We start from the raw sequence: 72089 nt of genomic DNA, 5'->3' as shown, positions 1-72089 counted from the left end.
TGCGTAAAAACGCGAAATCAGAAGGAATTGTTTTCATTTTTCGAAACACAAATCTTGCAATTTCTCTCTCAAATCTTCACCATTTCCGTCAAGGTTTGATCCAAAAGCTTGCTTGAAATATGACTAATCGAGGTATGTGTCTTAATCTTGCATTAATCATCTACATTTGTTGAATTTTGAGCCGAAAATTCTAGGGTTTTCGACCCTTTTGATCGAAAATTTGGGGCTTTTCCCCCAAATGGATTTGCCATGCCAAATTTATGTTAGAAATGGATAGTAGGCAATGTTAGGAACATAACCATGTATTTACTTTGAATTTTCGTCGAGTTTTGAGCTCTTGAGCGAAATTTGAGACGGTTTTACAGCTAAACCCCAAATTGCTTCGAAAATAGCCTTAGGATTGCCCATTGGCGATGAAATTTGATATTTGGAACCCTTGAGTGATGGGTAATCTTCCTACCATCTCGGAAATTTGGTTTGTAACAACTTTTTCAGGACACCTTTTAGGGCATAATCGCCGTTATAGCGAAATGCTGCCGAATTTTCGACTTGAACTCGGAACTAGGCTTTGACTTGAACTTGACTTGACCCAATTTATCACATGAGTGATCGGGTTGGCGGGAATATGGCCAAGGATGGCCGGAAAGGGGCGTTTTTAGGGTTTTGAGGGCTCAAAAACTCCTTAATCAAAGGCTTGTCGTCACGTGACGCGGCCTGAATTCACTTTAATGTTGCAGGTGATGATGCTTCTACTTCTGGGAGGACTCCCATGGAGATAGACGCTACTGTCGTTGAGGAGGCTTTAGAGCAGGCCTTCACCGCTGCGATGATGGCTGCTGAGTTTCACGAGGAGGAGGCTGCCGAGGAGGAGGAGACTCCGAGACGAGCCAACGTAGGGCGAGGAGGTCGTCCGAGGGGAGCTCTGCGTGGGCCGAGACACAGGAGAGTAGGCACCTGGTGTGGGCCGAGGGTCACCCGTCCTACGGACGGTGAAGAGTCTGGTAAATAGGAATTCACTACTCATTATCCATCCTCTTTCATTCTTTTTGTCTAAATTTCTTTCATATTTCATTCAAAACTAAAGATAGCTTTGTTTCAAATCATAATAGGAGGCCGGGAACATCAGGTCGTTCTCGGGTTACACGACAGCGATGGAGCACTACGAGCGGCTGTCGGCGGAGGAGAGGGCCATGATCGAGCGCGGAGCGTTCGGTCCCTCCGTTCAGTGTCCGGAGGGATATCGTGAAGAGGAAGTTGCGGGCTAACCTTAGCCTGGTCCGTGCTTTCTTGGACCGATTCTGGGACACGACTTCCACGTTTCACCTGCCTTTCGGTGAGGTGGGAGTCACTTTGGAGGACTACGGCATGATTTCTGGTCTGCCGTGTGGGGCCGAGGAGATGGTGTGGCCGGAGACGCCATGAGGGCGGATTCGGGCCGAGGCGAGGAGGTTGATCGGCTGGAACTTGTCGCCGAAGGCTGTTGCGATCTTGGGTTTGGTACCCAGTACCTACGTTCGAGACTACTTTGCGGGGAAGACCCCGGCGCTGGTGACGATCGATGGGAGGGAGACGGCTCCTCCTCCTTGTACAGCTGAGCAGAGGGCTCGACTGTGGCTGTGGTGGTTTATGTCTTCGATTTACCTCGGAGACAAGGGCGAGAGACTGTCGACGAAGCTTCTTCCCTTTCTTTCTGACCTGAGTTCCCTAGGGCGCTGGGACCCGGGTCATCATTGGTTTTGCGGTCCTCATCCGCTTTATGAGGGCCATGGTTTGTCCGGAGTGATGGAGAAGGGGACTTCTCCAGTCTTTCGGACTGGATTTCTTGTTGGAGGTATGAACCTTCCTTTTAATAGCAAATTCCTTTCTTTATCGAGTTACGGAGGATCGTCATTGATTATTCTGTTTTACAGGCTTGGGTGTACTCCTACTTCCCGAGTCTTGCGCCGAAGAGGACGGAGCCACTGGAGAAGGCCTATCCCGTGGTGAGGGATTGGGTGATGTGCCGGACGAAGAGCAAGCGTTCTTCGCACAATGTCTACCGGCGGGACGTGAACGCCCTTCAGCTGAGCAGCGTGAGCATCCCACTCGTATTCATTTATATTCCTTTTCTTTTGTCTTTGCTTGATCATAGGAATGATCTTTGCTTTATCTTGTCGCAGTGGGTGCCCAGACCTTGGGCAGAGTACGCTGGAGCGCCTCCTTTTGTCGCTGAGGTCCTTCGACCTAGGAGCCCGAGCCTGGCCGCTTTTGTGGGACGTCGATGGGTCCCGTGTGGTACTTAGGCGAGCGTTTGGCTCGTCGGTGCTCTCGGACGCGTTGACGGTTTCGTTGATCCTCCTGGGACGATGTTCGGGAGCCTGCGAGGCCGAGAGGGAGGCGGACTGGGCCGGTGCCGATGGCGACGACCTTCTTCTCGTTGGCGAGGACTACTCGGCGTTCCTTTACGGGAGGTTGGCGTACTGGCCAGTAGTGGTGAGTATCTTTTTACTTTTCCTTGATTTGAGAGTTGTGACGGAAGATCATCAATTAATGGGGGCTATTTGTTTTTGCAGGAGGTCGAGGCGGCGGGCATCGAGCCCCCAGTGTACCCCGAGACTCTTGAGTACACCGACGCGACCGGGAGGACGACGATCTCCGAGCTGCGTGACTTTGACGTAGCGGTGACGGATGCTGGCCTAGATGACTGGCAGCATCTGATTCGGAGGGTGAGCCTCCAGCTTATTTACCTTTCGTGTAAGAACACATTTGATTAAACTTGTTCAATTTGCTGAGAATTTCTTTGAAATGCAGGTCGCGCCATCTCGGTTCGTGGCACTATGGAGGGTGGCCAACCGGCTGCGAGCTACTGCCATCGAGGCACTCGTCGGTGGTCGCGGTCGTCAGGTATGAACCTCATTTGATTTCTTTTGATTTTTGATTTCCAATTTTGTTTGACTTGATTGACATGAGCCAACTTGTTGCTGTTTACAGGCTGGCCGCGAGCTGGAGCGAGAGTTGGCCCAGGCTCGGGAGGAGACGGCTCGCTTGTTGAGGGAGCTCGAGTTTCGGGATGCCGAGAATGTCGTTCTTGCGGCGAGGGTTGCTGAGTTGGAGGGTGCCCAGCAGTAGTTTTGTGTAGCTTCGTAGACTTGTACATTTTGATTTCTGATTTGGATATTTTGGACTTCGTTTGGGGCGCAAGCCCCCAGTTTACTTGGATTTTTGGACTTTGCTCGGGGCGCGAGCCCCTAGTTTGCTTGTACATTTGCTTCATTTGGTGTATATATGGTGGCCTGAGTGCCTTTGCTGCTGGGTTGTGTTGCTTGTATCTGCAGGTTAGTTTTGAACAGGTTTGGTGGACAACGGTTTACGCCGTCATGCTGCCGAAATTCACATAGCAGTCACGCAAAACATACATTTTATATACATGGTCTTAATTAGCGCAAAAAAGACTCAAAGAGAACACAAAAATGCAAAAATTTTGCCGGAAATGACCGGACGGTAGGGAGGGTTACCCCCTAAAAAAAGAAAAAAGAGAAATCTATAAGTGTAGAAATGCAGAAATGAAATGTGGAAAGTTGTTATAAATGAAAACAAAAGAAAATTATTTCCTAAAAATGAAATTTATTTCCTAAAAATAAAAAAAAATAAAATTATATTTATTTAACTAAAAAAGAATAAATGAAATAAAAGGAATTAAGTGCGATGAAATGGCGAAGGTGTCGATGATGTCTCGAAATGCGTGCCCGCGATTTTAGAAAACTTGAAATATGGTAATCTTCCCGTATTTACCAAAATACAACCTCGCAGGAATAGGAAATCATGCGGTTATAGAATTAGGAAAGATCCAACGCGGAAATCACAGAAGTGAGACTGGGGAAGAGGCGCAGCATGAGCTGCGTCCCTTTGAAGAGGCGCAGCAGGTGCTGCGCCTGTTCCCAGGCTTGTCCGTTCTGACGGATTTTTGGAAACAGCAATTAGTATAAATAGAAGCGTCGATGGAGTTTTAATTCATATACTTCTTCCGTCCTTTCTTCGTCTATTCACATAAAATTCCCAATAAATTTTCAAGAGAAAATTATCACTATGAATACTTTGGAGATCCGCTTGAAGGAATGGACCAACGAATTCTCGAATATGGAAAAGCACGACATGGGTGCTTATAACTTTGGGTCTTTGTTGAGTTTGAAACTCATCAAAATTGTAAAACCATTCTTGGATGCTTGCCTTGACTATTGGGACCCGAATTATCATGTTTTCGCGTTCCCAGGAGGTGATATTTGCCCATTTCCTGAAGAAATAGCTGCCATTGGTGGATGGGACCCCGAACATCTTCCTGCCATACCTTCCACTTCCCAAGGGTATAAGAGCAAATTCAGAGACTTGCTTGGACTGACCAGACTTGAGGTGGATCGTCTAGTTACCCCGAAAGGCGTGAAAATGTTGGACTTTATTGATCGATTCATCAACAGGGCCGACCCTACTGTCTCTTATGTTGCTAGGAGGAGAGCATTTGGCTTCTGCTTGTTGCACGTGTATGTCTTCCAGGGACATGTTGATGAAGACTTGAGAGGTGATCCTCGCCTGTTATGCCTTATCGAGCAAATGGAGCTGCGCAGGAGCCCAGCTTGCTTATGCTTAGGAGAGATTATCTTGGGTTTGGATAATAGGAAATCCAACCGCGATCTGCCGTATTTGGGAAGTCCCGTCATCCTACAGGTAAAGACACCTTTTTTTTTTTTCGTTTCGTTTTTTTTGTTTCGTTTTTTTTTCGTTTTTTCTTTTTTTTTTTCGTTTTTTTTTTCTTTTCGTTTTTTGTTCTCTTTTTTTTGTTGGTATCTAATACCTGCTTTTGGTAGGTTTGGCTTATGGAACGGCTCCGACTGATCGAGCCCCCAGTTCATGCACTTTCTTATCATTCCCGCATGATTGCGATGAGGACGCGGTTGTACATGGTGGACTTCACTCGGGTCTGCGATTATTGGAAGAACAAGCTGAAGAGTGATGATGGCCCGTTGATTAGGTGGATCGTACCGTGGTGGCACTTCAAGTCTGTCACTGGAGTGTCTTCTTTGGATCCCACTAGGTCTGTGCGCATTCCGGGATTGGAGTTCATGGTATGCATCTTTCCGGAGAGATTGATGAGGCAAGTTGGGTTGAAGCAGACGATCCCGAGGCTAGACACCGTCCCCAGATCGGGGCCGGCGCTTACTACCGAGAGCCGAAGAGAGTGGGCTATCAAATGGGCCCAAAGAAACATGTGGTTCTTGAACTTCTCTGCCAATGCCTTATGGGTGTCAGATTCCTATCTGAGGTGGAGAAAGGCTGCGACTCCGGAAGAGCGCGAGAAACTGAGGAAACGCGAACCTGTAGACTACAAGGTGCGTGAGGGAGAGAAAGAGAAGGAGAAGCATCTGACTGAGGGAGAAGAAGAAGCCGGGCTTCAGGTCAGTCGTCCTTCAAAGAAATCAAAGACTACTCCTGTTGCAGAGATGGTGGTTGGAAAGAATGGAAGAGTCAGGCCTCGAGAAAGACCGTTGGTGATTAGGTCGGAAGTGGTGCATGAGCGCCCAGCTCGAGATCGTGACAAGAAGTATGAGAAGAGTGACAAGGGCAAAGGGAAGATGGATGAATAGCCCTAGTCTTTATTTATTATTTTGTTATTATTATTATTGTTGTAATAAAAAGGAGGGATTTTTAGAATCCTAGCCTATTCTATTTTTATTATGTAACGTACTACTACTATTAGAAAATGAATGGAATAAAAAAGGTTGGATGGTTAAGAAACCGTTGTGATTTTCTTTTATTATTCTTGTCGAATTTCAAATGCAATGCAAATGTCCTTCTATTCACATTTTAGATATGATGGGTTGAATCCTGTGAAGGATTGCCTACGTATTCACTTTAAAAAAGCGAAATCAAACCCTTGCGCGTAGTTCGAGTAAATGTAAAAGAATAATTGTTCGAAGCAAGAGCTTGTAATGAACATAGAAAATAAGCATGAGCTTTTGCTTGTTCTCAAGGTGCGAATTTAGTTTATTTGATGATATGAGGACGACAAGTTTGTCAAAATGCAAGAGCATAGTAATACTTAGCTTATTTCAGCTTGGCCAGGGGCCGTGTATTTAGTGCCACAAGAGCGACACATGGGTTTACGCGAGGCGCGTGTTTGGTCCTATTCTAGGCATAGTATCGTTTCAGTTGGTCAAGGTTGGTGGGGTTTGAAAACTCGTTCCCATCTAGGTCTGTGATTCTAACCGCACCCCCTGGGAGTATGGATTTGACTAGATATGGTCCGGCCCAATTAGGTTTGAATTTTCCCCTTGGGTCGACAGGTAGAAGAGCTCTAACCGATTTGAGTACTAAGTCTCCTTCTTTGATGTTTCTTGGCCTAACCCTTTTGTTGAAAGCTCGTTTGATACGTGCTTGATATGTTTGGACATTATGTAAGGCGCGTAGCCGACGTTCATCCAGGAGGATGAGTTCTTCATATCTATCCCTCTTCCAATCGGCTTCAGGGATTTGGCTTTCGAGTAGAATACGCAAGGATGGTATTTCTAGTTCGACGGGTTGTACGGCTTCCATGCCGTAGGTTAAATAGAAAGGAGTAGCCCCAGTGGGCGTCCTAACTGATGTACGATACCCCCATAAAGCAAAGGGTATCTTACTTGGCCAATCTCTGTAGTTGTCAGTCATTTTCTTGAGAATTGTGACAACATTTTTATTTGCCGCCTCTACCGCGCCGTTAGTCTGTGGTCTATAAGGCGAAGAGTGGTGATGCTTAATCTTGTATTTGGCTAGCAATTGCTCGGTTTCAGCTTGGAAGTGTGACCCATTATCACTAATGATCTCATGTGGGCAACTATATCGACAGATGATGTTGTTTTGTATGAACTTTGCCACATTCTTAGCCGTAAGACCAGTGTAGGAAGCCGCTTCTACCCATTTGGTGAAGTAGTCAATTGCTACTAGAATGAAACAGTGACCTCCTGTTCCGGCTGGGGTTATCTTTCCGATTATGTCAATTCCCCATGCAGAAAATGGCCAAGGAGATGTCATTGTATAGAGCAACGAAGGAGGGACATGTTGTACATTCCCGAAGATTTGACAATTGTGGCAATGTCTCACGTATTTGATGCAATCAAATTCCATTGTGGTCCAATAATATCCCAAACGTGTGATTTTCTTTGCCATCATGGGCCCACTCATGTGAGGACCGCATTCTCCGTCATGGACTTCTTCCATCACCTTTCGTGCCTGTGAATGATCAAGGCAACGTAGGACAACACCAAGTGGTGTTCTTTTGTATAATTCTCCTTGCATCAGAATGTATTGGGAAGCTAATAGGCGTATAGCACGTTGCCCCCTCTTGTCCATATCCGGTGGATAGGTACCATTGAGCTTGAAGTTTAAGATCGCTTGGAACCAGGGTTCCTGCGCGATTTCTTCATCATTGGTGATTTGGTGGACATAAGCCGGTTCTGACCGTCGTTCGATGCACAAAGGCATGTCCATCATGTGATCCGGCATATTTATCAAGGATGCAAGCTTCGCAAGAGCGTCTGCAAATTGATTTTCCTCTCGAGGTAGGTGTAAGTAGGTTACGTGATCAAAGAATTGAGCCACTTGGTCTATCCTAGCCTGATAAGGTGCAAGGCTTTCACTTCGGATTTTCCAAGATCCTGTGACTTGGTTGATGATCAGTGATGAATCCCCATGTACTCGGAGGTTTTTGATTCCTAAGCTTACTGCCGCCTGTAGTCCGATGAGACAAGCTTCATACTCTGCAGCGTTGTTTGTCACCTCGAAGTCGAGTTTGACAGCAATCGGTGTATGCTCGCCTTCAGGAGAAATGAGCAACACTCCTATTCCGAATCCTCTTAAGTTTGATGCTCCATCAAAGTATAGATCCCAGGAGTCTACATCTGTTTGAAGTATATCCTCGTCGGGAAATGACCAAGTATCTATGGTTTGTGCGTCGTTGATAGGATTTTCTGCGAAGAATTCGGCGACGGCGCGAACTTTTATGACTTTCGGTGGCACATATTTGAGGTCGAATTCGAGAGCATCGAGTCCACCTTGCCGGACGTCCGTTGAGGACGGGTTTCTCGAAGAGGTATTTGACTGGATCCATTTTGGAGTATATCTTGACGGAATAGCTAAGCATGTAATGACGTAGCTTCTTCGTTGCCCACACAAGAGCGAGGCATGTCTTTTCGAGCTGTGAGTATTTGCACTCATATTCTAAGAACTTCTTACTTAGGTAGTAAATAACTCTTTCTTCACTTCCTACAGTTTGAGCTAGCATGGCACCCATGGCAGTTTCAGTTACTGTGAGATATAAACCAAGAGGTTGATCTCGTTGTGGCGGCATGAGCACTGGTGGTTTAGCCAATATCTCCTTGATTCGGTCAAACACTTTTTGGCAATCATCATCCCACATGGTGTGGTCTGTTTTCTTGAGTTTCTTGAAGATAGGCTCGCAAATCATCGTAAGTTTCGATATGAATCGACTTATGTATTGTACTTTTCCCAGGAATCCTCGACTTCTTTTTTCATGCGTCTGGGGTTGTGGCATTTCGATCAGAGCTTTGATTTTAGAAGGATCTATTTCTATTCCTCTTTGACTAACCATGTATCCCAGGAGTTTGCCAGACGTTACCCCGAACGTGCATTTCTGAAGATTGAGCCTCATGTTGTACTTCCGTAGCCTTGCGAAGAACTTGCGAAGGTTCGCAATATGTCCCTCTCTTTCTTTGGATTTGACGATCATGTCATCTACATATACCTCAACTTCTTTGTGCATCATGTCATGTAAGAGCGTAGTTGCGGTGCGTTGGTATGTAGCTCCGGCGTTGATTAATCCAAACGGCATTACTGTATAGCAATAGGTTCCCCATTGGGTGACGAATGCGGTCTTATGCATATCTTCCATGGCCATCTTGATTTGGTTATAACCCGCATATCCATCCATGAAGGATAGTAATGCGTGGTCTGCAGTATTGTCCACTAATATGTCGATGTGAGGTAGAGGAAAGTCATCTTTTGGACTTGCTTTGTTTAAGTCCCTAAAGTCAACACAAACACGGATTCTCCCATCCTTTTTGGGTACGGGTACTATGTTAGCTACCCAGTCAGAATACTCGGAAACTTTGATGAACCCAGCTTTGAATTGCTTGTCAACTTCTTCTTTAATCTTTAGAGCCCATTCTGTCCTCATTCGTCGAAGCTTCTGTTTCACAGGTTTGAAACCTGGCTTAATCGGAATCCTATGTTCGGCGATATCCCCGTCGATCCCGGCATGTCTTTGTAGGACCAAGCGAAAACGTCTTTGAATTCATTTAGGAGGTCTATGAAATCGGCCCTTTCGGTAGAGCTCAAGGTAGTCCCTATCCTAAGTTCTTGGGGTTCTAGTTCGGTTCCTACGTTGATGGGTTCGGTATCCTCTATTACTGGCCCCCCTTCCCCTTCCTGTAGTATTTCTTTGGCTACGTAGGGAGGTATTTCGGTCATGTCTGGGTCTTGGTCATCCTCAGTATCATCATAAACAGAATTGCACTCGAAAGAACACAGAGAGTAAGCAGAACCTGATTTATTCATATTAAAATTTGAGTAAAGTTGAAAGAAAGAAGCCAACTGATCCATGGTCAGTGGCGGCAAAGGGACGGTCGTTGGGGCATTTCCCGAACTACTGTGACTACTCGAGGCTAAGCTAGGAGAAACGAAGGGAGTGGGGATGACAACAGGAGTAGACTCTCTAATGACTTCTCTAGACTCCGACTCTGACTCCGACTCTGACTCGAACTCATCGTCTTCTGGTTCTCCCTTGAACATCTCTCCTTCTCCAGTGGTGAGCTTGAAGAGCCTTCCTTGGTTGTTGGTCCATTTGATTGACTTTCTCCATCCTTTCTGCTGCTTTGTGTCGGTTTCTGTGATCAATGCGGTAGGGTTGAAGCGATCGTCCTGAATTATCATAGTGATGATCTCATCCTGCGCGGCCCTAATGAATCTGTCCTCTCCAAACAAAAGGCTAACAGCTTGTTCGTCTAAGCAAGGTGCTTGACGGGTTTTGACGGTAGGAACCGTTTCTGGAGGAATGAAGTAGCAATCGTGAAAGATCTCGATTCCGGCTAGCTTCCTCTCAAGGTAATGCCAAGGTTCGGGAAATCCATGAAAGAGTTCCGAATTTCCTTCTTGCACAAAGTATCCGTTTAAGGTAGGGAGATAGGGCCTCATTTGGACTCCCACATGCTTACGGTTTTGGACTTGGGCCAGCATTTCGAGGACTTCCTCTTTTGTGGGCTTGTACCCTAGTCCAAGCGGTATCCTTGTTGAGTTGCCTTTCTTGTGTGGTGCGAAGGTATTCTTCCGAATTGGGTTCAAAGGCATTCCAGGGAAGTATCCCTGGGACTTGAGTATGTGGTTGACCACTAAGTTGGAGTAGGGATTGTAGTATAAAGGTGCCAACTCACTTTCTATGACATTTATGCTTTGGAAGCCCCCAAGTTCGTATACGGGATCTGCAAGGACTTGATTGTTTGATTGTTTCTCGATTATTGCCTTGATGGGTGACGAAGTGATCGTCACTACTTTGCCATTTAGTGGAATCTTGATCTTTTGGTGCAGGGTGGATGTCACTGCTTTGGAAGCGTGAATCCAAGGCCTTCCCAGAAGTATATTGAATGAAGCTTCGATGTCCACTATTTGGAAGTTAACTTTTCGTTCGATTGGTCCTGTAGCTATGGTTAGGCTAGCAAGTCCAACCACTTTTCGTCGTGTACCGTCATATGCACGTACACCTTTATTGGTGGGAGTCCAATCCGACTCTTTCATGCCTAGCTTATATGCTGTTTTGAGGGGTATAACGTTGACCGCGGAGCCATCATCTCCCAAGGTCATTGGCACATTCTTCTTTAGGCAAATGACAGTGATGTATAGAGCAAGGTTGTGACTAGCGCCAAAAGGTGGCAAATCTTCGTCTGAGAAAGTAATAGGATTACTTAGCTTTGGTGATTCTTGGAAGACCAAGTTGACTACATCTTCAGGAGTGGAGTTATGTGCTACACTTAGCTTGGCCAAAGCTTGCAGTAAAGCTTGGCGATGTGGGAATGAGCTTGCTATTAATTGCCAGACTGAAAGATCAGCCTTGGTCTTTTGTAATTGCTTGAGCAATTGATCAGTGGGGTCATCTTCGTTGTCATTTGGTGTGATGACGTTGGTTGGACCGTTTTGAGTAGCATTTTGATATGGGAGACCCGAACGAGTTAGGTGATCCACATCTTGGTCTTTGCCATTTTGGACTATTTCCTTGACTACGGAGTTTTCAATGAGATACTCGTCTTCATCATTATCGGCCCAAACCCCATTGATTGCAGCTAGTTCCCTCATTCTCATGATGTCACTTTCTAGTCGTATGATTTGATCAACTAGTTTATCAACCACGGTAATTACCTCTTGCATAGTGGCATCTTGGGAGAAGGTTAGTGGCGCATGTCCTTCGGGTGTTGCGTTGGGATTGTGTAAGATTGTCACCATGCTCTCTAGCTCCCAAACTTGTCTATCTACACTCCTCGCCCATGTGACGAAGTCGGAAATGGTAGGGGAGATAGTAGAGTAGAACCCCTCTTTCTCAATTGCATGAATTTCATTTTCGGTGGGAGAAATGAGGTGTGAGCAATCTAAGGTAGATTCATCACTTGTAATCACTAGAACTCCAAGAGGATTCTGAGTGTTGTTGGGTTTACCTCCTGGTGGTATTGGGAGTCGACCATCTTCAATCATGTCCTGAAGCACGTGTTTCAACTTGTAGCATTTTTCTGTGTCGTGCCCCTTGCCCCTATGGTACTCACAAGACAATTTTCATCCCGAACTTGGATTTCTTTTCGGGTTCGGGAGTAGGTCCAATGGGTTGGAGTTTACCTTGTTTCATTAGCCTTTTTAGAGCGTTGGAGTAAGTATCCCCAAGGTTTGTGAACTTCCTTGGTGGGCTAGTTTTCTTGGATGGCTCGAGAAGGTTAACCTCATCGGTCTTGCTAGTAGAGCCGTATGAACGACTTGTGGACCCTTGATATCCTCTACCTACTGTTTTGGACAAGAGTCCTTTACGGATGTCATCTTCGATTCGTGTCCCTAGTACAGTTAAGTCTTTGAAGCTTTTGATGTTTTGATATCTCAAATGATTGGCATATATGGGTTTGAGATTATCCACAAACTTTTCTACAAGAGTGGCCTCATCCGGGCGTTCGACTAGTTGAGTACTAGTCTTCCTCCACCTACTTAGGAAGTCGGTGAATCCTTCTTTGTCATTTTGGGTAAGAACCTCTAGAGTACGCATGTTGACTTGGATCTCGGCATTATCCGCATATTGTTTAGAGAACTCGATTGCGGCGTCCTCCCAAGTAGCGACCTTCTTATGATCTAAAGTGTAGAACCATTGCTTCGGGATGGTGTCAAGAGATGAAGGAAAGATCCTTAAGAACATCTCGGGTTTGATGCCTTTGATAGACATGTAATCCTTGAAGGCACGGACGTGGTTCAAAGGGTTCTCGTGCCCCTTGAATTTAGGGATATCCGTCATGCTAAAGTTAGTTGGTAATTTGGAATTGACGGCTTCATACTTGCGATTGTTCTCCATGTAAATGTCATTCCCCTTAAGGTACATCAATTGTTCCTCCAGATGTTGGAGTCTTTTCTCAGCTATAGTCATCCCCGCGAGAGGATTTTCATCTTTAGACTCGTCATCAGGAAAACGTACTTCACTTTTAGGGGGAGGCAACCTTCCCTCTACCTCAAAGATACGGCCTTCGATAAGTTCAAGGCGGTCATAGGTTTGTTCTTGAGTGATTTGCATTTGGGCTAGCGCGGCTAGGATTCGATCACTATTCTCTTGAAGTTGCTGGAGATTTGTTTCATCACTTGATCCGGGCATCTTGGAAACTGGATAAGAGATCAGCGACGAATCAAAACACGATCGACCATTCTATCACACTTGCTAAGAGAGGAAAAGTTTTGACTCGTGAAGTGGGTGTGTGCCACTTGTGTTGAGTGAGTTTTGAAGAAAGACAAGGTCTTTGAAAATGTGTGTCCTAATCAACTGTAGTGTAGTTGTAGGAGTGGACTCGAAGTGAGGTTTTGAAATGGGCTTGCGGTCCGAATTTTGACGCGACAAACGGACGGAGTTTTGACCGGATTTGCGCTAATTAAAGGCCCTATTTCGAAATTTTTGTTTTGAAAAAAGGATTTTGATTTTTTGAAAATTCGTCATGGTTTTGTTTAGAAATGGTGATCACGTAGGGTTTACACATTTATACAAGCATTATAACGGGATGCTGAGTGCATTTAGAAAGGTTTTGGTTTAAAGGGTAGGTTGCCATACCGAACCATCAAACCCGAAGTCTGTGGAGAGGCTCGTGCCAAACAAGAGTAAGGCCGATTCCTAGTCCATTTCCTCAAGTAGTGAAGGCCCTTGATACAAACAAGAGTAAGCATCATGGTATGGATGACGTCAATCGCTATCCATCCTTAGGCCCAAATAAGAATTAGGACCGTTTAGACGGGACGATTGGTCGAATGGGTTGGGTTGGGCCTAGGAAGGCCGAATAAAACGGTCTAGGAAGACCGAGTTATGAAAACCGACAATTGTCTTGTACAAATTATTCCCTAACCTTGTTCAAGTTTCACCCTAGCTACACGTAAGTGTATTATCCCCAGCGGAGTCGCCAAACTGTGGACAGCGGGCCGCCCACGGGGGCGCTTGGTGAGGAGCGAGAAACAAGCGTTTGCATTTTGTATGGAGTCGCCACCAATTTTTATGGGAAATTGGAACCGTTCGAATACCTCATGTCATGTCAAGACATAAAGTAGTGACATAAACACTAAGCAATCGTTACCCTTAGCATTCTATGTCTAGAATGACTCTCGTGGATGCCAATGAACACGGGTGCTCACGGAGATCTGGAGTAAGGGGTGAGGGTACGTATTAGGAAGCTCTTTTGATCGAACACCTAATCCCGCCCGCCTCGATAGCGGCCTCTACTAATGATTAGGGAGTTTATTCGTACTTGATATATCGTCGGTTATATGCATGCAATGCAACATCCAAGTTTTGATCCTAACATGTGAAAATTAGACTAAGTCGGTGAACAATTAATTAGGCATACAATTATGTCGAAGTAGGAGTTAATGTTGAATTACATATGAAAACATACAAACAATAAGAGAAATACAATAACGATAAATTACAATAATGGGAATTACATTAATTACATCGGAATAGGCGATTTATGTCGAAAATACCTTTAAAACGGATAATTTGATAAAAAGAAATAAAAGAATAAAAGAATAAAATTAATGAAATAGGAATTAGCGATATTACGGATATTAGTAGATTAATATATAAACTAATTAAACTAGGTCAAGGCGAAAAAGGAGTTCGGGGACGAACTCATCCTCACAGAACAAAGCGCAACAAGATCTGCGCCCTCGGAAGAGGCGCGGCCATCTGTCTTTGTCTGTTCCAAGGGTGAGTTCTGGCTGTGAAGCCGGAACTGCAAATCGTTAATGCCAATTGTTAATTTTAAGGATTGATTACGATATGTACTCGGATGAAAGTGATTAATGGATTATTTACATGTGATTAAAGTCATAAAAACAGTAAAACATGAATTAGACGGATGCAAACGGATTAATTTACATGAATGAACGATATGAATAAATGAGTCCTCTGTTGAAACAATTAACTAGACCAAACATGATGATATATACAACGAATTAACAATGAACATGTGAATAAACAGATTAGAATGTATCAATGACGAATTCCAGAGACTCAATATGAACAAATTGAATCTCTAAAATCCGGGTTTGAATTTAATGACGAAAACCTGCAAATATTGGGTTACTTGGGATTTAAGTCGGATTTACGATGAATTAAATATGTGAATGATGATGATTTAATAAGATACAATATACATGTGAGATATAATATTATGATATCGAAGAATTAACAAGAACAAACGAAACAAGTAAAATCACAAACGAATTACAGAGAACGAAGGAAGAAGAAAGGAAGCAGGAACTGCGGCAGCCTCACGAAGAGGCGCAGCAGGGACTGCGCTCCTTCGAAGAGGCGCAGCAGGGACTGCGCTCCTTCGAAGAGGCACAGCAGTTGCTGCGTCCTTTCTCTTCGTCTGTCTACTGGAAATCCGTAAAACAGAGTTTTAAAGCACGGGTTTTAGAAATCGATTTTAAACGGTATTTTCGACGTAAACCTTACAATTGATGATTATACAATAAATAAATACAGTAAATAAAGAGGGTTATACACCCTCAGACTTACATGTTGACGAAACGAGAAGAACTAAGAAAATCGACTAGTGATGCTCGACGCGAATGTAAAGAGAGTGCCCTCGTAAGAGGAAAACGATTGATTAATTTAGATTGATTGAGTGTAGTTGGTCAAATTGGTCGGTCATGCAACGGAGAGGCTGGTACCCGGAAGGATCCGAGCTTACGTGGTCGAATGTTCAAGCACGTAGGCGCCAATTAGTAAGAACAAAGTCTAGAATGCAAAGGGAGAAGAGAAGGGCGGACACTCGCGTGAGAAATATGAGGAACGAAGGCTCCTATTTATACTAATCACGTGAAGGTTTAGGGTTTCGGAGACTCTTTGGAAGTGAATCTCGGAAAGATATGAAAAAGATACGTAAATCATGCGAGAGAGAAGGGCACGGGAAGAGGCGCAGCGCCCACTGCGTCTCTTGGAAGAGGCGCAAACTGCTTTGCGTCTATTCCCGGAGGTTTCCTCCTGCTGAAAAAAGATTTCCGTGTTTGAGTTATGGTAGGACGGAAATAATCCGATCTTCCTTAATTTTTATTATGAATATTACGGGATATTATCTGCCAAAAGATAAAACTTGTAAAATATGGAATAGAAATATCCTAACATTCCAAACATTCGACTCGGGATTTAACATTATCGAAAAATGGAGACGGTTTTTGACCGGACTCAAATGTACTCTAATTACTGCCAAAACGACCGTATCAGGACGTAGATGACAACTAAGAGGTCGACATTAATATTTGAGCAATCACTTGACGATAATCTTACAAACTGTCACAAATCGTTCCGCGAACCAAACATGCGGCCCAATCATCACCGGGTGGTTTGCGAGGGGTGCAGAAACGAGGTGTCTACAATTAGCGGCTTGGTCGATCGACCACTGGGACCGGTCGATCGACCGGTCTGCAATGCACAAGAGTTCCTGTAAGTCGTGCTCTGGTCGATCGACCAAAGGCATCGGTCGATCGACTGGAGTAGCTGGTAGTCCGCTTCTAAATTCTCCATAAAGTTGTCTTTCAGGCCTCGAAATGCGCACCAAGCTCGTTTCCCGAGTAAATACTTCATATCAAATGCAATGCCTGGTACTCGGGGACGGATTTAGCTCAATATCTACTCATTTCCGCTTAAATCTGCAATATTACATAAAAATACGAAAGTAGACGAAATGGGGCAAATAGTAGCATAAACTACATAAATGAGCTCTGAAATGCGTGTAAAATAGGGCGTAAAACAACATATTTAGGACACGCATCAATGATTTACTTGCTAATGATCCTATTCCAGCCTGTGCGTGCAACCCATGCTCTTGCAATTTAGTTACTCTCATGGATCGTCGCCACGAAACGAAACGGGTACGCTCTTTCCTTATGGGTCTTAATGCCCGCTTCGTTGTTCTTCGCTCTCATATCCTTAGAATCGATCCCCTTCCAAATATGAATCACATTTATAGTCGTCTTTTACAAGAGGAAGGTATGCGCAATACACTTAATAATTCGCAAACTGAACCCCGTCTCGAGCCCATGATATTTACTGCTAATGTTACTTATGGGGGTAGAAATACAGGGGGATGTCTCGTGAAAATAGGGGAAATCCATCCACGCGCATTAAGACACCCGATAATAATACCATCACTAAACCCTTTTGTATTGCTTGTAAACAATCCGGTCACACGTTTAGAACTTGTTTTCGTGTCACCGGAAAGTTTCCCAATTGGTGGTGGGGGGGGGGGGGGGGGTATAGACCCCGTGACCGTATCTACCTCAGTCCCGATGCTACTAACATGAGTCAGGCCGCTATTGTTTCGGACGAACGTTGTCGAAACAGACGTCATTCTACCCACGCGCCTCGTGCTCACATGGTAAGTTAGACCACCACTCATGGAGCCTCATCCTCGACGCCTACTGCTAGTCCCACCGATATTGACTTGAACAACCTAACTCCTACCGAGCCTGCTGAACTCTCTCAATTATGGCAGACTCACAAGTCATCGTCTTCGGATCGCCTAAACGGCAACGTACCTCTGTCGTCTTGGATAATTGACACGGGGGCATCTTACCATATGTCGGAATGTCTATCTCATTTTTCTAATATTCGTAAAAAAAATCTACTTTCAATCGGCCTTCCTAACGGTGATCTCACTAGTGCCATTCAATGCGGAGATATTATATTATCTCCTCGTCTCATTTTAAAAGATTTTTTATATGCCTCTAATCTTCACTTTAACTTGATTTCTGACACGGCTGTCGCAACCCTATCAAAAATAAAACCAACTGGCTCTACGAATGCAGCAGAGGTAAGTCGGGTATCGTATCCACAGGGAGGCGGTCACTATCTACTTGTTATTCGGTCTGTCTAAGGTCACAAGATGGGGGGTTTGAGTATTTGAACTAAACTAATAAAAGCAAGAGTAGAGAGAAAATAGAGAGAGAGAGAGAGAGAGAGATGCCAGGATGTCAGGTCCTCATGATAGCTGTACAAGTCAGTTAAAGATAGGTCAGTCGATCTGATGTGAGAAGGGTAAAGAAAAGGTCCTTCTGGTCCGCTATCCGCCCTAAAATACAACTAGTTTAGCTTCCACCCTCACTAGTGTAGTCTATTGCTCATAACAAGTCTATTCATTCCAATCTTCCGATCTAGATCTAAACTTAACCGAATTAACTAGTTCAGTTGCATGCATTCAACCAAACGATTATAATTAAATTGCTAATGAAATAATTCTCACAACAAAACCTTCTAAGCCAACTATCGCATCATTGTTATACTACCATGACTCCCCTAATCCCAGCATTAGAGAATTAGCTAAGCATAACGATAATAAGTAAAACGATAACAAAGAGGAAAACAATAATAAACATGATATAAAGATGAGATGCAAAAAGAATTGAAATTAAATAAAGGGAGTAAAGAAAGATTACAAAGAATTAGATCCGGCAAAAATGAACAACGTCGAACCAAGAAATGTCTACCGAGTATTAAGAGTGAAAAGTACAGAACGAAAGATGTCTAAAACCTAATTAACTCTCTCCTATTTATAGGAAAGATAATTATTAACCTAATACGATATTAAAACCCTGCGGTAGATAGAAAAGTACCCGATCTAGTACTTTAAAACTCCTCTATCGAGGACTTTAGGTACTCGATCTAACACTAACAAAAAGTGGCCATTCGATCGAAGACAATAGGTGCTCGATCGAGCAAGATAGTACTCGATCGAGTGACTTCCAGCGCACAATTCCTACTTCGCGCACTGAACTTCAAACGGCCTCCATTTATTCGTTACTTGGGCAAACAGAGCGTTTCTGGTGGCGTTGGAAAGCTAAGAGGACAAGCTTTCATCTACAATTAGAATCACTTGAAAATCAGTTGTAGAACTCTATATATGTCTCTTCAAAGAAGGCACTAGCAATATGAATCTCTTCCTTTGCTAACTTATTCTATGCGCATCTCAAAATAGTAGTCTTCAAGCTCCGACTCAACTCATCTCCTAAATGCATGCGTAGGGGCATGTTTTAGGCTTGATTATGCTCCTCTATGGTCCATACCTTCAAATAATACAAGAGAAACCAAAGTAGACAATACGGGGGATATTAGTAGCTAAACACTACACAAAATGCATAGAGATGCGTGCAAATATGGTACAATAAGTCTATATAAAATGCACGCATCAAACTTCCCCAAACCAAACATTTGCTGGTCCCCAAGCAAACTATATGCAAAACTAATGGAACGGATTAAAGCTCAGAGCTAGCTACAAATCGTCCACCTAAACCAATTTAATGCAGCAAACTAACGCTTATAGCAAAAACTGTCAAATGCAAACGCGTTGTAAGATGTTTGTATTAAAGCTGAACCGTCGACCTTGCAAGACCTTTGATAATGGACTCTCACGGGTCACTCTTCTCTCATGAAGCAAAGGGTAAGCACATGAGTGTAAGAGAAGAAGAGAAATAGTCGCTCACCTAAACTACGACCCACATATGCATGCATGCAGCTAATATGATAGACAATTCTAACTACCGCACACATACATTCCAACCAATCAATGTCTGTCACAACCGAGGGCTTACAAAATTTATGGAAAAGTGAGGCAATGGGTAAGAAAAAGGCAAAACATTTATGGAATTGTGAGGTAATAGTCAAGCTAGCTACCTAACGAAACCATACTAAACAAATCCGATTCTTACTCCAATAAAATTAAGCACAAGTGCCTTTCATTTGGCACACAAACTCACCCAACCAAACAACAACTCCTCATAAAATAGTGATAAAGCATAAGAGTGAAATCGTCAACAACCAAACATTTTTTTTTTCTTTCCTTTTCACGGTTTTTTGTTTCTCTCTCTCTCTTTTTTTGTTTTTTTTTTCTGATTCACTTTTTTTTTCCTTTTTTTTTTCAGTTTCAATTCTCTTTTTTCTTTTCATCCTCCTTCTTTCTTTCATAAATTACCAACTCCAAGTTATCAAATACAAGCCAAATTTGGCACAGTAAATTATATACCGCAAAACATACACTAACTAACTTGACGAGGCAGGCTAAATCTGGATGTAGTTAAGGGTCAACAAGCAAATTTGGCTAATGTGGAGTTTAAATGGGTAGAAATGATAGAAAAGGGGAATGTAAGCGCCTTCCTGCATGTGACACCAACCACTAACCCGAATGTATGTAGGCAAAAAGCAATTGAATTTCATATACGTGCAAATTAATGAACATGTTATGCAAGGAGTATACTACTAACAATCCTACATGAAACCGGTCACAAATGACACCAGTTTATAAGGCTCTAAATCTTAGAAATTATAAGTAGTTTGCCAAAATTATCAGGTCAAGTCTATTTGTTCGCTGTATTTTAACATAAACTCGTAGATTATGCAATAAGACGATGCTAAAGGATATTAGTTTATGCAAGGCTTAAGCAAAATGACAAATAGCAGTGCAATTTCATCACATAAATATACCGTTCCGACTCGACCTATATGCAAAAGTAAACGTGAAATATTTTTTCTATTTTTTCGAAATTTTTTTAATTTTTATGAGATTTTTCATTTTTTTAGAAATAAAAGACAATGCAAGCGGAAAATTAAACATGATAACAGAAATGCAATAAAAACAGTATGCAGACACAGATATGGATGCATATACCCTCCTCAAACCAAACTGTACAATGCCCTCATTGTACTCAAAAATAGGGAAAGGAAATGCAAACTGAAAAGGAGATAGTGAAGCTGCGGAAAACTCACAAGAATACGCGAAGTAGGGACCTCCCCAAACCAGCCAGCAACAAGGGAGGTCGCAAACAGTCGATCGAATAGTCATCAGCTGTGATTGCTCGATTGAGAAGAATAGTGCTCGATCCAGAGGTCAAGCACTCGATCGAGTAAAAAGAGTGCTTGATCGAGAGGTACCTGCAGACAAATGTCGACCAAAAACCAAGCCTAAATCGTTCGCAATCTATGGTTTGAAAACCATTTATTAAACACAGAACAAAAACTGAAATGTTCGAAAAACAACTAAAAAGCTTAAACTCCAGGTTGCCTCCCGGACAGCGCTAGTTTCAGACAGGTCCCAGCTCGACCTTCTTTTCTTCATCCAGTTGCTCCAGTTGGTCACAATCAAAGCAACTCAAAGCTCTCAGCATGAGATCATAAATCTGCGCATGTGCTACAGAAGAGCATAAGTAGCATCAAAATAGAAAAGGAGCATATAAGAGAAATCTGAAGTACCGTCTGAGCCTAACAAATTTCGATGACAAATGTGGTGAAACATTATTAGCTTATTTGTCCAACTGGGAGGGGGTGGAGTATCGAAATATAAAGCATAAGTCATATGAGATAATTTACTATTAGTCATAGCAATAATCATAAAGTTATCTTTAATTACCTCTAGCCGGTCGCTCCTAACGTCGGAATTATTGACAAAAGAATGTATTACCTCTACCGTGCTAGGAACATTCCCGGACTCAGCTACCTTCTCATTTCCCTCCTTTGTGGGTTGTATCCCGTATATTGCAGCCTCTAGTGCGTCCAGCTTGGCTTTCCAAATGGGGGATTCACCATAACCATTATCTTTGTCCAAATCGTCATCTAAAACGGACCAAAATGACATATCATTGCTCTCCGTGGCCAAAGTGTTCGATCGAGCAAAGATAGAACTCGATCGAGAGCTTTCCTCCTGAATTTTACTCGATCGAACAAAAAGAACTGCTCGATCGAGGTCTTCCTCATAATAATTGTTCGATCGAGTGGATAACTCTGTTCGATCAAACACTTCCTCAGATATTTCACTCGATCGATCACTATAACCAGTTCGATCGAGTGTTTGTTGCTGTATAGTGCAGAAATCTTCAAGTGCTTCGTTTTCAGATAGATCTTCGTATTTCGAGTCATACACATCATTGTCGTCAATAGGCAATCCAGGTCCTTCATAGGAAAGACTGCTTTCGGTATAGATAGCGTGTACCTTCTCTGAGCGCCTAAATTTCAACTCGGCAGCTAACTGAGCTATTTGAGACTCAAGTTCATTGATTTGGGCGTCCATAAATCTATCATCTTCTTGCAGTTTAAGTGCAGTGGCCAGACGAATGGATGCAATCTCTTCTTTCTGTTTATCAAGAGGAGGAACTTGTTGTTGCGGTGGCCAGACGAATGGAGGCTTTTGATAGCCTCGTTGTTGAAACGGATGTGGTGGCACATATGCAAAGAGTTGACTAGCTTGTCTACGCTGCCTAAATGCATAGACTTCTTCGTTCTCCGCCAAGCAAATAACAGCATTATGCCTAGCAGCACCACATCTCTCACAGTTCACCACCTGTTGCGCCATAGGATAGAACATAGGTGGAAGATCAAAGGTACTCAAGCCTTTCGGTCCGCTATACGCCCTAAAATACAAGTAGCTTAGCTTCCACCCTCACTAGTGTAGTCTATTGCTCATAGCAGGTCTATTCATTCCAAACTTCCGATCTAGGTCTAAACTTAACCGGATTAACTAGTTCAATTGCATGCATTCAACCAAACGATTATAATTAAATTATTAATGAAAAAATTCTCACAATAAAACCTTTTAAGCCAACTATCGCATCATTGTTATACTACCATGACTCCCCTAATCCCAACATTAGAGAATTAGCTAAGCATAATGATAATAAATAAAACGATAACAAAGAGGAAAACAATAATAAACATGATATAAAGATGAGATGCAAAAAGAATTGAAATTAAATAAAGGGAGTAAAGAAAGATTACAAAGAATTAGATCAGGCAAAAATGAACGTCGTCGAACCAAGAAATGTCTACCGAGGATTAAGAGTGAAAAGGACATAATGAAAGATGTCTAAAACCTAATTAACTCTCTCCTATTTATAGGAAAGATAATTATTAACCTAATACGATATTAAAACCCTGCGGCAGATAGAAAAGTACTCGATCGAGTACTTTAAAACTCCTCTATCGAATAACTGGTCGGCCCCTCTTGGGAGGGTTTAGTTTTCGGTACTTGTCGTTATGAGCACCTAGACCAAAACAATATTTATAACTTCACACACAACTCTACAATTAGTAAAGAGGCAAGTAAAGGTCGGATCCCAAGGGACGGGTATTGAAGTGAGATTTTCAATTGCAAGTAGCGGCGTCTAGGGGTGTCACAATTTGGGGTTGGAATAGAAGATCACTAAACTAAATAGCAATGAAAGTAAATAAGCAAGATGATTAAAAAGGGGTGTAAACAATTGATAAAAAGCACTAGGGTGTCATGGGGTCATAGGGGATTCATGGGAATTGATCATACAAACATATTCTCAAATTATAAGCAAGCAATTATTGTTGTGATGGATCGAGTTGGTTGATATCTTACAATCCTAGGAAAGTTTGGGTCCCGGAGCCGAATCGATTAGAATGTACAACACCTACAAGTCGACTTAATCTTCCCTACTCAACTACATGCATGGTCTAATGAGACTCGAGTTGGTTTATGTCTTACAAGTCTCATTGAAAAGGTAAGTGATGGTTAAAAAATGCAAGGATTCATAGGCTCGCATTTCATCAAACATAACATGTGCATGAGTTGAGATCACAACAAGCAAGCAAATAAACTATGAAAGCATATTAATTTAAGCATGAATCATCCCCCATGTTGGTTTCCCCTAATTACCCATTAACCCTAGTTAAGGAAACTACTCACTCATTATCATGTTGAACATGCTAGCAAGGTTGTCAATCATACCAACAAAGTAAAACATGATGAATAAATGAAGATGATTAACAATAATTAAAAAGGGATTAAGAGAATTATACCTACTAATGATTCCAATAATAAAGCAAAGAATAATAGAAGTACTTGATGAATGATTGGAAGGTTGTCAATCTCCCAACAGTAACCCAAATAATCTTCAATTACCCAAAATAAAGGATGAACAAAAGAGAAATTAAGGAAACGAGATTTGTATTAAGACTTGATTAAAAGTTGATTACAAGATTAGAGAGAGATTTGATTGATATAAACTACACTAAAGATTGATAAGAAGAACATGATTATCTAATTAGACTAATGGGGTTTTTATAGTGGGGATTAGGTACATAAATTAGGGTTTACTAAGGGCTTAAATGACGATTAAGTCCTTGAGGAATCGCTCCTCTCTTAGAGAGATGCCGGTCTCTCTTTTCCTAGTCTTTCCGAGGTATGCACATCCTTCATAGAACAAGTAGAAGACGGAATAGTTGTAACACAATCCGAGCGTCCAGGGCACGGGACGAGCGGATTGTCTTCCTGTTGGACGAGCGGATTCGTGGGGTGGACGGGCGGATTGTGGTGGTTTTGGACGAGCGGCCCTCTGAAGAAGACGCTCGGATTGCTGGTCTTGGACGGGCGGATTGTGGGGAATCCGCTCGGATTCTCTGTCAGCTTCTTCCTTTCTTCTTTTCTTCCTTTTTCTTCATACAATCCTTGAGGATTTTGTCGGAGATGCAAGGATCTTTTCTCATCATTTCCCAACTACTATAATATGTACAAAGGCCTTCTAGTCTTGTCTTCTCTTTGATGCTTGGTCATTGGATTCAATCAATTTAGCTCTATTTTGCCATGAAAATGCAAGGTTTGCACTCCTTTCCTACCAAGGGAACAAAACCTCAAAGAATATGCAAAACAAAGGACTAAAGACAATAAATGACCCAAATATGCACTAAAAAGCATGGGAACGAGGTTAATTCGGGGACTAAATACGCTCAAATAATGGTCACATCAAATATCCCCAAACCGAACCTTTGCTCGTCCCGAGTAAAGAGGTGACAAAGACTAGGACCGTTATTTAAACTAACCTAATAACATAGCCGATATGAGACAATTAGCGGGTCTCACTCCGCCCCTTCAACTCACAACAAGACAACCATGAGGTAGGATGCCTTCTTGCAAGGCAAGGCGGGTCTTGCCAAAATGGCGACACATCCAATCATTAAAGCACACAAAAACAAGTAATGGATGCATCTACAAAAGAATAGCCACTTTCCTCATCTAAGTGGCGGAAATTATCTACAAGGGAAGCAATTCAAGGGTACACACCCCTTCATAGATGTAATTTCTTCAAACTACTAAGCCTAGAAGGATACCAATAAATCACCTCCAAATTGTGTCAAGCTAGGGTACCTTTGTCCTCAATCGTTAAATGCTTTTGTCAAGAGTAGACTCCCTATGGCGTTAGAAACACTGGAGGATCGCGGAATTCCCCCTCTTGCCTAGACAAGAAGAAGGGTCGTCCCCTCTCTACCATGCACAAAAATGGATACGATGGATAAAGGGATCGATAGTATTTGAGTTTCATTTGGGAGTTTGCTTTTGTTGTTTGTTTTTCCCCCCAATTTCTTGTGGCATATAACATTTGAGAACACTTCTTTTTGCCATTTCTTTTGATTTTTGGCATTTCAATACTTGACAACTTTCAACTTTTTGCATTTTCTTTTGAACATTTTCAAAGTCACCCCATATGTAGTGAGGGTGACTTATATTTGAAGCATAGGAGTTCTATTTTTGCTCCTCTTTTCTTTTGATGCATTTTGCAAACTTTCTTTCACTTTTCATTTCACTTCTTGAACTCAAATTTGAACAATTTCTTTTTGTGCCCATTCCCTTTGATGACAAAAATGTATGGTAGAACATGGATAAATGATGGTTGCATGGTTTCAAGGGTCACCTTGGAATAAACGGTAGCCAAGGAGTTATCACACCACAAGGTACTCTTGACTAGGCCTTAATCCATGGGTCAAAGGATACTAGTATGACACATCCTAGGGTGTTTTACAAGCATTCTAACAAGCAAAGTCTTAAGAAGAAAAAGCATCTACTAGGGCCTATATACACTTGTCAAGCTTCCCAAATAGACGGTTTCGCAAAATTTTTCTAACATGCAAACTACATGACATGATGCAACTAACATATTTACATTCTAATGCATATGCTTCTACCAACTAGTATGCCAAATAATCTAAATGCAATACTAAATTCACATTGTTTATACCGCATCAATCAAAATAAAGCCACATAGTCATTAACATAAAGAGGAAAAAGGAGATTGGAAAGATCATACCATGCGGTCTTCAATATCCTCATGTCTCGGATGTAGCGTAGTCGATCAATGTGAATAAGGATGAACAAACACGATATATACAACAATATATACAGGACTACACTACAAAGGAAATGAACTTGTTTTTGGATTTTTCAATTTTTTTTTTTATTTTTTTTTTTTTTTTTTTTTTTTTTTTTTTTTGGATTTTTGAATAAAAGTCAAGTTTGAATTTCCCATCCCCACACTAATATGGGCATTGTCCTCAATGGCCAATATGATAGGAAATTATGCAAGTATGATGCATGATTTCTAAACTAAATGCAAGCTATACTAAGCTACACTACATGATGCATGGGTTTTTTGTTTATGACGGAGAGCGTAATTTAGATTAGCTCCCGTTGCGTATGCATGTACTTCCCCAAACCAAAATAGACATTATGTCTAATGTCTTAAATTTTGGGGTAGTTCATGCACACAAGATGCAATGCATGAAACAATGAATTGTCATTTTGGATTTTTCATGTGGGAACAATAAAAAGAACACCTCAATGGAGCCGAGGTGTTAGTCCTCTATGTTGCTAGGACTCTCCAAACTATCCAGAGACAAATATTGTACAAGTTATCAAAACATTAAATTCTTTCATGAAAATTGAAAATAAAGAGAGAGGATGAGGAAACTTCACTTAAGCTTGAGATGGGTGCCTCATGCCCGCTCCATCTTAGCTATCCCCTCTAGATCACTATCCCATATTTCCTTGGATTCATCACTTGTATTAGGGTCCATAAACTCATCTTCTTCGCTATTAAGTTCCACCGTATCCCCACCGCAAGATTTGTCGCTCCCTTCATCTTGTTGCCCATTTGCCCCTTCATTTGCTCTTTCCGAATTTGGGAAGAGTATATCCATTTGTGCTCAAGAGGGAAATGCTCCCTCATCACTAATCTTCCCTCGTTGAATCATATCGTGGAATTGAGGGTAAAGTGCATAATATTTATCCATGGTAGCTTCATATTGTCGGAAGTGCAAATCTTGAAGAATTCCCGTTACAAAGTCATCACGGGGGAGGATAAAGGGGTTAGGGTGGTTGTACGGTTGATATGGAAAATGGTATGGAGGTATCTTGATTTTCTCATCTTGTGGTTGTTGCTCTTGTTGTTGTTGGGGATTTGGTGGTGGTGGTGCTTGCCTTGCTTGGGTTGGGTTTGCGGGGATGAGGTAGGATGGGATCGGTGATAGAGGTCCTCTTCTTGGTGAGATTCTTGGTAGACCGGTCATTGGTAAGTAGATTGGATCACTTCCTTTTGTTATCCACTTGATCCTTTTATCAACCCCCTCAAGGGTTGTCCAATGATGATGTACAAGAAGGAGGTCTTCATTTATCCTTGTATTCCCGGAAAGAGGAGTGTACTCATTGTTCTCATTAAATTTTGGATTGAAATGCTTTGCAATCTTTGTAATGAGCCCTCCATTAACGATGTGTTTCATTCTATCATCATCTCCGTTTCTAAACTTAGCCCACTTCTCAAGTAGTACAAGAGGCGCATTAAAATGGTACCCACCCCTTCCTTGGATATCGAGATAAGACTCCATGAACACAAGATCGAGTTCGTTCACAATAGTCGGGTCCCGGCGTGCAAGGAGAGTGCCGGAGAGGAACCGGTAAGTGAGTCTCAAAATAGGATTTTGAATGTGAAAAGCTAGACACTCCTTGATGTACATGAAATCTCGGCCGGTCATGGCTCTCCATAAGGGTGTAACACTATATTTCTTCGGTTTTGATGTCCGGGTAGGCGAGACATCGAGACCAAGCACATTAGCAAATTCCACTAGAGTCATCATTCTTGAAACACTTTCTAACCTAAATTCTATGCAAATCGTCCTATTCAAGGTTGTGATTTTCTAGAAGCTTAAAAATTCAAGAACAAGGGATCGGTATGTTTGCTCGTGCATGCGAAATAGGGTGGAGAGACCAAACAACTCAAAAAGTGCTTCCATTTGATGGTAAATCCCAAGCTTCCTTAAAGTTCTATGGCATAAAAACTTTGTAGGGAGAATGTTCTTACCAAGAAGTCGGTGAAAAATGAGCCTTTGCACATCATTTATGAATTCAACATTAGAGAAGTCATCAAGCTTGTTAAGGTCCACAATTTCTTCATGCTCCCTCCTTAGAGTGTTGATGTGAGAAGTAGAAGAGCTTCCTCTTACTCTTGGTCTTCTTCTATCCCTAAATGAAGATCCCTTTGGTCCCATTCTTTGATTGTGAAGTTGGAATTTTTGATTTGTTGAAGTATGAAGATGCTCTTTGTGGATTGAATCTTGCCTTTGAAACCCTAGAAATTGGGGGTTTTTGTTTTTGTGGAATGAAAGAGTGTTTGGGATATGCTTTGGAGTCATAAGAAGGTGGGTTTTTATAATACAAGTGGAAGGAAGGGTGATGTGTCACAAATTGTGTGGTGGGGAGAATCAAAATTGCAAAAATCGGGAGTGAAGGCCGCAGGGAGACGAGCGGATTCGGGCTCGGGACGCTCGGATTCTCTCGTTTTGGGACGAGCGTATTCCTGGGAAGACGCTCGGATTCTCTTACAGCGGATTTTTCCAAAATTTGAAGCTGCCAAGACGAGCGGATCGAGCTTGAGACGAGCGTCTTTTCTGAAACAAGACGAGCGTCTTTTCTCAGAGACGAGCGGATTTTGTTACGGGAACTTTTCTCAAAATGTTGCAGCAAAAACACGAGCGGATTCTTCTTCAGACGCTCGGATTCCTGTCAGACGAGCGTATTCTCAATAAGACGGCCGTCTTTGTACAAACCGAGCGGATTCCTTCTTTAGGCGCTCAGATTCCTTGCTGCGGATTCTCCTTGATTTTCTTGACTCCGATAAAAAGCTTCCCCACACTTGAAAACTAATTCCTTCCTTCATCAAAAATCATTAGTGACCCTCCCTCACTTACTCTCATGGAAAGAATTTATGTTTATGATAAAGGGAATGCAATAAAATTATAAATACAAGTTAGAGGGGTTAGTATATTTACAAGTGGTGGTTTAGGGAGGACTCCACCAAACTCTCCCTTTGATGATTCCTTCAAGGATGAGGAGGCCCGAGGTAGGTGACCTCGACCTCTCCAATAAATGCTCCTTCATAATATGGTTTCAATCTTTGACCATTGACCTCGAATTTGCTTCCATCCTCCGCCTTGATTTCAAAATCCCCATACTTTCCAACCTCGGTGATCACATAGGGACCCATCCATCTAGATTTCAACTTCCCGGGAAAGAGTCAATATCGGGAATTAAATAGAAGGACTTTATCCCCTTTGTGCAAGGCTTTTTGCTCGATCCTCTTGTCATGGAGCAATCTTTTTCTTTCCTTATAGATCTTGGCATTCTCATAAGATTGTAGTCGGAATTCTTCCAACTCTTGAATTTGTATCATCCTCTTTTGACCACTTAATTTGAGATCAAGGTTAAGGGCTCGGATTGCCCAAAAAGCTTTGTACTCTAATTCGATTGGCAAGTGGCATGATTTTCCATAAACAAGCTTGTAAGGAGAGGCTCCTATGGGAGTCTTATAGGCCGTCCTATAGGCCCAAAGAGCGTCATCATGCTTTGTGCTCCAATCCTTTCGGGTCTTGTTTACAACTTTCTCAAGAATTTGCTTGATCTCTCTATTCGAAACTTCAACTTGACCGCTTGTTTGAGGATGATATCCTAAGCCGGTTCTATGTTGAACACCATACTTGGTCAAAAGGGATGCGAGCTTCTTTTCATGAAAATGCGTTCCTCCATCACTTATGATTGCTCTAGGGACTCTGAATCTTGGGAAGATTATTTTATTGAAGAGCTTGGTGACCGTTTTTGCATCATCGTTTGGGGTGGCAATTGCCTCTACCCACTTTGAGACGTAGTCTACGGCCACAAGGATATACCTATTCCCATTGGATGTCACAAACGGTCCTTGGTAGTCGATCCCCCAAACGTCGAAGATCTCCACCTCTAGTATGCCCCTTTGTGGCATTTCATTCCTCCAAGAGATATTCCCCGTCCTTTGACAAGCATCACAATGAATGATAAATTCCCTTGTGTCTTGAAACATCGTAGGCCAATAGAAGCCCGATTGAAGAATTTTTGCAATGGTTCTCCTTGCTCCATGGTACCCACCGTAAGGTGACGAGTGGCATCCTTCTAAGATTCCTTGGACTTCCCATTGAGGGATGCACCTCCGGTAGAGCCCATCAGTACACTCTTTGTAGAGATTTGGGTCATCCCAAAAGTACCTTTTTACTTCGAATAAGAACCTCTTCCTTTGGTTGTAGCTCAAATTTGGAGGGAGTACCCTTCCAACTATATAGTTGGCATAATCGGCAAACCATGGGGTGATGTGCCTTTCAAGTTGTGTTTGAATGGCCATCAAGATATCGCCGGGAAATGAGTCATTGATTGGCGTTTCTCCTTGTTCATCATGAAACCGGATCCTTGACAAGTGATCCGCCACTACATTTTCGGCTCCTTTCTTGTCTCTTATTTCCAAGTCGAATTCTTGAAGAAGCAAAATCCATCTCAACAATCTTGGCTTTGCTTCCTTCTTTATCAAGAGATGTCGGAGAGCACGGTGATCCGAAAAGACAATCACTTTGGATCCAAGTAAGTAGGAACGGAATTTGTCCAAAGCATAGACAATGGCAAGAAGCTCTTTCTCGGTGGTATCATAGTTAACTTGGGAGGGATCAAGAGTCTTGATTATATAGTAGATGGCATGAAGAGCTCTTCCTACCCGTTGGCCAAGAACCGCTCCAACGGCGTAGTTACTAGCATCACACATAATCTCGAACGGTAGTTCCCAATTTGGGGGTTGAATGATCGGTACCGAGATTAGTGCTTCCTTGATTCTATTAAAGGCTTCAACACACTCATCAGTGAAGTGGAATTGGGCATCTTTAAGTAAGAGTTGAGTGAGGGGTTTCGCTATTTTTGAAAAATCTTTTATGAAATGGCGATAGAAACCCGCGTGACCGAGAAAACTTCTCACCCCTCTAATATTCACGGGAGGTGGGAGTTTCTCTATCACCTCAAACTTAGCTTTATCGACCTCGATGCCCTTTTCCGAGATTAAATGACCCAAAACAATTCCTTCATTGACCATGAAGTGACACTTTTCCCAATTTAAAACAAGACTAACATCTTCACATTTTTGCAATACAAGAGAAAGATTATGCAAACATGAGTCAAAGTATTTTCCATAAACGCTAAAATCATCCATAAAAACTTCCATTATGGTCTCTAGGTAATCGGAGAAGACACTCATCATGAATCTTTGGAAAGTAGCGGGGGCATTACACAAGCCAAAAGGCATCCTCCTATAAGCAAAAGTACCATAAGGGCATGTGAAGGTGGTCTTATGTTGGTCATCCGGGTGTATGGGGATTTGAAAGAATCCCGAATACCCGTCAAGGTAACAAAACAATTTGTTAGAGGCTAACCTCTCAAGCATTTGGTCAATGAATGGTAGGGGGAAATGATCCTTTCTTGTTGCGGAATTCAATTTTCGATAGTCAATGCACATACACCAACCGGTGATCTTCCTTGTGGGTATTAGCTCATTCTTTTCGTTTGTCACCACCGTGGTACCTCCTTTCTTAGGTACCACTTGAACGGGGCTAACCCACAAAGAGTCTGATATGGGATATATGATTCCCGCATCAAGTAATTTCATAACCTCTCCCTTGACAACTTCTTGCATGTGGGGGTTTAATCTCCTTTGAGATTGGATGGTAGGTCTATGGTCCTCCTCTAGATGAATTCTATGCATACAAAAGTTGGGACTTATCCCCTTAAGGTCATATAGACTATAACCTATAGCCTTTTCATGTTGCTTCAACACATCAAGCAATTTTCCCAATTGGTTTTCATCAAGTCTATCATTAACAATTACGGGTTTGGTCTTTGATTCATCAAGGTAAGCATATTTCAAATTTGGGGGAAGGGGTTTTAAAGTAGGGATTTGTACCTCACTTTCCTCTTTTGAAGGTTCATTTAGAATTTGCTCCATTTCCATTAGACATTCCATTCTCATGGCATATTCAACTTGTTCTTCGTCCTCATCAATCTCGTCATACTCGAATTCCATGATGAATTCCTCTTGTTCTTGGGCTTGTAAGATGTCTTCTAGGATCGATTGCTCATGTTCCATAGGTTGATATGCTTCCACAAGGATGTTATGTACTAATTCGGATTGTTCATGAGTAAGTTCTTTGTTAGCTAGAGCGGCCTAAAAAAGATCTACCTCCAACTCCCAATACATATTTTTAGCCTCACTTGCTTCCAATGCTTGCATGGGGTCTTTGAAGAAAGGTATACTTAAGTGGTCCTCTACAAAACAATCTATAAAATCCATCTTCGCAAAATATCGAACAACTTGAAAATAGTTAGAACAAACCTTGAGGATCTTTACTTCCCCAAGGCAAAGAAAGACACAACTAAAAACAATTCAAGAAAATCTAAATCAAGTTAACACCGTCCCCGGCAACGGCGCCATTTTTGGTCGGCCCCTCTTGGGAGGGTTTAGTTTTCGGTACTTGTCGTTAGGAGCACCTAGACCAAAATAATAATTATAACTTCACACACAACTCTACAATTAGTAAAGAGGCAAGTAAAGGTCGGATCCCAAGGGACGGGTATTGAAGTGAGATTTTCAATTGCAAGTAGCGGTGTCTAGGGGTGTCACAATTTGGGGTTGGAATAGAAGATCACTAAACTAAATAGCAATGAAAGTAAATAAGCAAGATGATTAAAAAGGGGTGTAAACAATTGATAAAAAGCACTAGGGTGTCATGGGGTCATAGGGGATTCATGGGAATTGTTGTGATAGAGGAGAGTTTGTGTAATAAACTTTGTATAGGTGTTGTTTTTTTCTAGTGGATAGCTTTTGCAAAACCTTATTGTAATTTCTTTCTTAATGAAATGAAATGATAATTTTTTGCAAAAAAAAAAAAAATTATTGTTGTGATGGATCGAGTTGGTTTATATCTTACAATCCTAGGAAAGTTTGGGTCCCGGAGCCGAATCGATTAGATTGTACAACACCTACAAGTCGACTTAATCTTCCCTACTCAACTACATGCATGGTCTAATGAGACTCGAGTTGGTTTATGTCTTACAAGTCTCATTGAAAAGGTAAGTGATGGGTAAAAAATGCAAGGATTCATAGGCTCGCATTTCATCAAACATAACATGTGCATGAGTTGAGATCACAACAAGCAAGCAAATAAACTATGAAAGCATATTAATTTAAGCATGAATCATCCCCCATGTTGGTTTCCCCTAATTACCCATTAACCCTAGTTAAGGAAACTACTCACTCATTATCATGTTGAACGTGCTAGCAAGGTTGTCAATCATACCAACAAAGTAAAACATGATGAATAAATGAAGATGATTAACAATAATTAAAAAGGGATTAAGAGAATTATACCTACTAATGATTCCAATAATAAAGCAAAGAATAATAGAAGTACTTGATGAATGATTGGAAGGTTGTCAATCTCCCAACAATAACCCAAATAATCTTCAATTACCCAAAATAAAGGATGAACAAAAGAGAAATTAAGGAAATGAGATTTGTATTAAGACTTGATTAAAAGTTGATTACAAGATTAGAGAGAGATTTGATTGATATAAACTACACTAAAGATTGATAAGAAGAACATGATTATCTAATTAGACTAATGGGGTATTTATAGTGGGGATTAGGTACATAAATTAGGGTTTACTAAGGGCTTAAATGACGATTAAGTCCTTGAGGAATCGCTCCTCTCTCAGAGAGATGCCGGTCTCTCTTTTTCTAGTCTTTCCGAGGTATGCACATCCTTCATAGAACAAGTAGAAGACGGAATAGCTGTAACACAATCCGAGCGTCCAGGGCACGGGACGAGCGGATTGTCTTCTGTGACGAGCGGATTCGTGGGGTGGACGGGCGGATTGTGGTGGTTTTGGACGAGCGGCCCTCTGAAGAAGACGCTCGGATTGCTGGTCTTGGACGGGCGGATTGTGGGGAATCCGCTCGGATTCTCTGTCAGCTTCTTCCTTTCTTCTTTTCTTCCTTTTTCTTCATACAATCCTTGAGGATTTTGTTGGAGATGCAAGGATCTTTTCTCATCATTGCCCAACTACTATAATATGTACAAAGGCCTTCTAGTCTTGTCTTCTCTTTGATGCTTGGTCATTGGATTCAATCAATTTAGCTCTATTTTGCCATGAAAATGCAAGGTTTGCACTCCTTTCCTACCAAGGGAACAAAACCTCAAAGAATATGCAAAACAAAGGACTAAAGACAATAAATGACCCAAATATGCACTAAAAAGCATGGGAACGAGGCTAATTCGGGGACTAAATACGCTCAAATAATGGTCACATCAATAATTTCTAGCAAAACCTCTCGATCGAGGACTTTAGGTACTCGATCGAACACTATCAAAAAGAGGCCATTCGATCAAAGACAATAGGTGCTCGATCGAGCAAGATAGTACTCGATCGAGTGACTTCCAGCGCACAATTCCTGCTTCGCGCACTGAACTTCAAACGGCCTCCATTTCTTCGTTACTTGGGCAAACATAGCGTTTCCGGTGGCGTTGGAAAGCTAAGAGGACAAGATTTCATATTCAATTGGAATCACTTGAAAATAAGTTGTAGACCTCTATATATGGCTCTTCAAAGTAGGCACTAGCAATATAAAGCTCTTCCTTTGCTAACTTATTCTATGCGCATCTCAAAATAGTAGTCTTCAAGCTCCGACTCAACTCATCTCCTAAATGCATGCATAGGGGCATGTTTTAGGCTTGATTATGCTCCTCTACGATCCATACCTGTAAATAATACAAGAGAAACCATAGTAGATAATACGGGGCATATTTGTAGCTAAACACTACACAAAATGCTTAGAGATGCGTGCAAATATGGTACAATAAGTCTATATAAAATGCACGCATCAATTTCAGTTTCTAGTCTCCTCTTTGACGATACAATAACTATCCAATTTTCTCAAAAATCATGTTTAATACAAAACCATTCCTCGAAGATAGTTTTAATACCACAGTTTTCTGAGTCCTGTTACTCGGCCGAATAGGGCTAACTTGGCCGAGTAATGTGTCGTGTGTTTTCTGGTCAGGCTACTGTCCAAGAACACTCGGCTGAGTATGGTAATACTCGACCATACTCGGTCGAGTAAGGGGTAGTCGGCCGAGTACTCTCAGTACTCGATCGAGTATCCGGTTTGACGGGAATTATTTTCGCGGTTTGGTTAAGGATGATTAGAGTACAATGAGTAATGTTGATATATGTGTTGGCTATGATAAAGAAAAACTTTTAATACTGTTATTTGTATGCTGTGATATTGAATGTGAAAATTAGTGGTACTCTATCTTCATGGATTTTGATAAGTTATAATATTGATAGTGTTTAACAGAAATACAAAATTGTATACTCCTTTAAAAATACATATAACCAATGATATAAAATAGTGATGTTGTTTTGAATAAGGTGTGAAATTATTTCTAATGAAGTGTGATATTGATTCAGCAGAATGGACTTGACAGCTTCCAAAAAACCTGAGAAAACATTCGACAGAAAGAGGCCATCAACAAATGATGAGGTTGAACAACCATCAACCAAGAGGTCAAAGGTTGATAATAAAAATAAAAGTAAAGATGACGAAATGGTGATACAAGATGAAGTTGTAGAGCAGCCTGACCTCAACAAAAAAGGGACAACCATCAACAAAGAAATTAAAGTCTGCTAATAAAAATAAAAGCAAAGAAGACGAAATGGTGATACAAGATGCAGTGGTAGAGCAGCCTGAGGTCAAAAAAAAGAAGGGACAACCATTTCAGACTAAGTGTAGGCCACTAAAGTTGGTTGAGTTGATTACAACTTAAATGAAGAGCAAAAAAAGGGATGTTTCTGATATTGGGTTTGGTGGATTATTAGAGTTAAAACTAACAAAAATTCCACATAGAATTCTAAAGTTGCTTCTGAAGGCATTTGACTACACATGCAAGTATGCAACATGTTCAAAACAAAGAAATTTGATTTTCTGTTGACAAAAGACGATGTGCATGACATATTTCAACTTCCTCGAGAAGGTGTTAAAGTGGACGTTGCTCACATGGAAAACACCACTGCTGTGACGGATACTAAGCTGAAAAATGCATGGAGGGCGAAGTTTTAATTGAAGAGTACTTCCGCTCCAATTATGGTCAAGGATGTGCATGACAAATTAATGGAATGTAATGATGCTGGAGATGAATTTAAAAGAATGTTCATAATTTACGGCATGTCTATTTTCCTAGCACCGTCTTCAAATAAATCGCAGGACTTGAAACTGGTAAAGGCTGTTGAGCATGTGACAAGTATAAGCCAATTTAATTGGTGTGAATACGTATTTAAGGAAATGGTTAAGAGTATTAAGGTGTTCAAAGAAGGTGCAAAGTCAATTGTTAGCAGATGCATAATAGTTCTTATGCTAGCGCATATGCATATGTTTGATTTTAAGAGCGATGTTTTGCCACACACTTTACCGCTCATCCAACATTGGGACGATAAAAAATTGTCAAAAAGAGTGGATGATGAGAAAAAAAAAACTAGATCTTTGGGGAATGCTCCAATATCAAAGATTCAGTACCCCATCTGCCAGCAAAAACAAGACCCTAAAAAAACCCCATATTCTTCAGAAGGACCAGAGATAAGACTCACGCAGGCGTCTGATCATAAAGTTGACGCTGAAGCTGAAGTGGAAACAAAAGAGGGGTACATGATGGTGAAGTTGCCTAGTGGTGTTGAAACTGATAAACAGATTAGAGCAGGGCAATGGATGTAAGCACTACTAAAAACATTTGCTATCTGATAATTATTTTAGCTATGATTTTGTTAAATAAATTGTGTGATATTGTTAATTTTTAGTTGTGATATAGTTTCTAAAAGCAAATAATATTGATTAAAAAATTGTTGTGATATAGTTTATGCCATTGTGTGATATTGTTTTTAGTATGCTCTGATATTGTTATGATATTGATATTGAATAACCTAATTATTGTTTGACATGTCCTTATAATCACATATCAAAGGTTCGGTGTATGTTTAATATATTTATTTTGTAATTTAACAGAGTGCTCATGACATTTATCTACGTATGAAGAGGGACAATGAATTGTTCATTGGTTGGTACGTACATAATATGAGAAAGTTCATCACTATGAAAGCAAAAATTCCAATGGGTGAACCAACTACATATACACAGGCCGGTGCCAAGGTAGATGGTGCTGAAGAAGTTGATCCTAAAGAACATGTCGCTGCTGAAGAAGAGGTTGATAATCCTGAAAACAGTACATAAGAGACTCAAACGCTGCCTTTCATGAAAGATCTTGGCTATCATAACTTAATGGATATGTTGATAGCGAGGTCATATGAAATGGAGAAAGCAAAACAAGGGCTACCATCATTTGATGTTTGGACTGAAATGTTGAAAGTGCAGTACAAGAATTGCACAAAAAATATGGTGGATGTACGGATAAAGATCTTCAGAACAGTGATGATGAGTTGGGATGCAATGACGAACAGCTAGATAATGATATTAATGATGTTACTAACTTGGACAGTGGTGATAATAGAGACCAAGATGATGGGCTGGATAATGACCTGAATTCAAATTTGAACGATGTAATATCAAATATTGGTGTAGGAGTAAGAAGTGTCGTTGCGGAGGAATTCAATGAAGAGTTGAATCGTGATACACTTAATCAAAAGGGCATTGAAAAATAGAATGAAAAAATGAATGAGGAGACAGATGTGTTGACTCAGCTTGATGAAGGTGTACTCAATGTTGGCTTAGGAGAAACCAAGGCTGTTGAGGAGGTTAACACTGATACACCAAATGAGGTCATTGAAAAAGAGGTTCAGAAAATGAATGAGGAGGCTGGAAAAAGGCATGAGGATACAACAAATGTTGACAACGTACCAAATGTTGAGGAGCGAATTGAAAAAGATGTTGAGAAAATGAAAGTGGATGGCATTGATGGAGAGGTTGAAAAAGGTAATGGGAATACAAATGTATCAGATATGACTAAAATTGATAAGGACTTGGATACTAAGAAACAACCACAGAGGGCCGTGGAAAAGAGGTAGAGAAAAGGAACGATGATAAAAGTGTGGAGACTCATTTGAAGGAGGTTGTAACAAATGTTCAGTTGGGAGCAACGGGAACGAGGAGCATCAATTAGTATTTGTTGCACACAGACAAATAAAAATTGAATAAAGTACCTGACTCAGCAGATATGGTACCTCATAACTTGGGGGTGTACCAGACTCAGCAGATATGTTACATTTATAAATCAGTAAAATTAAATAAATTCAAATTTTTATATTAGAAATTGGCTTTAAAAATTAAAGTTTTAATTTTTAGAATTAAAGTTTCACTCGTAAAACATTAAAGTTACATTTATAAATCAGTAAAATTAAATAAATTCAAATTTTTTATATTAGAAATTGTCTAAAAAAAATTAAAGTTTCAAATTTTAGCATTAAATTTTCACTCGTAAAATACTAAAGTTACACTCAAAAATCAATTTTATATATTTAAAATAAAACTAGTGTAGATCCCGCGCAAATGCGCAGTAAATATAGGCCTTTTAATTTTTATTGTATTAGTTATAGAATTTAGATTTATATCTCACGAATTTTTATAGAAAATATTTAATATTAAAATTAATCAAAAGAATTGAATAATTCCACGAATTGTGTTTTTTATGAAAATATTTTAACTACCTCAAATTAATTTAATAAATTCTTTTTTCGTCATGAAGTTAATATTAGGAGATACAATTTATATGCCTAGATTATTTTAAATGGAAAATTAGTTTAATAAATGAAAATCTAATTTGTTTCCATATATAAGGTTGAACACTTTGGAAGGAAAACCTTAGAGAAATTTTCTCTTAGTATATGGGAGAATTTATACTTTTTAAATTTGCACCTCATTAATATTTATCAGTTCACTCCATTGTATTTGTATATGAAACAAAAAAAAATGAAAATGGAAAACTAATAAAAAAAATTATTTAAGTTGTGATTTTTTTTAGTGCATTTGTTTTTTGTCACGAAGATAATACTAGGCATGTGTCAAGTTATATTTTAAATGGAAAATTAGTTTAATAAATGAAAATCTAATTTATTTCAATATATAAACTTGAGCACTTTGGAGGGAAACTTTATAGAAGTTTTCTCTTAGTATATATATGGGAGGATTTATACATTTTAAATTTGCACCTCATTAATATTTATGAGTTCACTCCATTGTATTTTGATATGAAACAAAAAAATTGAAAACGGAAAACTAATAAAAAAAATTATTTAAGTTGTGATTTTTTTAATGCATTTATTTTTTTGTCACAAAGCTAATATTAAGAATGTGTCAAGTTATATATTCTCTACAGTAATAATTATTGCATTACTGAAAAATTTAGCAACTTATAGTTTATAATTTAATATCAATTTTATTTTATTTTAATGAAAAAAATCATAATTATGAATTTATTTAAAAAATTAGAGTTATTTATAAGAATATATTCATTGAAAAGATAATAATGTAATAAAAGAAAATTATACTTATTACCTTATTTAGCTAGATGCTTTTTGGAGGGAAAACTAAGAGAATTTTATTCTCTTAGTAGTAGGGGGAATTTTATAACATAATTTTAAATTTTTATTTATAAAATGACCTTAATAAATATTAAAGTTATAATTGTAAAGAATTAAAGTTACACTCATAAATTAAAGTTTCATTTATAAAACATTAAAGTTTTCATCTTAGAAGATCAATGGCTAGGATTGTGACTTAGTGGAGTCACCATTTTAGGTGGACTCATTTGAACCTGCCTCTATATAGATGAAGAGTATAAATATAAAATCAATATTACCCCAAAAAAAAGAAAATATAAATGCAAATATGATAAAAATTAAATGTAGATGTTAAGGAGCAAAAATTAGGACTCAATGGGTCATGTCATGCTGCTCTATTATGACAAATATTTCTTTCTTCTTTTAGTCCTAATTTTGTTAAATGGTTAATGTCATAGTGTCACGTCATCCATAGTGTTATACTAGTCTGAATGCCCGTGTGTTGCAACGGGGTAATTAACTTATTTATAATGCAAAAAAAACGTTATAAGGGTTTAATGTTTACATTCTATGTCTAATGATTTGTTTACATATTATTAAAATATCTCTTTAAAAAAAATAAAGATTAATATATACGTGGGTTAACTCTTATTTATAATCATATAATCACCCCACCTTATATTTGTTAGGTTCATATACCTCTTATTAGACTCTTCTAATAGTGAACTAATTAACTTCTTAATATGTGTTCTTTAGATCTAGTGCATGCATAACAAAATAAGAGATTAATAAAGAAAAACAATGTCCCTTACATTGTTAAGTGGCTCGAAATAGGGAACAAATAAGGTCACCTTCCTTATTTGTTCTTGAGCAAAAATATAATGGATGATCCTCCAAAATCCCAATGTAGAGATCCTCCTTTGATTGCACCTAAGACTAATCCCTTAAACTAGTATATTAATTAACTAGATTAATATAGTAGTACCCTTAAAATTAATTCTAATAATATACTTATTACTACACTAGTAATCTTATATTGTATTTAGAATTTGTGATGAACAATTTATTAGGATTCTAAACCATTTTAGAGAGTTGTGAGAGAAGGAGAGAAATTGCATGTAGATGAATGTGGTTATGCACAAATGGAATAAGAGAACAAATTCTCTTAAAGAGGAGGAGGGGAAACCGGTTGGGGTCAAGGGAGTAATGCCAAAATGTGACATCTCACTTTTTCTTTTCCTCTTCTCAACATAATAGGTATGTAAGCTAGTATGCACTAGCTATGATGACACTTACTTTATCTAATAAAATAATATCATCCTCACACCCTACACCATCCATAATTTCGGTCCATTTTACATAAAATGGACTACCATTTTATTTTGTCAATTTGTCATTTGTCACACAATATGTCACATGCAGTATGTTACATGTTATTAATTAATTTAATGCATATTTATCAATAAATATCATTTTACAAATTAATTACATTACATACAACAAATTGACTAGTGATACTTGATCACATAAATAAAATGGATCATATAATTATAATTCACAACATATTGTAATTATAATTAACCATTCATTCTTATCTCTATTGTTTCACAAATAATCAATTTTAGTAATAAAGTATTTCAATTACTAAAATAAATCTTATTTTAAACTAAATCAATTCTCGTTTTTCTTTAGTGGCAATTGAATAAAAACTTACAAAATACAAAGTTGACTAAAATTGAGCATAACATACTAATTGAATTTCCCTAAAACAGATGACCTTGACCGAGATCGACGAAACAATAAGATTAATCAAATTGAGCATAAAACCTAGACAAATTGAGTAAAACAGAATAAAATTGAGCACAAAATTGAGCATAACATACTAATCGTTCCAATCAAACGTAAACAAATGACCGTGACCGTTTACTCCGTCTGTTTGATGGTTTTTAGCGAATTACGACAGATTAATTTAACCAACAATTAGATAACATTTTAGACAATCTTAATCATGTGAAACCAATCCTAATATCCTCGTGTCAGATTTCAAATTCAAAAAATATTTCGAATGATCAGGTTACCTTCTTTCAAAGACGAGAACATTTTCTGAAAAAAATGCATGGCAGATTAATTTAACCAACAATTAATTTAATAACCGATTGAAATGTTGAATGAAAATACGAGATTAAAATACGAGTTTAAAATTTTATTGTTACCTGTTACAGAGGAAGGTAGCGTCATAAGAAACCGCATCAGCAAATACCTTGGTCATACCCCTGCAACGTCCATCAACCCAAAACACATTAAGGAGCTTGCCTTCTTTATCCGTTTGGATGGAATAATAAAAGTCAGGATCGATTTCTCTAAGCTTGATAAATCTTTCTTCAAGAGCATTTGCATCACCGTTAATTCTACTACGACGTCGTTCTTGATTGAGCATGTTCCTCAAATCCCGCTCTTTTATGGGTAAATTAGCATGGCCACCAACTTCTCTGACCAAAGTGTTGAAATTTTTAGCAATTGAGATACCGGCTTCATCATTCATCATAGCCCGTCTTTTAAAATATTCATCCCATAACCTGTATCCCACCATATGACGACTATTAGCGGGATCGACATCATCATGATTGTGCTCCATACTAGCTTTTTTTATGACAATAAAATCGTCTTTTAACGTTGCTTCTACGAAACACTGCATTTCTTATATGTGGGATCGTTTATATACCCATTCTTTTTGCTCGGATCCGCCCCCCTTGTGCAACATAGTCTGATTCGGTTCATCATGTAGAATTAAACGAGGTTCGCTCTTCCCACTACCATGGCGCTTTATCTCTTTTTCCGTATAGCAATCCAAAATTAAATTAGTCCTAATAAAAAATTGAAAGCCACGTTGATAGGAATATAAGTAACAATATGCACCAAACTCATCACCATTAACAAAGGTCATTCCTTCTGTCGGAGGATCAACTTCCTCAACGTCAGTGTTCGCCATGTTTAGCATATTAGCTATCTTTTGCACAAACCCCCCTTCAATAATAGGAGATTCATGGAGATCATTGTTAACATCCTCATTGTTAACATCCTCATTGCCAACAGCCTCATTGTGAACAGTCTCATCGTCACCGATAGCTCCATTACGAACAACATCGTCATTGCAACCATCGTCATATAAGTAATCGTCTAAACTAAAGTTATTAAAGCTAACAATTTCCTCTTCCCCTTGTATAATATTACCATCAGCATCATGTACAATATTACCATCAACATCATCTACCATAATATCATCAAGACCAACTTCCCTAACGTGCTCCTCGTCTTCCCAAGGTAAATTAAGATCGAAATCCATCTTTTTTCTTTGTTTTTTTTTTTTTTTTTGTAACCGTTCTTTTGAAAACAAATAAAATCTTTTTTTTTTCCACCTAAACTCTCAACAAAAAGATAAGATTTTCGAAAATAATATTTCCTAAAACCATGCTTTAAATCTTTTAAAATATTATATTTGAAACCTAATTTAAAATTTAAAATTTAAATATTATTATCCTACCTAAATTGAAGCTAACAATCTTTTCAACTAAGGAAATGGAATTTCGCAAAAAAGGAAGGATCAAAACTTTATAAAATAGTTTCTCAAAATACCTTTACTCCATAAATAATAATAATAATAATAATAATAATAATAATAATAATAATAATAATTGATAAGTGCATATTTTATATACTTTCATCCCCTATATTAGCTCCATTTTATTTGTTATTAGCACTTATCATAGTGTCATAAGCTAATATTTGTTGTTCTAGTGTATTTGCTTGTCTTAACATGTTTTTGTAGGAATCTAAGCATTTAGAGGCTTTTTCCTATCATTTTATACACTACTAAGTTCACTAAGCTAAACAAGACCAAGTGTTGGACTAAGCATGGAGCATTGGATTGGGTTTTGCATGGAAAAATTGATGGATTATTATGTATAATGCAAATGTTGACAACAACCAAAGTCAAGGCCCAATGATCAAATCCAAGTCAAGGTGGAAAGCATAAGATTCCAACATGCTTAGGATGCTTTTTGGAAGCTCTAAAGATCATAGATGAGGCATTTACCCGGGTGATTAAGGAGCATTAAAGTATAAACGTTGGATTCCTCACGCAATTAAGAGAGGAATTAAGAGAAATTACCCGGAAACACACGACCCCGATCGGGGTGGGGTGGCCCCGATCAGGGTTACATGCCCCTTGGTATTTACGTTGCATCCTCCTCTCCTATAAATAGGAGAGGTATTCCTAGGTTTTGGGCATCCAATTTTTACGTCTCATTTTAGTTCTTCATAGCCTTAAGCATTATATTTCTCTCAATAATTTTTATATTAGTTTTCAATATAAGTTAAGCTTGTAGTTCTCAAACATTTGGTTATTATTACATTTCAAGCATTTGGTTCTATTTTGTTTCTTCCATACAAGTTATTTCTATTAAGGTATTTCTACTCCTTTTTTGCATTTTACATTGTTATTTAGTTTATTATTAATCTCATTTCATTAGCATAATTTCTTCCACATGTTAAATCAATTGGTTTATATAAATCATACAATTATGTTTAGCATTTCTTATAATTTAGTTTGCAATTTACACCTTAACATGAGTAGCTAATTTCCTTAGTCTAAGGGCTAGGGGAGCCATGCATAAATTTAATATATAAACATGATAAAATAAGTTAATAATAATTTTGATCATATTGCTTCTATCACATGTTTGCATCGTCACGTTTAATCTTTGTTTAAGGCCTTATTCAAACGATTAAGTTTGTTCTTTCATTCTAAAAGTCGAGAGGCACAGAATTGAATTAGACTAAGCATGTGTAGTAGGACGACCTAGTCATGGACGAGAGTTTCTCTAGGACCCGGTCTATGGTTGATGCTAATGTCGTAAGGTGGGTATCTTTAAGCCTAAGCAATTGACAATGTTTTTAGCACCGAATTTATCATAATCATATGTTTACTTTTGCATGTGCGACCCGAACCCCTTAGACTCTCTTTTATTATATAATTTACATCATAATTTCTATTAATCATCAAACCAACAAACCAAACCAAATCGTAATCGACCTTGATAAAAATCTACCCATAGCAATTCACAACGTAATTCCCGTTTCCTTGTGTTCGACCCCTATTGCTACATTAACTTGTTGTTTAGGGTAATTATCTTTGCATAGGTACACGATAAGCCTATCAAATTTTGGCGCCGTTGCCGGGGAAACGGTTTTATTGCTTTTTGAATTGTCGATTTTTATCTTGTTTTCCTTTGTCTTGGGGAACACTTGTTCCTTGAGACCGTTACTTATCACTTCTCTAGAAATTGTTGTCTTATGCCCAGGTCCTCACGCAAGGGAGAATTGCTTTCACCGGATTCCGATCCCGAGAAAACATTTAGGAGAAGACGACGTTTTTGGAAGGAAGTGAAAGAAGCCTCTTCTCCCATACAAGCCGAAAGTGCTAGAAAGTCTTATTTAGACGATCTAGAGGTTCTTGAAGAGGAGGAGGTTTCTTGTTCATCAATTCCACCACCATCACCATCTACTACCAAAAAGATGGTGAAGCTTTCCGATCACTCAAAGCCCACCACGGCCATGCTTCCGGCCGGAATCACAACTACTCAAATCACCGCGCCGGACTTCGAGATCAAACCGGCTTTCATTAGCCTTGTGGAGAGGAAGCAATTTGGAGGAAGTCCTTTGGAGGATCCCAATTTGCATGTGCAAAACTTTTGTGACTATTGCTCCATGATCCGTCCAACGGGCGTCACCCAAGCCCAAATAAGGGAAATGCTTTTCCCTTTCTCTTTAAAGGACAAGGCCAAGATTTGGATCAATAGCCTTGACCGCACCACCTTGGGAATCACCAATTGGGAGACCTTGGCTCTTGCTTTTTACCAAAAGTTTTTTCCACCGGAGAAAACTCAAACTTTGAGGAGCCAAATCACCGGATTCCGTCAACAAGCGCTTGAGAGCTTATATGAAGCTTGGGAGAGGTACAAAGAGCTTCAAAGGCAATGCCCACATCATGGGCTAGATGATTGGTTTCTAGCAATAACATTCTACAATGTATGTTGTGCCGAGTCCCGAAGGATTCTTGATTCCGCCAACAATGGGCGGTTTGATCAAATTGACTCCGACCTTGCTCATGCCACGATCGAATCTATGGCGGTCCATGATGCCCAATATGTCAATTCCCGAGTTGTGCCATCTAAAGGTAAAGAAGAATCCTCCAACGACTCCGTTTTGCTAGCTCAAATTGCCTTGCTCCAACAACAATTGGCGGAGAGAGATGTTAAAGATTCCATTCAACAACTCAATGCCGTGTCTTCAACAAGTCAAATAGTTGTTTGTGATGGTTGTGGAGGTGCGGGTCATTATGCCGCTCATTGCCGAGCCCCCATTGAAGAGGTAAATGCTTTTCAAGCTCTAAGACAAAGTTTATATCCACCGGGTACATTTTCCAACACTTATAACCCGAATTCAAAATTTCATCCGAACTTGTCTTACACTAGCAACAATGTGCTTAACCCTCAACCCCCACCACAACAAAATGCCTATGTCCCTCAACAACAAAAGTATGTCCCTCCACCGGGTTATCAAAATCAACAAAGGCCCCCACAAAACAATTACCAACAAAATCCACCACAAAATAGCCAACAAAACAATCAAGGAGGTGGTAAGCTTGAGGGCATGATAGTCCAAATGCAAAGGGAATTGTTGACTCAAATTCAAAAGAATGATCAAGCTCATAGTGCCGCGGTCAAGATGTTGGAACAACAAGTGGCTCAACTAGCCGCTTCTAATTCTCAAAGGAAGAACGGCCAATTACCTCCCCCAAGGTGAGCAACCACATGAAACGGTTAATTCTATTTCCTTGAGAAGTGGTTCAAGCTATGATGGGCCATCCATGACTTTGGATGATGAGGTGGTTGTTAAAAAGGCTAAGCTTGGGGGAAATGACAAAAAGAAGGCTAGTGAAGAGCCTATTGTTAAAGATCGTGTGCCATTTCCTCATCGATTGTTGATGCTAAAGAGGAAGAGCAAGCTTGATGCCAAAGTTGTTGGGTCTCCTATGCCAAAGGAAAGTGATGAGGTGGTTGTTGAAGAAATCTCTCCTAATGCTAAGGAGAGTGGTGCCGTTTCAAAGAAAGTGGATGCTCCTAAGGAGAATGAGAATGAGAATGAAAAAGATGCGGAGGATGCTCCTCCCAAGGAAGTTGTTCAAGTACCATTTCCCCATCGTCTAGCAAAGCACAAGGAGGAAGGTAAGTTTGCTAAATTTTTGGAAGTTTGTAAGAATTTGCAAGTCACCATCCCGTTTATGGAATTGATTACCCAAGTCCCTTCTTATGCAAAGTTTATGAAGGAGATTCTCTCAAAGAAGCGATCCTTCAATGAGGTTGAGACCATTGCTTTCACCGAAGAGTGTAGTCCACTCTTACAAAACAAGTCTCCCCCGAAACTTAAGGACCCCGGTAGCTATTCTATTCCTTGCACTATAGGCAAATATACCATTGATAAGGCCCTTTGCGACCTAGGTGCTAGTGTAAGCGTCATGCCCTATTCCCTTTGTGAAAAACTTAACATGAGTGCTTTAAAATGCACAAGTATTACATTGCAAATGGCGGACCGTTCTTTAAAGCGACCTTTAGGTGTCTTAGAAGATGTTCCCGTCAAAGTTGGCAAGTTTTTCATACCCGTTGACTTTCTCATCCTTGATATGGCCGAGGACTCACAAACCCCAATTATATTGGGTAGGCCATTTTTACGCACCGCGGGTGCGTTAATTGATGTGAAAAATGGGAGGTTGACGTTGGAAGTGGGTGATGACCGGGTTTCCTTTAGCAAAAACAACACCATTAGAAGCCCAATGTTACAAGAGTCTTGTTATTTATTTAGCACTGTGGACTCTTCTTATGCCTCTACTATGCTTGGGTCCTCACTAATGGATCCGTTGGAGGACGATGTTGGTGTTGTTTGCTTTGTAGGTGACGATGCTAAGGGCACTATTGCTAAGAGTGCCAAAAAGAAGAAAAGGAAATTTTATTTGAACAATTTCAAATGGTTGCGGAATGCAAAGATAGCTATGAAATGGAGCTTGGTTGGTGGCAAGCTCAAGTACCAAACTTGAATCAAATAGCTTCTTACGTCGTGCGGGACGTTAAACCAGCGCTTCTTGGGAGGCAACCCAAGCTTTTTATTGCTTTTATTTATTTTTGTTTTTAATTTTCTGCAATTTATTGTTTTTCGTAGTTTAGAAATAAAATACTCGACTTGACGATGTTTCTTTTTGTGATTTTTAGGTGACAATGAGGGAAGGATAATTAGAAGAAAATTTGGCACGCTTCCCCATGCAAGAACCCCGTTCGGGGGCGTGGTTTTCGAAAAACGAGAAGGAGTTAAAACAAATGCGGAAAAGAGTCAAAATCCGAAGAGGAGGTCAACCCCGATCGGGGTTGGTGGCCCCGATCGGGGTCGTGGTTCTGTGACTTCTTGGCCTTTGTTCTATACGGCCAATACGGGTAAAAAAAAAGGGTAGATTTCTTTCTATCATTCAAACATACCCGACGGTACTCATTTCCTCTTTTCTCTCTCGTTTCTTCACATTTCTTCACTAAAGTCACAAAGAAACATCTACTTTCCCCCGAATTCATGCTAGCTTGGGGGAAGGTTAGCGAGTCGAGTAAGTTTTTTATTGCTTTGCATATTAGTTTAGATCTTGCAACCCATTAAGCATAACCTCTAGTCCTTCCTGTTTTGTGCTTTGAGCCATTTTTATGGTTTGATTGGGTGATTTGGATAGTTGGCACATTGAGGACAATGTGATGTTTAGCTTGGGGGGAGATATTGCATTTGCATATAGTATAGTTTGCATGTAGTGTAGAAAATTTGAAAATTTTTGAGAGATATTTTTGCTTTGTGCTTGCTTGTAGCCTACTTTCCTCTTTGCTTATCCTAAAAATGGCTTGTTGCTAATGATTTATTCTTTCATGATGGGATATTCGCTACATGGGGATGTCTTGACATAGTAGGTGGGAGATGGAAAATGAACCGAATAGGCTTGATCTTGACTTGTGGCAAGCTACAAAATGGTAAGGTAGAGCCTCTTTTGACCGATGCATCCATATCCGGTCTCTCTTAGGTGAGTGTAGGTGTCCTTATGATGTGTGTTTCATCAAAACACACAAGTATGGTTCTCATGTCATCTCTTGGTAAGCATGCATTCATTTGTTATAGCATTTTGGAGCCATTCACATGATATAATTGCCTTTTTGACCCCTTTCATAAACATTTTCCCTAGCTACATTATAACTTGCCTACCCTTGTTGAGCTAGTAGCTTTGTTTGGTTTTGTTTGGGTGATCAATTGGGATTTGTTTCAAAGTTTGAATATCATGTGAGCTTGGTCTTAATGCTCTTGAAAAAGAAACGAGAAACGAGAAAAAGATGAAAGAAAAAGAAAGTGAAAAAGAAAAAATGATGGAAAAAATGAGAATGAAAAGAAAGAAAAAAAAAAGGAAATGAAAAAGCATGAAAATGAAAGAAGAAGTATGCATTGAAAAAAAAAAAAAAAAAAAGATGTGAGAAATTCTCAAGCATTATTCATATATTTTGGAGAGTTTTCTTATGATTTGAATTGCAAAATTGGGTTAGAATTGGGATTGAGCATCCTTACAATTTGGTTGTTGATAGCTTGACATTAGCTCCACAATTCATAATTCATTTGTTCCCCCTTCTTACCCATTACGCATTGCCTTCTTCCTACCCATTTGGCTTCTTTATCATGCTTGCATTTGATTGTTTTGGCTTACTAGTTTTGATTGATTACCATATTAGATTGCGGGCACATTGTTATAAGTTGAGGATAGTTGAGTGTTCATTCACAAAAATTGTCCTTTCACATAAAAAGAGTTTTGAGTGCCCCGTGAGAGTCCATAAGTCGAAAGATCATGCAAGAGCTCAAAGGTTCATTCAAAGTTTTCTATGCTACGCCGTCGTGTAAATCTCAACCATGCTTTGCTTTATTCCTTGCCCATGTTGTTTCGGGTTTCTAAATCATTATGCTTAGCTTGTTTGGATATTGCAATTGATGGGAATTGGTTTCTTGCTTGGGGACAAGCAAGGGTTTAGCTTGGGGGAGTTTGATAAGTGCATATTTTATATACTTTCATCCCCTATATTAGCTCCATTTTATTTGTTATTTAGCACTTATCATAGTGTCATAAGCTAATATTTGTTGTTCTAGTGTATTTGCTTGTCTTAACATGTTTTTGTAGGAATCTAAGCATTTAGAGGCTTTTTCCTATCATTTTATACACTACTAAGTTCACTAAGCTAAACAAGACCAAGTGTTGGACTAAGCATGGAGCATTGGATTGGGTTTTGCATGGAAAAATTGATGGATTATTATGTATAATGCAAATGTTGACAACAACCAAAGTCAAGGCCCAATGATCAAATCCAAGTCAAGGTGGAAAGCATAAGATTCCAACATGCTTAGGATGCTTTTTGGAAGCTCTAAAGATCATAGATGAGGCATTTACCCGGGTGATTAAGGAGCATTAAAGTATAAACTTTGGATTCCTCACGCAATTAAGAGAGGAATTAAGAGAAATTACCCGGAAACACACGACCCCGATCGGGGTTACATGCCCCTTGGTATTTACGTTGCATCCTCCTCTCCTATAAATAGGAGAGGTATTCCTAGGTTTTGGGCATCCAATTTTTACGTCTCATTTTAGTTCTTCATAGCCTTAAGCATTATATTTCTCTCAATAATTTTTATATTAGTTTTCAATATAAGTTAAGCTTGTAGTTCTCAAACATTTGGTTATTATTACATTTCAAGCATTTGGTTCTATTTTGTTTCTTCCATACAAGTTATTTCTATTAAGGTATTTCTACTCCTTTTTTGCATTTTACATTGTTATTTAGTTTATTATTAATCTCATTTCATTAGCATAATTTCTTCCACATGTTAAATCAATTAGTTTATATAAATCATACAATTATGTTTAGCATTTCTTATAATTTAGTTTGCAATTTACACCTTAACATGAGTAGCTAACTTCCTTAGTCTAAGGGCTAGGGGAGCCATGCATAAATTTAATATATAAACATGATAAAATAAGTTAATAATAATTTTGATCATATTGCTTCTATCACATGTTTGCATCGTCACGTTTAATCTTTGTTTAAGGCCTTATTCAAACGATTAAGTTTGTTCTTTCATTCTAAAAGTCGAGAGGCACGGAATTGAATTAGACTAAGCATGTGTAGTAGGACGACCTAGTCATGGACGAGAGTTTCTCTAGGACCCGGTCTATGGTTGATGCTAATGTCGTAAGGTGGGTATCTTTAAGCCTAAGCAATTGACAATGTTTTTAGCACCGAATTTATCATAATCATATGTTTACTTTTGCATGTGCGACCCGAACCCCTTAGACTCTCTTTTATTATATAATTTACATCATAATTTCTATTAATCATCAAACCAACAAACCAAACCAAATCGTAATCGACCTTGATAAAAATCTACCCATAGCAATTCACAACGTAATTCCCGTTTCCTTGTGTTCGACCCCTATTGCTACATTAACTTGTTGTTTAGGGTAATTATCTTTGCATAGGTACGCGATAAGCCTATCAATAATAATAATAATAATAATAATAATAATAATAATAATAATAATCAACAAATTAAATGATAATACGTAAAATAATTATAACTCATAATGAAATTAAATTTGACCATATAGGTAAATGCAATGGGTAATGAAACGTGCTAATACCCCTTGCTTAATTGGTTACGAGTTTATTTGCAAATGCTACCTCGCTTCTAACTCATCCAGGTTTGAACCTTACTTCCAACAATTTTTTTTTACCTTTTTTTCCTTTTTCCCCTATTTCCACTACGCATCAAATGAACATCAACCATTCACGCAATTAGGGTTCATCAATTAACTAAATTAGGGATCATCGATTTTAACTTAGGGTTTATCATGATTGAATAATTTTGATTAATTGGATTATGGTTCATACAATAGCACGAATTAATAACTTAATTAGGGATCAATTTTGAGTTAGGGTTTATCATCATTGAACAAATTCAGTTAATTGGATTAGGGTTCAAATAATTGCACGAATTAATAATTCAATTAGGGATTGATTTTGACTTAGGGTTTATCACGATTGAACAATTTTAATTAATTGGATTAGGGTTCACACGAATTAGGGTTTGTGACGATTGATCGCTTTTTTTTTTTTTGAGGAAAACCCGAAGGTTTACTGCATTAAAGATAAATCAAACGAGACAGCATTGTTTACGATCGGAGGTAAATCACCCAACCATACAACTCTACCAACAGTCCTAGGAAATAAATGAGCAAGAGAATGAGCTACGCTATTGATTCACCAATTGATTGATCAATTTTGCATAATTCGATTCATACAATTGAATAAGGGTTAGGCAAGTAGATTTAAATTAAGGTAAAAAAATTTCACGAAATAAGTAGGGTTCATTCATCATCGATTTTGATTGATTCAATTAGGCTCAAAAAACCGGGTTAATAGATTTAATTATATTAATGAAAATAATTAATTAAATTAATGAAAATCAGAACAAATAAAAAAATTACAAAATTAAACTTAACTACATGTAGTTAACTAGTTAACCTAACATGTTAAATTACATAATTAACCCTAAACTAACTCACCTAGTTTCACTTGGGTTTGACACGTGGACACTTCCTATTGGTTTGTGTATGTAAATCCCATACACCATGTGTATCTCTACCATCTTCCATTTGAAAGGGGTACAATCTTTGTGCACAAATAATTTGGGTAATAAATTTGTTATAAAACATGATCTTTTAATAATTATATTTTTAGGCGTTAATAGAATTACTATATTTATTTAAATCCGTTTTTAAACTTAACAGATTGGTGCGAAGTTAGTTAATAGACTATACCACCTGTGGTATAATTCTATTATACAACAAAGGGTACTTTAATCTTTACCTCCTCATAATTGTTGTAACTTATAAAACAAATTCAACGTAACTCCTCTCCCCTCTAACTCCTCTCCATATTTTTCTAATTGTTTCTCTAATTACTCAATCATTTTCTCCCTCAATATCATTTTTTCAACTACTTTAATTCTCCGTCTCTAAAAAAATCAAATATTTAATTTATAATTACAATATGTGATGGACAAAACTTCTAAGGCGGAAGATATATCAAATTTACGCGGTTCTAGAACTTTATGCGGAAGAGTTTTTACAAAGCTCGGAAAATTTGCTCACTAGCTCGGAATATATCATAAAAGCTCGGAATCTTTACGTTTTTTTGAACTATATGTAAGGATTTTTTCATAAAACAGATTCCATAAATAATAATTTATAGCCGATCCACAAAGTCAAGTTTGTTTGAACTTAGATTTATTAATGACTCACAACATTGCGCTTTGATGGATACAAAACTAGAAAACTTTGTTTGTAAGCTCATAAAATTTCTTACAGAGCTCGTAAAATTTCTTACATAACTCGGAAAAGTTACTCGCAAGCTCGGAATATATCTTAAAAAGCTCGAAACCTTTGCTTGTAAACTCAAAAAAATACAAGGCTAAAAAATTACAGAGCTCAAAAAGTTTAATCAAAATCTCATAATGAATTGTACAAAACTCGAAATTTCAGAATATGCCCATAAAATCTTATCTATATAAAACCAAAAACATTTCAAGCATTCTCCTTAAGCCACGTCATCACATAAATATTTTTTTTTTATTTTTTTTAAAGAAATGTGGGACTCACCGAAAAAAATCTGGAATTAATTGCTGAAAAACTTCTATGTTTAAGTTTTAGACGTAAATGTTTACGTTTATGTTTTCTACACGTAAATATTAGTGAATAATAACAAATAATTTAAAACTAAATAATTAAGCCTAAAAATTTTTACTAATAAATTACAATATATTGCACCAACTGTTAAAAATTCAATCCAAAATTTACTACAATAATAAATTACAATAACAATTAAAATATAAGTACGAAAAAAATATATCAATTGATACAATTAGTATTGTTACAAAAAAATACTAAATACTAAATTTAAGTTTAAATTAACCGTAAATGGAGTAAGAATTAAAGAACAACATACTAAAATTTCCTTTTAAAAAAATAAAAAAAAATAAGCTATTATCTCATAAATATACTCAGTCAGATATAATTTTTCTATATGATATGCATATTGTTTTATATACAGTATATTGCATTTAATATACTTTATATCATGTTTTAACACTGATTTAACATATTATCATTATAAGAGAAATAGTATTTTGGTTAATATTTTTTAAATGTTAATTATTTACGACAATGTTCATAAAAATATACCCGTGCAAAATGCACGGGTTGAAAACTAGTACATGTCAATATACAAATGATGTCGAAATTTACGTCAAAATATTGTTAGAAGCATTTTTTCTTCTTGATGGTATTATCAATTGCTAAAGATTTTCCAATTAGAATGAATAGGAGAACAATTGCTTATGTTTAAGAGAAGTGGGGGAGGTTTAACTTTGATTTTTGTACGTTTAGATTTTTTTTTAAATATTGAGTTGACTTGTTATTATACAACTGGTTGTAGGATAGTATTTGTGGTGGGAAGTCGGCCAGCGTATGACTCAAAGTACGTATAATTAATTATTAGTTGAAAAGGTGGAGAGCATGAATGAAGAGAATGAGATGCGGGCGTTGAATAGCCGCGTGGAAAGAGGGTCCCACCACAAAGCGGAATCCCATTCCAATTTTCATTCATATCTACGCCATTTTCCAGATATTTTACATTATAACAAACTTTTCTCCAATTTTTCATTACAATCAAAATCAAATCTCACACGTAAATTGTTTATAGGTACATACAATTATCTCTCTTTTCTTTCCTCTTCTACTCTTTGTTAATAGTTGCAATCTCTTCATTTTGATTATCATGCCATTTCTATTTCTTATTTGAGACGGGAGTATCCGTCTCATGCTTTAAGATTACATCTTCTTGGTTTTTTTTTTTTTTCGCTTTTAATCTTATTTAGTTGTGATCATCAAATGCCATTCATTTTCTTACCATCTATTGAGATTCTGAGGATATGATAAGTAGACCTACAGTTTGCAGATTTGTTGGTTTAAGCATCAAGTTTAGTATTTTGGTCTTTGCCAACGAAATTTCATTTTCATTGACTTTTCAGATTGTCATGTAAATTATAGATCCATTTTGGCCCTTGATAAACATTTTGGCAATTGAAGGTTTGATGGTGTGTATTTGTATAATAACATTTTAGGAAACTACTACCCACCATCTCAATTATTTGTTTGTTTGGCTTTGATTAAAATAATTCTGAATTAAAAAAAAAAAAGGTAAATGAATGATTGATACAAATGGAGTATTAATTATGTAAAAAAAATAGTTAGTCTTATATAAGACTATTGTATAAAGACAAGTTTGCCTATCATATTATGAAATATGAAATGAGACTATGAGTTATTGTCATGAACATGTTAGGTTGTTATGTTAGAAATCACAAAAAGAAATGCCATGATCTTATAGCAAACAGATCAAAAGGGAAGCTCATGATGAACTTGTAATCTTGACTAGTTAATTTGGAAGTAAGATAATGTTTCTTCACCAAAATGGGTCATTAATTTGGTAATCGTCATATTTGCACGATATCTACATTGAATAAAGTATTTGAATTGATGATCCTGATGTTTATTATGTTCCTTGTTCACATAAAAAGCTGTTGAAGCAACATGGGAGGCGGAAAAGACAATCATGACGGATCTGACAAAGGCTTATTCTCGAATCTTGCTCAGGGACTTGGTGGGGGTCACGGGGGTCACGGGGGATACCCTCCACAGCAAGGGTACCCTCCTCAAGGATATCCTCCAGCAGGGTACCCACCCTCAGGCTACCCTCCTCAGCAGGGTGGATATCCTCCCCAGGGCGGCTACCCTCCTCAGCAGGGTGGTTATCCTCCCCAGGGCTACCCTCCTCAGCAGGGAGGTTATCCTCCCCAAGGTGGATACCCTCCTGGGCAGCAGGGCAGCCATGGCTCACAACATTCAGGTATATTATAATCACCGTTGTATACAACCAAATCATTAACATATGTTTCAGGTATATGTATAACTGCTGAAATGCACAACTTGTTGCCCATATGTTACAGGTGGTATGGGTGCTATGGGAGGAATGCTAACAGGTGGTGCTGCAGCTGCAGCTGCTGCCTATGGAGCTCATAAACTTATGGGCAGTAGTCATGGCCATGGTCAAGGTCACGGTGGCATGGGTGGCATGATGCCTGGTGGTAGTCATGGCCACGGAGGTTATGGTGGAGGTCTTGGTGGCATGATGCATGGTGGGAAACATGGAAAGTTTAAGCAGGGGAAGTTCAAGCATGGCAAGCACGGTAAACATGGAAAGCATGGAAGGAAGTGGAAGTAATCTTGGTATGTGTTATACTCGCAATGTGTTAAGAGTAAACATTAACATAATAATCCTGGTGGTGGATTAGCACACCTTAACTCGGATTTTAAATTTGTGGCATCTTTATTATTGTGGTCTGTGGATGTTGTTTCACTGTTTGTTCAGTCGCGGCACTGGAGTAATGATCTGACATTGTATTATGTTTCCGGCTTTATGTAATTTGCTGATTTCTGTATTTTCTTGGCCATTGTTGTGTAAATAGAGCGACTTGTTTGTTTTGTTTTTGTAAACGCTCGTGGATTCCATTTACGGCAGGGCCACACAGGAACTGGAACTCACCGTATATTGACAGTTCAATTTTTTAAGGGTTCTTCATTTATTGAAACAAAGCAGTTTAAAGATTGGAGACGAAACTAATTAAGTCTACCTCGAAATAGTTTCCTTACAATTCCACATAAAAGATGGAGACCACCTTTAGAAAGGACACTTCAGGAGACCGAAAAATCTAATTTGTTGTTACCGTTATAAATCCTAAGTTATTACATCGCCAATGAAAGATTGCCCTATACTTTGAGGTGTATTAGAAGAGCTGCAGATGTTATGGTGCAAATCCTTCGACGAAATCTTTACTAATTACTTCCCAACAAAACTAGTAAAAACTGGAGAAAGATATGTTCATTCATCATTCTTTGCACAAAAATGTGTAGCCAAATCTCTACTGAGTTCCCACTCATTTTTTATCCCTCATTCTTCGCATGAAAATATATACGCGTGACACAGAGATATCTTCATTTTCCATTCTTCGCCTGGAAATGTGTATGGGTGATAACTGATAACAAATAATCATACGATTAAACAAATACATGAGGAATTACAAGATTCTGCTTTTTTTTTGTATGCTGGTGCAACATGTGATGATTCCCAGAGTGATAATAGACAGAATGACTTGTCTTAACAGTATCTACACCAGAGAAACTCAGGTCAAATGCATCTTTGTCAAAAAATAATTCTCAACCGGTTTTGACAAAATTTTCATCAAATGTAGTCCTACAGAATATCTACAAAAGGGAAGATAACCCCTCCTTCCTAGGCAAAATGCCAAAATATATCAATGTTTTTCCTAATTTTACAATAAAAAGAACTCCCCCATCTCCAGAAGACATGATACTGTGGTAGGTCCTTGTAGTATGCAGTTATGCTATTGGTGAGTATTGCCTCAGCCTTCAGCTTTTCATGAGTGTGATTCGTGAGCGTAAAGCAGTGCCACTCATTCGTAGTCTAGTGGTTACAGGATGCATCGCTTATATCAGAACGGAGAATGGTCATCCTCTGGTTTTTGAGGAGGTACGGGTTTCCAGCCTGGTTTCTCATCCCAGTACATGTCGTAATATATATGTCCAGGAGTGTGATCCATCACACAACACCATATTCCAACGTACCTCTTAACACGGTTCCTGAACTTCCGTTCTCTCGCCTAAAAGACAAGACAATGTACAAACATAAGCGGGATTTAAGCATGATCTGGAAGACTAGGGATCGTTAGTCAATAGTCACATTAAACACACAAACATGCAGCGTGAGTTAGCTAATATAGTCAAGCAGTACTGATACACATGACTAGGTTGAATACCATCAACATCAAAATTGTCTTGTGGATCTCTTTAGTAGCAGCGCCAGGATTTGATTTGAATAGCAGGCTAAAAACAACAATTGCCGGGCTAAGGAGCCAAAACAAAGATTGACTTAGCAACTCAATAGATTAAATTAGGACAAAATTAAAGTTTTTGAACAAAAATTATTTCATATTTTTCACTGTTTAGGAAGCTGCAGCCCCTGTTCCCCTAGCTCTGCCACCGGCACCCTTCACCGGGAAAAAAATAATAATAATGTAAAACCCTGAGATATCTAACAAAACATGAAAACTCGCCTTGTCTGCAAATCCAAGGAAAGCATCATGGATAGATAAGAAGTTGATAACTTTTACATCCTTGAATGATGAAGCTAGCTTCTCAAACTGTTGCACAGTAAACAATAAAAGTCAGCAAAAGCAGCACGAACTCAAAAGCAAACTGAATTAAAGCATCTTAACACAACCAAACATAAAATTCAGGGTTCAAGTACGCAGATTTGATTAAGTAATTTCTATTACTGCACCTAACTGATTCCCTCGTTTCTTTCCTTTGTTTTGAGATTCATCATCCATTATCTTCCATTCACCATCATCACTTCCCTCCGATAAGGACTTCATTGTTAGAATTGAACGGTGTAGACTAAACTATAACAGTCTACTCTTATTACCGCCAAGCTAAAGGATGTATGGTGAACAATCCTTGATACCAACATTTGTAAGTAACTGATTACCGTTTCTTCACTGCTATGTCTAGGAAGTCTGACCACTCCAGATGTACTTGAACTGTTGGAAAGGAGACAGTCTTTGGATCCCACTTGACAAAGATGCACATCAAGCCATGATTCTTTTACCTGGACAGGAAATTTCTTCAGGCAGTTTTTACTTTTACACAAATGAACGCAGTAATTAGATCACTGTCATTTCTTGGAGTAAACATACTTGTTTTGGCAGTGATGGGTTATCAAGGAACGAGTATTCTCTAATATCGATATTTGGGCCAAATTCTTGTTCTGACATGTCTTTCAGCATCACGTTGACCTGCAGTAGCAAAGGAAATCAGAATGAATAGTATAACACAACCTCAGATCAACATCAACCACAAGAACAAATATTCACTCAAGTACAATAAAGAAAGGAGCTCAGCCCAATCTATAAACATCCATTTGTTGCAAACTCAAAAATAAGTAGCAATTGGAATGTCTTAATGGGTAGCTAATCAGAGTAAATGATAACATCCACATCTGTAATTTCATAAAACATATTTTACACCAATCGCGTAAGCTGCACGGCCTTTAGAAAGTTATTTATTAGATGAATACAAAAGTTTTAACAAGTTCTGGGAGACAATATCTAGGCACTTTCCATGGAGGAACGAGGACAGTGGACAAACTCCAGGAAAGCTTCATCTATGATTTAGTCTAGTATATTCCTCATCTACGGGGACATTGTGCCCTTTCTTAATTCTCCTAACGTTACATGTATAGCCACTTCGTTATGACAAACCTGTAAAGAATATTTAATAAAATTGGAAGATGAAAGAGTTTAGGCCCTCTTGAAAATTTATAATCGGGCTCGAAGCAAAAAAGTAATATCTCAGATATCATGAAATTGCCTATATTGCTGAATATCAAACCGGGCCAGTAATTAGGTCTCCCATAATTGATAGAGAGAAGGTCTTATGTAACAACAGAGAAAAAATAAAAACTCATTCTACGTCAATTACTCAGTATCTTCCACTCAAAATCATCTGCCATCTTCATATTTATGAACCACGTCAAGCGGCAACTGATTTCATTGATTTTCAAGTCTGGATCTTCGTATTAGGATATTAAATCACTGATTGTGCTTCAACAATCAGTTCAAGTTTCTGATTGAGATAGTCTTTTCACATTGTAAAGAATCAGAGCCTCAATGACCATGAAGTCCCAAGTTCAAATCCTTGGAACCTCTTATTCGCACCAGTGGAAACTCAATACAAGGTATGGATGGAATTTCAGCTTAAGCTGAGAGCCCAATCAATGGTTTAATATCCGAATACTTCTCTGTTGCTTCATAGACCAACTTAAGTGTCTCTGCAGTACGTAGTTTTTCTTTGAGTTAATCTAACTTGGTCACTTCTACAAAGCAACCACAGAGTAATAAATTTAAAGATAATGAAAGGCCCAAACAGTTCCCCCTTGGTCCTTGATGTGGTTTAATCCTGATGGTTTCTAATACATGATGAATATTATATGCCAGCAAGGACCCAATGGCTCACCATTGTAGCCCAGAGTTCCAATAGTTAAAGTAATAATGTAAAGGGAAGATTATTAGCAATCCAAAGATAAAATCTCCACACATTGGTCTACCTCAAATACGTGATCCAGAGGGCATATGAAAGGTTGTCTTGTCACAGTCCCTTCTAGAATTCCAGGATGCCCAAACCAGAGCCGATCCAACCTGCACCATATTGGAGGCATGACCTATATAAATCACAATAAGAATATAATAAGGTATCAACTACATGTTCCCGGTTATCAAGGCTTTACTAAATCAGGTTCAACAAATCATATCTCAATTGGCACATATACATTATGTGAGACAAGTAAAGTGTTTGTGCTAACATATTTAAAAAAGGAAGTAAAATAAAATATACATAAAAAGAAAAATAAATACAAACAGTCCAACACATTTTTTACCAGCAAAACACTTGCATTAAACCAGACTCAAAAGAGGCCTCCCCCCAAGGTGGGGTAAAAATGGGAGGAGAGGCATATGTGCAATAATGTGCACAGCCGTAAAATGTGACAACCATGACTCCCTAACTCATAGTAGGATATTTAACTTGAGGTCTGATGATTAACATTAGCACAAATGTGACAACCATATTTCCAATGGAGCCAACGACTCATCTTGGGTCATTCGGAAACAGCCTCTTTGTGTTGCTAACACAAGGGTAAGGCTGCGTACATCCGACCCCCCCCCCCCTCCTTACCCCTTACCCCGCAATTTGTGGGAGCCATTGAGGCACTGGGGTAATGTTGTTGTCAATGTTTACATTACCATACCGCACAAAATTCAGTGATAGATAAACAACAAATATAATATCATATATAGTATCCTGGGGATGGCAGCCACCACTAGCTCCGCCGTTGATTTTAGTTTTACTTTGTTATGAATACGTGTCCACATACCCATACTGCCATTCTAGTGTAGGATCACCGTGTCTCAAAATATGACTTGTGATGACTCGGACAATTGTAACGTACCCATATACTAGTGTATGGGCAACACAATGCAATAACCAATACCTCACCTAAAAAACACTAACACAATCTGTTAACACGTACAGGGAATAATTTCAAGTAACAAGTAAAAACATCTTTTTTTTTCATGTGTTAAATGTTGGTGCTTTAAGAGAATCACCGAATTCATTAGTGTAGACAGGATTCAACCAAATCTATGTAAATTTGGAACGTTATAATGTGGGCATGGGAGTGTGGAATACACGCTCACGGCTCACATAAACGGATTCTAAGTTTACGAGTTTTTGGACAAGGAAAACTTAGAATGTTTCCAAGTATAATGCAACAAAAACGCTAGTAAGCCACAGCCCTGGTCAGGCTACCGGACCCCGGTTGAGCGGGACAAGGTTCTTGGAACATCAGCGTTGGAGAGTTTTGACCCGAGTTTTCTCCAGACCACCGAGGCAAGCCCACTCCTTTGTGTTTTTCATGTTTTGCCAATATTTGTTGGTTATTTGTGTGTGCATATATATGCAAAGTGATTTCAGTGACTTCAACAAAACAAATCCACACAAAACTCCATTACTATTCTCTCGATTCTAGTTGCCTAGAACGAGAGGGAATTGAGAGGGAATTAGGGAATCTATACCTGGGTGTTAATGAGACGAGACAGCTCGCGAGCAACTCGAGATCAACTCGGTCAAAGCTCGACTCGAGCTCGGGCTCGACTCGAGAGCATAACGAGTCAAGCCGAGCAACGACTCGAAAAGCTCGCGAATGGCTCGAACTTGTATGATTAGATAAGATATTGCTCATATGTTATAAAAATATTCTATCATGATTATATATTTGTATCACACATATCAAATGTCTCACTGATTTGAGCCTTCTTATTGAACATATCGGAAGGAAAAAAATCAAAAAATTAGCAATTATATATAGGCTTGATTTGAACTCGAATTTGGCTCGAGCTCGAATTAAAGCTCGCAAGCTTCATAACGAGCACATTTTTTCAAGCTCGGGTAAGCTCGAGCTCGAGTTTTGGTTCTTGAGCACAAGCCGAGCAAGGCCAAGCTCGGGCTCGGGCTGGGCTCGGCTCGGCTCGTTAACACCCCTAGTCTTGTCTTAGACTGCAAGAGATTTCATAAAACATGGGGTAAATGTAAGGGTCAAAATACTATTTAAGGAAAACGCATTCTTGTGCGTCTCGGTCATTATCCAAGTATCATTTGCCATTGGCATTCCGAGGGAGTGCCACCACCAATTTCCCCAACATTGTACTCCCTCCATTCCTTTTGTTCCTCCCACTTTCCACTTCGGGACATTTCTTTTTGTTCCCATTTCGAGAACTTTCCAAATTTGGCAAAGAATAAGTGACTAAAATACCAATCTTCCTGAACTATACATATTTGAAAAACACTGTCATCCTAATGTTTATGATTAGCACTAACCCCAGGTCCTAACTCCTACATAAGTCCCACCTCTGCCTCCACTACACCCCCGCATCTACCGCAGTCGCTACCCCAACTCACCTGCCTCCTCACACCCTGCACAACACCACCCGACACCGGCGCTTCACCATGAATGAAGCCAACATACCACCACAACCTCCTGGCAGCACCACCACAACTTTCAATGTCCTCCCTTGGCCGAAGATGTACAAGGTGAGAGGATGGTTATGGCTGCTTTAGGGGGCTGAGGGCGGTTCGCACACAAGCACGAATGTCGTTGACGCTTTTAAAAGACAGCACTTTTCCTCTCCAAATCAGACCTCAAACTCAGATCTACAAGGACATATAGCTCATTTTTGAAAATACCATCAATGTTATGTTCTCCGGCCTCACTGAAAGGTTTCTGCTCATTCTCATCGTCGCCTTCCTTATGGTGGTCGGTGCTTCAATGCCGGCAGTGGTGTGCTTGTATGATGAGAGGATGACCATAAGGGAAGGTGGTGCAGCATGTATAGGGTGGCCGGCGGGTTTTGATGCAGTGTGGTGGCTGCAGCAGCAGCCGCAGTGGGTCACATGCTTCTGATAGTACTCGACACCGCCTTAATCATGGTGGACGGTAATACGATGGCGCAGTTGTGTTCCTTTATGGTGAAAGGATGACCATAGCCCATAGGTGAGGTTGGTCTGGCAAGTTAAGGGTGACCGGCAAGTTTTGATGGGAGTGTGGTCGCTGCAGCTTTGTGGGAGTGTGGTTCTTGGGTGACAGTGGTGATTATAGTACGGTATTCGGGCTGAGCGAACTGGTGGGATGATTAACTTGAGCTAATTATATTATGGGTTAATGACTAGCCCAGTTGAAAGTTAATGAATAAACTATTATAATTCTTAAGAACAGTGCGCAATGAAATTAGAGGAACTCAATGGAATTGATTGAGGTAGTACTAGTATACTACTTGAGAAAAGTATCGCGCCCATGCGGGGAAGGCAACAATACATCTTTTGGGTAAAAGAAGAATTTGTTATCCCCAATAAACCCTTGTATTGTGATTTTTTATTTTTTATTTTTTACCTGTTTTCTCATTAAATATAAACTGCAAATTTCATTTATTAAAGGGATCATCACCCTTAGATTTTTATGATTTGTGTGTGCATAAAGTCATAAAAATAATTATAAGGACGAGTAAGAAACTTTAGAAACCAATAGTAAGCATGAGTATTATCATATAGTCACACTCTGCAGTTCACAGAAGAAGGATTGTAAGAAGATTCAAGCCACAACCCCAGGGAATGCATAAAGCAACATTGTCTTAAGTTCTCACAACTCACCAGGGTACGTTTTAACAAAGAAGCAATAGCAAGTGCTGTTCGTATCTGTTTTATCTGTAGAGCAGGATTCAGAGTAGCAATCAGCTGATGCGATATTTTCAGCATGTAAAAACATTAGAAGAGAGTATAGGTGATACCTGATAATTTACAACAGTAAAGTGTGATTCAACATTATGCTCCCCATCCAACAGCAGACTCTTTGGAATAGAAGGCTTAAAAGATAAAAAACCTCCTGCATCAGATTCACCAGTGACAGATTAAATGCATTCTAACGTGCAAATACACACTAAAACGGCTTCCTTACTAATGTAAACCAATAGGTTAAAGTCAAAACAGATGGCTGGTGGTTGACGCTGCTTATGGACCGTGTGGGTCACCGCGGTTAAGGCCCAATCCAACCATGTTTCACATGGTTTGTGCAATTTTGTTCATTGATAATAGCAAGCGTAATTGTGTTATACAAGTCCATTAGAAGATTTTGAAGGGGAGCGGATAGATTACACCTGCGAAAATTTACCAGCAATTTTGTATTTTCAATTTTTAGAGAGGCAAGATTAATAATAGGCAAAGGAAATACAGCATCACTGTAGAGAAAAAGAAACGAGGTTGACAATATATAGTATTCCCTCCTTTTCATCGATTTCTTCCAGTTTTCATTTTTTGTTATTTTCTTTGATTTCTTCCACTTTCTCTTTCTAGTATTTCACTTCTCCCATATGCGACAAACCTAACTACTTTATCTCCTCTCTACTTTTCTATAGTTTATTATTTTCTTAAGTAATGTCACTTTGGAAGTGGTAGATATAAAAGAAATGAATGAAGTATAACCCACATGCATTCGAATGGTGGAATGGTCATGGAAAAGTAATAAGCTAACTTTCCACAACATTGTCATGTAATCAACCATAAGATTATACGAATAGTAAAGAAAATTTAATAATAAATTACCTGGAGAGTTATAGTATTCAGGTGGATCGTAAAACACCATGGCTTCTCGCAGTCGATGGCGCTTGCCTACAGTACCTGCATACTGGAATGTGGTGTGCACTGCATATGGTTCAAGTTTGAATTGTTGAGGCATGGCCTGCAAAAGAAAAAAAAAACTTCAAAGACATGCAAGCAAAAACGACATTTAATAAGCTTATGATATATATCTACTTTATTCACTTTAGTCTCCTTTTTTTATAAGCCAGACAGACAGTATAGGTTTATATGACACTGCGAAGGAAAAGGTTTAGGTAGAACACGGAGATTTACCCCAAAAAAAAAAAAAAAAAAAAAAAAAATCAAACATCATCATCTACCAAATCCTTTCCCTTCACAATGCCCTCTTTCTTTGCACCCTAGAAAGCTCGTATCATTTTCAATCACTTTTATTAGTTGACACTACAGCCAAAAAAGAGAATATATTCTATATTGGCCACTAATTCCATCTCAAGGACAAAGATTCATTATTCTCTATGATGAAATAAGAAAAACGCTTGACTAAATTGTTTGCTGCTTCTTGTATTATGAAAAGCCAATCGGTCGAATCAATTTCCATTACAGATCATCTGGAAGTAACCAATTGATGTTCCTATTACAATTGAATTGTTCTCTAAACCAAGCCCTTAGACCGTGATAGGTCAGCGTCTTTGAAGCACTAGGGTAATGTTGTTTTGTATTTGACCCATCATATAATTCAGCTAATCCTAAGAGAGGGATCCAGATTGATTTCTGCTTACCCATAGTACTATGGAACAATCCCAATAATCCCACTCTTAAGTGTAAAGACCCTTTAAGGTTTGCGTGATACCTATTAACGGATTATAGATATATTCCATCATCTTTCTCCAATTCCTAATAATCTCTTCTAGATTATCCCTGTTGGAAGCACTTCTTAAGACAAACGTTTGTAAAGAAGCCAAGAAGGCACAAGCTCCTCTCAACTGACACAGGCTTCAAGAATCCAAACTGTTCATAGTGTCCCCCTTATTAGGCACAAAGATGATACCACGTGTCGCATACTGAAAATCACAGAAAGAATTTACCTGAACAAAATATGTATGCCCACTACAGAATATGCTGGCTGGAAGGAGCCCCAGCTTGAGATTTCCGTCATAAGCAAATACAAGACCACTCGCATCATCAACGGAGGGCCCCAGTTGTCTTCGTACAATATCATTGAATCCATTCTGATCCCATATCTTTTCATCAGCCAAAAGCATCTCTTTCCATTCTTTTGCCAATTTCTTCGAAGAACCTGTTGGCCTCCAATGAAATATTCCAATGTTGAATGCACCGCTAACTGTTGAGCCAGTAAATATATCATTAACTCCAGTTCTAAACACCTATGAATCAGTTCTTATTGCATAACAGTCAAGACTCCCTCGCCTTGCTTCAGATGCATTACATATACTCTGTTCATTGGTATGATGGAACACATAACGCGGTGAAACAAACAATCGTTTCTTCAATCATGTTAGTTCGATATGTATATATTCATATTGGAAAGGCGTTACACCTGTTTTCACCAACAGGTTTGAGTTGGTTTTCGAAAGATGATCTCCGCACTAACTAATTTCACATTAAGATAAGGACTTCACGTAAATCATAACTCAGAAAAATCTGTAATTAAGAAAAAGGACATTGTTTCCAATAACATATCATCACTTATATATTTGATAAAGGTCGGAGTATCACACAATTACTTCGGAAATTCGGAACAATTATTCACATACTAGAATTAAGCAAAAGTGTTCTGTAAAATTTCGTGCAAGTGTGAGCCACAGACAATTTTTCTTTTCCCTATTGTGCAGATAAAGGTATCTAGTAGGAACATCTTTTTACATAGCTTAAGTAATAGATTCACTCCTCTCAAAAAAAAAATTAATAGATTCACTCTGTAATATGATTACTGACTGACCTTGTTGCCACACGTCCAGCCGGTCATCAACGACTGTTGGCACAACTTGATCAGTTGAAGTCAAAACATCAGCTTCAGGAAAGCGAGCAAAATATGGGAGAGGATTCTGTTAAATGAGACTGAAATGAAGCATTTGGAAAAAGGTGTAGCCATAAACAATTAGCAAGGAGATACTAATGCACTTTTTTAACATGAATCATCTATGGTGTGCTAACAAATTGATGAGCAGAGTGAAGATATGTCGAGCATACATTTTTTTTCAGAACAGACAAACTGGACGAAGTCGCTAACCGGGGGGTTGGAGGAACTAAATCAATCATGAGCATGGAATTTGTCATGCCTACCAGTGCATACAAGCATAGAGAAGGAGACAGAAACTTAGTCATAATAGATGCATTCACGAACAGACCTTTATTGCCACAAGTCGCACAACACATAGAAATTTAATTGCCTCAAACTTCAGCACAGAAATTAACAAGGACAATAAAAACTATAGCTCCTTTAAAAACTTAGCGACAGTGAAACATATAATATCCGAAAACAAGAATGCAGACGCCTATTCAGACAATGACATCAATTAGTGGCGACACACTGCATCCTAGATTGTGATATTATATGTGTATTGACCATAGTAAACATCCAAAGTCCAAACACTCCATATCAACTGGTTACAAGCATTTACTTAAACAAATACATCAACTTAAGCTTTCAAGTTGTGAGCCTCCACAAGTTCTTCATAGCCACTAAAGAAAATAATAGTAATGTACATACCTTGTAGATAATGCTTAGAAGTTACAACTTCCCATACTATACTAACAATTAACGACTAACATAATTTGGGTGATGAAAACCTGAGAAAATTTTGAGCAACTAACAACAGCTACATTATATGGCTGGATGAGCAAACATAAATGAAACTGTAGAAAAGTTCATATGAATACCTTCAGCCAAACCATATCTGTGTCACACATCAGTAATTCGTATCCAAACGGGAGAATAGAGTCAATCAAGACAACCTTTTCCCTTCCCATTTTATGAAAAGTGGGTGATCCCCAACCCACATCTACTGTACTCATGTGACTTCCCATATCGAAAACTGGAATACCCTTCCAGTACAATGCTTCCAACAATTTGGTATCCATTGCACCTACAATAACGGTCAAAATAACAAACTGTCTCATACTTATACTAATTCAGCACAATTTGGGTTGGGTGGGGTTGGTTAGATGCCATCACGGTGTTTTTATATGGTGAGAATTTTTTCTTGAAGTCTTATCAACAAAGAGAATAATCAAAAAAATACTGCGATCAATGAAAAAATCTCCCTCAATAATCAGAGCTTTTCAGTTTGGAAACACTCACCAATTAGTAAATTAGACAAACCCAAGTCAGTCAAATGTTTGACCCAAGTAAGGATAAAATCCATGAATGCATAATTCCCAAAGGTCACTATTATAATATTATCCTTCACCCTCTTCTCCACCAAATCTTTTGTTAAGCGAAAGTTCTCGAGAGAAGGCATTTTCTCGGTTAACGAGGGGGGCTCCCAAATAGGCTTCAAAAATACGCCTTGAGACTTGAATTGCGACGCGGAATATGCGCTTGGATTTGAAGATGGAGAAGAAATTGGAGCTTGTAAAACAGAATCCTCTCCTGAAACACCACTTGAAGAACATAGATCAGTTAATTAAACCTATTATCCTTTTATTCCTACAAAGTAAAGTCATCATTCTGCTGCATCAAGGCAACATGGAGGCTAGTAGGTCATTTTGAAACATTGTGAGAACAAGTTTTGTCTTTTGAAAGTATGAAACAAGTAAAACAACCATGTCTTTTTCAACCATCAGCCCATCATATACATTTATCTCAATTTACTTAACAACGGGTAGTGTGCCTAGTGTATGAAGTATGAACCCTTGTATCAGGGTCCATTGAAGTTTAAAATATAGTAGCAACCACTAAAAATCCTCCAGGTTCACACATTTAGTCACAATCTAAACCCCTGGTTCTTTTGAGCTGCATACAAGTTGAGTTAGTAAGAGCATTTTGTTGGAGCAATTGAAGGCTGAACTGGTGTAAATTGGGTAATCTAAGCTGAAGGAAACTAACTTAAGCTGCAGCTCCGAGGAACAAAGCCTAACCCATGGATCGAATTTCTTTCCAATATTTACTCTCAGCAATGCGTCTTGCTTGTGACAGACAATATCCGTCACAAGCTGAAGACCTCTCACAATAAAGCAAGTGGGTTGGCAAGTGGGAGGGAAAATGGAGCACCCATGCATATTGCCACTTGCATCTTGTGAGAGACACATAGCTTCTCTAAATAACTACAAATTCTGATAAACCATCATTAGGGAACCAACCTCTCTATGCAAATACGAACATACCGTAAACACAGTCTTTTGTTCACTAAATACTGTAGAGCTACAAGGCTTCAAAATCTCCCTCACAATCTCCATCTAGCATAATAATTTGATAATCAGCCAATCTTTCTCACCAAAGAAAAAACTCAACGAATCCTTCCTAAAAGACTTATCGATTATATCACAAATACTTCCTTCTCAACTAAGAATCCCGTTCACTCCATCAGTAACAGGCAGGATCATATTGCTAGTTTACTACTATCGGACATTATAGAATAAGACCGTCTTACAGCAGCCATATCTCTCACCATAACCAAAGATCAACATTACTCGCCGCGACAAAATAATCGTTAATGTGAAAAACACAGTGAGATTTAGCAGAAACATTAAATTAAATTAAATTAAATTAGAGAAAAAGAAGAAGGAGCATACCGGGAGGAAGAGAGGAGAGGGAAAGGGAAGGATATGAAGGGTTGGAGGAGTAAACAGCAGTGAATACAAAAACGAAGGATAACAGAACTCCAATAATTACAGTTGCATATATAGTTAGAAACAATGGCTTTGATTTTGCGATTTCTTCGCATGGATTTTTGAACGCCATTATTGAATTTCTTGAGATGATATTGGTATATGATATGAAGGTGTATTAGAGATTCATGATGATCGATAAATTAGGGTTTCGAATTAAATCGATCGAATTGAGATACACTGATTCGTTCTGGTTCTGGCTTCTTCGGCTTCCAACAATGGCACTGAGTCGGACTAGTGACTGAGACTGATAAATGCCTACTTGTTCCGTCCTATTACGCACATTATAAGCATGTTTAAATGAGTGTGTGTTTTTCTCACATTTACGTACGGATTTTACTCATTAATAGACTTTTTTAAATTATTTTTCCATAGTATATCCTCGAGAAAAAAGATTGTACATGAGATGTACTACCTCACACCTAATAAGTTTTTAAGTTTTTGTGTATTTTTTTTTGAGTTTATATAGTTTTTATATAACCCCTAAGCTCACCTTGACTTTCCATTACATTTTCGTTCTTCCTTTTTGTTTTTCATCTTCCCTTTTTTATTCGCATTTTGAGGCGTGCGTTCACCCATGGACGGTTCGAAAAGATGATTCATGTCAGCCGACCCCAAATCATTTTGGGATTAAGGCTCTGATGTTGTTGTTGTTGTTGTTGTATATAGTTTTTATATTACATTTTAGTTTTATGACGTTAAAAATCAAATTTTTCTAAGCTTATATGTAATTTTTTTGAGTTATAATGTAATTTTTTGAGATTAATGTTTAAGTAAATAAACTCAAAAAATTTATAATGAAACTCAATATTTTTAAATTAAAACTCAAAAACTTTTTCTTAATGCTCAAAAACTATACTAAATCAGATGTATAATCCACTTACTGTATATTCTTTGCCTAATTCTCTTAAGTCTCTCTAATTCTCTCCCTCGCAAAAATCAAATCAATCCTTCAAATTACACAATTATGGATGCTAATTCTCATATCGATCAAGTAATAATTCTAATTCTTAATTTTACTAATTATATTATATCAAATTAAGAAATTGATTTACATGAATTAAATTAGGATTTGTTTAAACCGTCGGTCGCCGACCACCGTTATATTGATGAGTGGTGTGCGGCCTGCCGGTAGTGGTGTCGGGGCTGCAGCCGGGATCGTGGTGGCATAGTAGGGTTGTCGTCGCTGACATAGACCACGTAGTCGTGTAGAACATGTTAACTGTTAACCATGAACTACATTACTTCTCCTTCCCTGCCTTAAAAATGTTGCGACTAGTAACTAAAGCATGAGAAGATGAACAAAGTCTCAAGCGCAAGATGATAGGCCAGAGGCATGTGATGCTCAGAAGCACACCCAATAAAAACTAGTTTGTACTTCTAAGTTGAACAATTCGTATTTGGTTAAATGACCATTTACAAAAAATTTAGTATACAGATGAGTTATGTCAGATGACCATCTCGTCTCTATCTTCACAAACGTCAGTGTTGCTTCAAGTCCTTGACAGAAAGTCTGAGTCTGTTGATAAATCCTCACGCCGTTTACGTATGACAGATAACAAACCTCATCTAAATCGAAGCTGAGCAAGAAATAAGCATTCACGATCCTGACGCACTAAAGAAACGCTAATTCAGGCAAGTAGGCAACTAGCCTCTTCACCAATGATGAAAATAGAGGGGCATGGAGTGTTAAAGAAACAAGTCAACCAAGCTAATTGTCAAAGTCCACTCTCCTTCAATTGTGGAACATATCTCTCGTGTTTGTTAAGCATATACATATTATCTTGTAATTAGTTAAGTTGTTACCTCTTTTCTCTCCTTAAAATATGTAAGTGTATCTTAGTTAACCTAGCTTAGCTTGTATACAGTAGTATATAAACAAACCATATGTAACTCTTTTATTCATCAATACAATTACTAATATTCACATATATCTTATATGGTATCAAGAATCACATCGATCCTTGTGCTAATCACCGTTTCCGCTGCTTTCCTCACCATCGATATACCTATGGCAACCACTAGCACCCAAATTCCCAACTCAGCCGAACCAACGAAACCGCTCATCTCCGTCTCTTTCCCTACATGCACCAAACTAACCCCCACCAATTATCGAGCATGACACTACCAAATAAGCCGTCTCTTCCTTGGCTTCGGCCTCTTCTCCTATCTCGATGGTACAACCAAAGCCCCCCCCAAAACCACCACTCCCACGCCCACCACCGAAAAACCCAACCCCGAACCTGTACCCAATCCTGCCTATGAAACCTGGTTCCGTCAAGACCAACTAATCCTAGGAGCCCTAGCTGGTACGCTTGATGATGCGGTTGCACCCGTCCTATTGGATGCCACCACATCTCAAGAAGCCTGGACCACCCTCGCAACAACCTACGCCAACCCATCTCGCGGACATATCCTTCAATTAAAGGATCGTCTTCGAACCATTTCTCATACGGGCAAAACCATATCCGAGTATATGCTTGCCATCAAAGAATGCACAACCCAACTCGCCCAATTAGGAAAACCCGTCGACCCCGAGGACATTACCTCCCATATAATTGGCGGCCTTGATTATAACCTATATAAACCCGTCATCGATGCGGTTCGTGCTCGAGACTCACCTATCTCATTTGAAT

The 72089-nt window shown here is 38.9% G+C and overlaps 3 protein-coding genes and 1 non-coding gene across 5 annotated transcripts; 1 reads left to right on the top strand and 3 right to left on the bottom strand.

Moving 5' to 3' along the window:
* Positions 1-41614: 41614 nt before the first annotated feature.
* Positions 41615-42225, bottom strand: LOC141588375 (protein FAR1-RELATED SEQUENCE 5-like). The gene is made up of 2 exons (XM_074409821.1): positions 41744-42225; positions 41615-41633 (listed from the first exon to the last, which is right to left on the bottom strand). The coding sequence occupies exons 1-2, from the start codon at positions 42223-42225 to the stop codon at positions 41615-41617; spliced, it is 501 nt and encodes a 166-aa protein (XP_074265922.1).
* A 3251-nt stretch (positions 42226-45476) lies between these two features.
* On the bottom strand, positions 45477-45583 carry LOC141589368 (small nucleolar RNA R71). Its single transcript, XR_012520310.1, has one exon. It is a non-coding gene; the product is annotated as a small nucleolar RNA R71 (small nucleolar RNA).
* Positions 45584-54274: 8691 nt separating this feature from the next.
* LOC141587014 (uncharacterized) lies at positions 54275-56261 on the top strand. Its single transcript, XM_074408427.1, has 3 exons — positions 54275-54463; positions 55341-55669; positions 55770-56261. Exons 2-3 carry the CDS (start codon positions 55354-55356, stop codon positions 56042-56044), a joined length of 591 nt encoding a protein of 196 aa, XP_074264528.1. The 5' UTR covers positions 54275-54463; positions 55341-55353; the 3' UTR covers positions 56045-56261.
* Positions 56262-57012: 751 nt separating this feature from the next.
* On the bottom strand, positions 57013-69764 carry LOC141587013 (arabinosyltransferase XEG113-like). 2 transcript variants are annotated; one of them, XM_074408426.1, is made up of 13 exons: positions 69358-69764; positions 67925-68226; positions 67504-67709; positions 66563-66668; positions 65688-65944; positions 64606-64741; positions 63795-63889; positions 63658-63711; positions 60005-60118; positions 58596-58694; positions 58388-58507; positions 57954-58040; positions 57013-57500 (listed from the first exon to the last, which is right to left on the bottom strand). In XM_074408426.1, the coding sequence occupies exons 1-13, from the start codon at positions 69507-69509 to the stop codon at positions 57333-57335; spliced, it is 1896 nt and encodes a 631-aa protein (XP_074264527.1). In that variant the 5' UTR covers positions 69510-69764; the 3' UTR covers positions 57013-57332. The 2 variants fall into 2 exon arrangements, with proteins under 2 accessions (XP_074264527.1, XP_074264526.1); XM_074408425.1 differs by having other exon boundaries at positions 67925-68215.
* Positions 69765-72089: the final 2325 nt, after the last annotated feature.

Source organism: Silene latifolia, chromosome 6 (genome assembly GCF_048544455.1).
Source record: "Silene latifolia isolate original U9 population chromosome 6, ASM4854445v1, whole genome shotgun sequence".
NCBI lineage: Eukaryota > Viridiplantae > Streptophyta > Magnoliopsida > Caryophyllales > Caryophyllaceae > Silene > Silene latifolia.
This window is presented reverse-complemented; position numbering and strand designations above follow the sequence as displayed.

Excerpts from the sequence above, each read along its gene's own strand:
- LOC141587013 (XM_074408425.1), bottom strand. The coding sequence starts at position 69,526 with ATGGCGTTCAAAAATCCATGCGAAGAAATCGCAAAATCAAAGCCATTG. Across the intron at positions 67,710-67,924 it reads TTTGTCTAATTTACTAATTG|GTGCAATGGATACCAAATTG; the intron begins GTGAGTGTTTCC and ends CCGTTATTGTAG. Across the intron at positions 65,945-66,562 it reads GCTGGACGTGTGGCAACAAG|TTAGCGGTGCATTCAACATT; the intron begins GTCAGTCAGTAA and ends CTGGCTCAACAG.
- LOC141587014 (XM_074408427.1), top strand. The coding sequence starts at position 55,354 with ATGGGAGGCGGAAAAGACAATCATGACGGATCTGACAAAGGCTTATTC. Across the intron at positions 55,670-55,769 it reads CCATGGCTCACAACATTCAG|GTGGTATGGGTGCTATGGGA; the intron begins GTATATTATAAT and ends CATATGTTACAG.
- LOC141588375 (XM_074409821.1), bottom strand. The coding sequence starts at position 42,225 with ATGCAGTGTTTCGTAGAAGCAACGTTAAAAGACGATTTTATTGTCATA.